This window comes from Aythya marila, assembly GCF_965140915.1.
Source record: "Aythya marila genome assembly, chromosome: 23".
NCBI classification, from domain to species: domain Eukaryota; kingdom Metazoa; phylum Chordata; class Aves; order Anseriformes; family Anatidae; genus Aythya; species Aythya marila.
In genome coordinates this window covers 3325234-3394469 of record NC_139064.1, presented here as the reverse complement: position 1 = coordinate 3394469, position 69236 = coordinate 3325234, and the positions used below count along the sequence as shown (strand labels likewise).

Genomic DNA, 69236 nt, shown 5'->3' with positions numbered 1-69236 from the left:
TGTTGACTGAGGGAAATCCACAGGAATGAAAACTGGACTTGGGAGCTCAGAGAGGCTTGCGATTTTTCAAAGCCCCAAATAAAAAAAAAAAAAAAAAAAAAAAAAAACAAGTCGAAAATGGGTGAGAGGTGTGGGGGCAGGGAGAACCTTCCCCGGGAGGTTTCCAGTTGCAGCTAGCTGCGAAACCACCTCAAAGGGATGCTGGCAGCAGGATGCCTGCGAGGGATGTAGAAACAGGCCAGGTCAGCAGAGAAGGCAGCAGCTCAGAGGTCGGCGTGTGGAGGAATAAATGGGGCTGGCAAAAGCTGGATGAGTAATCCCACCCTGGGCATTAAAACGGCCAGCCCCAAGTTCTTCGGGTGCAGAACAAAAGGAGTGAGCAAGGGAGGAAGAAATGGTGATGCTCTGCAGTCAGTGCGGGGTAGAGATTGAGGCATGTCTAAATATCGCCTTGGAAGGACTCATTAATGGGAAAATGGGGCTAAATGTGGGGCAAGTGAAGGCAAGGGTATCAAGGAGAAAATTGCCAAGTTCCTGGTAGAAATGAAATTAAAAGCTTGTTTTGTTGGGGGTGTAGGGAAATACCTTCTGCCCCCTGGTTGAGGCAGCGTGGAGGAAATCACAGATCCTTCACTGGGATTTCTGACAAGTCTGCCTCGTCTCAGCACTGCCATGGCACCAGAGACCCAATTTCATGCCTACGTTTGGAAAAGGGGTGGGGAGAGGTTAGCCTAGCTGAGCACAGAGATGCTAACTCATCCTCAGCGGGGTGTCAGGGACGACTTTGGGAAGATGTGTGAAGGGAGCCTGTGGATGGGAAACGAACTGCTCCGCGGCCACCTCGGATGAACTACTTGTTTTTCTTTCCTGAGATGACTCAACTTCTAGATGGATGCTGAAAAAAAAAACAGCCTCTAGCTTGCTCCAGGGGGTGAAGCTCGAGCTCTTTCCAGGAAGGGAGCACCCAGCAGGGCTTCTCCTAGGGCGACTGTGTCAGATCCCCTCCTGCTGCCGGAGGAGGAGGCTTCCGAGAAGCGCCGATGCTTTCTGACTGCAGCACACTCGGGGCTGCCTCCTCCGCTTCCCTGCTCGCTCTCTCGCTGCCCTAAGAGCTGGCAGTAACCCGAGTCTGTCCTTCCCCTTTTCCTTACTTTCCTCGTGCCCGAGCACGTTGCAGAGCAGGCCAGGAGCCCCGCACTCTGGCAGCCACAGGAGGAGGGCAGGGAGAGGTGGCAGGAGAGGGGAAGGCGTGAAAAGAGGAGAGAAAAAGATAAGAGAAAGGGAGAGAAAACTTTTTTTTTCCTGATTTGGGGGAAATCTCTCCTGATTCGGGGGAAATCTGGTTCAAAGTGTCCCAGCAGGGCCCTGCACTCTCTCCGTCTCACCAGCAGGATTAATCATTACCCCAAAAGCAATGCGTCCACAAAAGCCTGAAAGCGCAGCATATAAAAACCCGAATGCCTTCAGTGACCAGCTCGAGCTGGATCTCCCTTCTCTGCCCTGCCCTCCCCGTGCCTTGTGGCCGCAGGAGCAAGGTGCTGGTTGCCACACGTGTGTTTGATGCTCCTGGCACCAGGATGGGTGGCAGGGGCTCTGCCACCAGTGCCAGGGCTCCCCTCCTTGCTGTGTTTGCTGGTTCCTTGCTCAGGACCATTCTGCTGTTTTGTTTCGCCGGGATTTGGTCCCAGAGAGGCTGTGCGTGAAGGCAGGAACGGGTCCGGGTGTGTTTAGGGCTGTGTTTTGAACACAGCCCCCTCTTGCTGACCCCACCTCCCTGCCCCTTTTCCGAGATGCTGGCCTCTTTCAGCTGACAGCGGGCTTTCCTGCCAGCCTTGTTAGCTGGAGCTGGAACAATTTCCTTTGAACTCAGCTTGAATTAACATCGCCATGGCAATGGGATCGGGGCTTTGTCTCTCGCAACCTGCCCTTCACCCTCAACAAGGGGTCCCGCCAGGAGGTGGGAAGGGCCCAGGGTGCCACGCTGGCCCACACCATCACCTTCTCCTGGGGAAAAGCAGAGGGAGAAAGCCCAGGGCTGGCTCTGCTCCCTGCAACATTCCCTGGGGAGAGGAGGCTGCAGCAGGTCGGCGCTCGGTTTAGATGAGTTTGCAGCATAAATGACCCGGAGAGTGAACGTGTGCTGGGGGCGAGAGGAAAGCAGCCCCTTTCACTTCACCCTAAACAGTCACAAACACACGCAGTTCCCCAGAGAAACCTGCCTGGTGCTGAGCCAGCACGGTGGAAGGAGAACTGTGCCCCGGTCAGCGCTTCCCCTCCGCCCCGTGCTGCCTCCCCTTTCCCACATATCCAGTTTCCCAGTGCCGTGTCCATCCCCATCTCTGCCCCGTTTTCATCCCAAGTGCCCAGAAATCTGCTGCTGAAGGAGCAGGGTGGCTCCCACCAGCTCCTCTTTTTCCCTGCTGTGCGGAAAAGCCACATGCAAGGCGATGACCCCACCAGTAAAAAGCTGAACTAAAATCCCCTCTGCCCTGCGAGTGCCACCCAGTGCCACCCACCCATCTCATCAGCCTCTCCTCCCTCCCCAGGCCCCCTTTTTCCAGCACCTTGACCTTCCCAGCCTTGCCTCACCCCCCAGCCCAGGCACCCAGCCCCAGATAAAGGACCCTTTATTCCCTGTTTAGCACCAGTGGGCTCTGGCTAACAATGTGGGGTTTTCTCCTCTCCTAGAGCAAGAGGCTGGCTTTGCAGCCAAGTCTGTAGGTGGGAAAAAGAAAAAAAAAATAGAAAAAAAAAAAAAAAAAAGCCTTTTCCTTTGAATGCCGGGTAATTTCTCTGAGAGCTGCCTGAGGGAAATCAAATCTCAGTTTCTTCTCTTTTTTTTTATTTGGGGGGGGGGGGGAGGTAGTAGGGGGAGCTGTAAACACGGCAGCAGCCACTTCCCTTCCTCCTGCTCTTCCTCCGGGTCGGGTGCCCTGCTCCAGAACAACCCCAGGGAAGGCAAAACCCTTCCTGCTCCCCCACGGGGATGGGCTGCAGGTGGCCGGGCAGAGGAAGGAAGCCCCAGACGGATGCTTTGGGTCCGGAGGGGTTTTGCTGGGCGTTAGCTGCAGTCAGGGTCATCGCAGCTGTGGTCCCCCGAGGGGTTTGGGGAGCCGAGGGGCAGAACCAGCTCCTCTCTCTGCTCCATGCCGTGTCTGGGGCTTGGTGGGGTGCAGGGGCATCACTCCAAAGCTCAGGGCTCTCAGTGCAGGGTTTTGGGGTGGCTGTGGCTGCTTGGGTTCCTCTCCTGCCCCTTTCTCCCCCCGCAGGGCTCCTTCTCCCTCCTCCAGCAGCTCCTGCAGCTGGGCCGCAGCAGGCAGCTTTCCTTCCCTGTTAATGAGAAACTCCTGCACTTTGTCCCTTGAAACGCAGCCACGTTGGCCACGTGATTGCGGGGAAGGGTTTCGGCGAAGGCTGCGGGGGAAGAGAGGGAGGCGAAGGGCTAAGCTGGCTCCCCTCGCACACCCCGTCCTGTGCCAGGGGCCGTGCCGGGAGGGGAGAGGAGAGGCTCCAGCTGGAAACCAGTTGCTGGGGAATGGGAGCCTGCCCGGCCTCACCCTGCTGACCCCACGCTGACTCAGCGGCTGTCTGCGCCTCTTCCCTTCCTACCCGGGAAGGGGAATTCAGCCCCACACACCCACTGCCTCCCCCAGCCCCGTCCTCAGCTGTGATGAGCACGCAGCGGCCGCCGTGCGCGTACCAGGGGCTGTAAATCATAAACTGGGGGGCAGCTTCCTGGAGAGGGGGAGCAGGGGTCGGCCCTCACCTCCTGGTACAGCTGGGCCTGCGTTTGGGAACAGATTTGGGTCAGGATAAGGGAAACCCCCAGCCTCAGCTTCCTGGCATCACTGAGGACAAAATGAGATTGATTTTTCTGCACCCCCAACTTTGCTGCCAGTGGTGCCACAAAGCTGCTCGGCATCCCTGGGTGGGGGGCAGCTTTCCCTGCCAATCCACCCCCCTGCTGCAAAAACCTTCTCTGAGCCAGCCAGCAGGGCACGGGGCCCCTGTGAGCATCCCTCCGGGTACAGGACGTGCGCCACCAGCCCCGCACAGCACCGGCCCCGCCGCCCCCCCGCTGGCCCCAGCGCCTCTTATCTCGAGCTGAAGGCATCTCGTCTCTCCCTGATACAGACGAGGCTGCCCCGACCCCGCTGTGGCTCCGTGCCAGTCCCGGATCCTCTTTCTCTTGCAATCCTGCCCCAAGAGCTGGGAAGGGAAGAGGATGCGATCCCTCCCGCAGAGCTGGGGCAGCCCCATTGATTTGGGGCTGCAGACCTCCTGCGGCAATGTGTGATGGATCCTCGCAGGGTTGGCACTCTTAGCGGCTCGCAGGCTGCCCAATATCAGGTTTTGTCCTTCACCAAGCTCTGAGCTTTGTGCCACAGTGCCCTGGGCAAAAAAAAAGGGGGCTTCCCAGCTCTGCCTTTTGGTTTTCCTTCACGCCACCCTGCTGCCATAAAGGATTATGAAATAGGATGAACTCAGGATTTACCCCCCCGCAGGACTGAAAGGGACATCGTAGAGTTACTGCTGGAGCCGAATCTTTTCAGATTTTGGGGTATCAGAGATTCAGATCCCAGCTCTTTGGGTGAGGGAGGGCTTTGGGAACAGGCAGCATCCCCAAAGGTGCCGCTGGTTTCTCCCACGTGGCACAGGGCAGGCAGAAGAAGGGCACGGGAGGGAAGACAAAAACTCCCCAGCTCCGAAGGCTTCCCGGCTCTTGCACTGCTGCTTCCCCCACCTCCTCCTCTTTAGGGGGGCTGCCAGGGGGGAGGCAGAGCAACAGGAAACTCTCAGCCAGCTGTGATTTTTCACCAGAATCCGAGAAACCGCCTGGAAGCGGCAGCTGCGCTCAATAAAGCTGGGTCATTAAAATGACACAGCAGCTCCGCGGGGAAGGGGAGCCAACGGCACCGGGAGGGGAAAGCCTCTTGTCTGAAGTGACTGGGGACACAGCAGAAAAGAAAAGGGCCCTTGGAAAGCCTGAGGAGGGAGAAGGAAAATAATCCTCAGCTCCCTGGCCACGTGCCCAGCCGGTGAGATGCCACAGCTCTTGGCCACGGGTCCGGGAGCTGGGGGCAGGACGGGACGGTGCAGAGGGTTACCTGGAAGAGTTGGGTTTCCTCTGCTGGCCTCGTGCATCTCACGCTTTGTTATCAGCCCCCCCGAGGAGCCCTGGAACCGAGGCCAGGCAAGGAGGGGAAGGGTTTTTTTCTTCTCTGCTCCAGCCCCCGAACGCCACATCAGCAGCAAGCTGCAGGATGACCTCGATGAGGAACAGATCATCCCCTGGCCTGCCGCCACCTCCCTGCCCGCGGGGACACCGGGACCTTGAGGGGGGGAACGGGGCTGAGGCCGGGTGGGCTGCACCACGAGCCCCCCACTGGGGATGTGGGCACCCGGAGCCGAAGCAGCAGCAGCTTTTGGGGCAGGAGCTGGCTCAGGGGGGATTTTTTTCCATCATTTTCAGCCTGATGGCAGTGCCCAGCAGAGATTTCCGAGGGCTGTGATCAGGTGGTGAGGCCAGCTCGTGAGATTGAGCAGGGGATGCTCCTGGCACCACTTTGGGCAGCTCTGAGAGGAGCAGTGTGGCCTGGAGAAGCCATCAGAAAAGTTTTAGTGACAGCACAGGGTAGGAGTTTTGCGCTTTTTTATTTTTATTTTTTTATTATTTTTTATTTTTTTCCCATCTCATTTCATTCCATCCCCCTTGGGCTGCATCAGCCTTGAGTTTTGGGGATGCCGAACACCCGCCCACCTCCTCCACCCCAAAACCCAGGCAGGGAGGTTTCGGTGGAGGCACCCCACGACGGCGGTGAGCCTGTTGGGTCACTGCCCTGCCCAGCCCCAGCTGGTGAGCCCAGTTTCAGGCTGATCCCACGGCTAAACCCCCACATGGCTTTGCTGAGACGTTTACATAAAGTCTCTTTCCAAAGAGCTTTAAGGCCACGTAAGATTAGGTGACACAAAATGCAGGGCATCTGTCCACAGAGGATGTGAATAGTCCTTTCAGTCAGCCTGTTGCTTTTTTTTTTTTTTTTTTTTTTTTTTACTTTTTTACTTTTTTTAAAGCTATTTGGTTCAGTGGGCCCTCCAATCCAACAAACTGCCTAATTTTGCATTAACGTTCCAGGAAAGCACAGGAAACGTTTCCAGCTAAATCTGCAAGAAAAATATTTGCATTTCCCTCCAGGCTGATTTCTAACCTAGATTGCTGGGGTTTGGGGGGGTGGGGGGGGAGCCTGCTTTTTAGCAAGTTTCCACAAAATAGATATTTCACTTCACTCTGGAAAAAAATGAAATTCAGACCACTGCAGATGCTCCAGTGCCAAATGACTTTCAAGCATGATAAAATTCTGAGATCCTAAGCATAAAACATATGGCACTTTGCTTTGGAATAAGATTGAAAGGGAAAAGCTCAACTGTAAAGCTGAGCCGAGGACATTTTATTATTCAGAATGCTATGAAAAAGTGTTTTCTTTTAGCCAGAGGAAGACAGAATTTTGAGTGGGTCTGTTTTCTGAAATTAATTTTTTTCCGAAGACCAGCAGCAGCCTTATTATTTATTTGCATTGTGGTCATATTAGGTCAATTATGAAATCGCTTAAATGCAAACCAAAAGCTCCTTAGGAATTTATTTTATGTGAAAGTGTGGATGAAAATGGAAACGGCCAACCAGATTTTTCCAGTTTAAGAGAGAAATATTAACCACTGCCTCCCTCTGCAAGCGCAGATTTGGGGCAGTTTTGCCTTTCGATCTGGGAGGCGCAAGAGGGGGGAGGCGTTCGCTGCTTATAACTGGAGGGGAAAAAATCCCCCGGATATGTCATTTTCTTTCCTTACCGTATAGAAGAAAGGTTTAAATGGAAAAAAATGATGGGAAAAAAAAAATAAAAAATAAAAATTCTGATTGATTCAGATCTCTTTGAGCCGCCCCGAAACGTGGCTCTGAGCCCCTGGCCAGCGTTGCTGCGTCAGGCCCCACAGTGTCGGGTGAGCGCGCTCAGCCGTGCAGGGATTAGGCACATTCCCACGAGCTCCTGCTCAGCCGAGCATCCCCCAAATCCCTCCATCCCTGCAGCACCGGGACACCAACCAACCCCAGAACCTGGGGCTGGGGGCCCCTGGGGCTCCCCCGAGCAGCGCAGGCTTTATCCTCGCCGCCTTACTCTTGCCCTCTGTGAGCTCCCCCAATTTTGTCCTCCTGCCAGCTGCACGCTGTGAGCCAGAAGCGGCTGTGGCCTGGGGCTGTGCTCAAAGAGCAGCTTCCCTGACCCCGTCTGCAACTGCAGATTGCCCCAGAGCACCGTGCCTAATTAACCTTGGTTTGTTCTTTGTAGCTGCAGGTGTTTTCCTCGCTCATAAACCCGTCCCGGTCCTTTCTCCAACTATTCACATCTTTTGTGCGCCGTGATTCTTTTCCAAATGTCCATTTTATAAATCACTTTAATTAGTTTTATATCACTCTCTTATATTTATATCACTTGATTTAGTTTTCACGCTGCTTCCATTACATCCTATATGTTGCTTTGATTTTATTTATGGTGTTTCTAGTGCATTTGCATTACTTTCCTGAGATGGATATCATTCTGGCTGGATTTACAGTGTATTTCTTCAGTTAGATTTATATCGCTTTAATTAGATTTATATCCCTTTAGACTTTGAGGGCTTCTCTTAGATTTATAATATCTCTTTTACTAGGCTTGTCTTGCATAGGAGATTTGCATCCTTTTTTTGTTTCAAAGGGTATTGCTTAACTCAACACCGGCGTTGTTTTACCAGGACTTTGGTCAGTGTCCCAGTTAGATATATGAAGCAAGAGCTCACCACCAGTGCTTCCATCCCCCATCCCCCCCAGTTTCCACTGGGATTGTTCCAGCATAAATTGTGCTGATGTAAATTGTCTAAATTAGCCTCTTCCAAGTTGGCACCGGCTTGACTGTAGTGGAGATCTCACTAACCGGATTGCTTAGAGAAACCAGGGAGAGTCCAGCAGATGAGATGCCATTTCTGTCCCTTCCTTTCCTGCCCTAAATGCCCCCATCACACAAAGCTGAGCACCCTCCCCCAGCACGGCAGCAGACCAGGACTCTCCCAGCTGCAGGAGCAGCCTCCACTGGGGGGATGTGGGCTCCAAGCTGGGTTTTCCCTCTCCCCAAGTGCCCTAATCAAGAAGAAACTGGGTGTTGAAAGAGAGATACCATTTCCTTCTGCACGTTTCTGTTTCAGAACATGAAATTCCCTTGCCAGCCCCTTGGCACCACAGCAGGAGGGCAGCAGCAGCGTTCCCTTGAGCTGCTCTTCCCCCCAACAGCCCCCGAGGACCTGGCTCTGTGTTTCCACCCAGCTCTGACCACATCAGCAGAAGAAATCAGCTGGAAGGGCTCCAAATCCACATGCTTCGGGGCAAAAGCTGACCTCTGGCTGAGAAGGGTCAGTGGACATCCCCTGGGGGCTGCTGGTTCAGATGCTCGCAGTGGGATATTCGGCTGCTTTCCAGCAATGTGGGGCTCTGTCACAGGGCAGGATGGTGGACGTCTGCTCCCAGAACTTATCCAGGTTTGTCTCTAAACCCGCTGAGGGCCTGAGCTGATGGGAGTCAATTTTTGTGAAGTTTCCCAGCCATCAGCACTCAGTTTGCAAGGGTGGGCTGCGCCCAGGGGTCTCACGGGCAAAACCAACCTCCTGAATCTCTTCTTGCCCAAAACACAGCCAGATCCTGGTGCTTACTGCGTGTCCAAAAGAAGTATTAAAAGAGGATTAAAAACAGTATTAAAAGAGATGCAGCACTCATACAGCTGCAGCTCTGCGGGTCTGGCCATGGGAGATACCTGCCAGCAGCAGAGCAATCTGCCCGGTCACCTATCTTATTATCCCATCCCTTCCTCTTTGTTTTCACTCCCCCTGTGAACAGGACAAGCCCCGTGAGGCACAAAGCAGCGAGGGAGGTGAGGAATGTGTTACAGAAAGCCTCTTGTTTGGTAGTTGAATCCAGATGTTAGGGGAAGCGGCGGAGTTTGCACGAGCGGGACAGAAAAAGGCTGGAGCGGGAGCAAGGCGCACGCAGCTGCCCTCCCAGTTACCCCATGAAACGCTGAAGGGAGCTGAATTTGACTCTTTAGGAGCAAATTCTGGACCAAAAGGGCAGCCGGCCCAAATCTTCAGCGCAAGGGCTGACCCACAAGGAGCACAAAATCCTGCTCTTTTACCCCAGGGTGATGTAGCTTGGCCCAGAGCAAGAGGAGCCTTCTGCAGAGCCAACGCGTAGTCACGACCCTGCTTCACCACAGCAGCTTTACTTCTGTGGGGCAGTCCTGGCCACCGGGGAGATTTCCCAACCATTTCCCAGTAACTCTCCATGAATCCACCAGCAGGAACGGGGCAGAAGCCCCCTGCCCCCTCCCCGCCTGCTCTCCCCCACCCTCTGCCTCTCACCCTCCCTGCAGCCGCACCCGACCTCTGCATAAACGAGCGTGCTATCCCAATTAACGTGCAGCTAATCAGGCCATCGGCATCTCTGGAGGAGAGGCTGCATCCCAGGCCTTGGCTGCAGAGGTCTGAGCACGCTGCTGCCTTCCCCGTGCTCTGCCACTGGGCCCCTTTCATTTAATTACGCCCAGGCTGCCGTACGCCTCAGCCTTTTAATTGCCCAGGGCAGAGAATGGGGCGAAAAACAGGTCGGAAGATGGATAAAAAAACAGGATAGAAGATGCTGGGTATTGTTTTAAGACAGTAAAGCTGTTTATAAACACCACGGAGAAGCTAGCTTTATGTAATTGCCGAGAAAAGGAGGGCATTAAGGGGGGGCAGCAGGGAACACCCCAAAGGGAGGCTGAGGAGCTCTTAATTAACGAAAAATGACTCGGAGCCTGATTCACCTCTGTAACAGCAAGATCCCCACTGAACACTACCGCTACAAACCCTTTCCCAGAGCTTCAAATCAAGCCATAGGCCTGTAGGAGTAGTCCCAGTTGTAGCTGGGATTTAGTCAAAAATTTGGCTGAATTTAGGGGATTGGGAGGGTAAAAAAAATCCAGCTAACTCTCCCTGAGGTCTGTTAGTGCTGTGGTGCTGGGAACAACAGAATAAAGCTGACTTTTATGTGTTCACATCCCCAAAAAGAGTTGCCCTGATTGAACACTTCAAAAAGCACTGATGATTCTTTCATGTATCTTTAAAAGTAAGAGTTTGGCATGGAAATGAAAACGAAGGATGGAAGATTAAATAGATCAAGGCAGAGCGTTTGGGTCGGATCCCTGACCTCAGTTACACCGCTTTTAGTAGAAATTAACACCAGCACGCGGAGGATGAGAAACTCGGGGACTGAACAGGCAGCAAAAGCTCGTGCTTGGTTGGTTTTCATTTGGAAAGCTGAGATCTCCCAGGCTCTTCTGGAGCACGGCTGGGTGGGTTTTCGGAGCACAACCACGAGCCTGTTCTTCCTCCCTTGCCTTTTTGCTCTCTGATCCCTGTCTGCGCAAGCAGCCAGCCAGAGCGCTGCAAGAAAAACTCTGCCTGGCTCTCAGTGTGTGCGCAGAGCTTGGTCCAGCAAGGGAAATAAACCTGATGAGGCCAGGGCAGGGGATGGAAAGCCTGGTAAGCCACAGGCAGGCTGCCCGGCGGAGGTTGGGAGAGGCTGGATGGCTGTCAGGATGTGCTCGCAGGGTTAGCAGCCTGCTGAGGGCTGCAGCACCAGGATGTTTCACGGGCTTCTGCTGAGCTTTGCAGGCACGCAGATGAGCTAACTCTGCAGTGTTTTCCCTGCTGAAAGCGCTGCAGGGAGGACTGCAGGGCTGGGAGAAGCTCCCAGAGAAGTGCGTGGCCCCAGGACCACGGGGAAGGCTGTGCAGAGGTGCGTGCAGCAGCTTTGATGCCAGCTCCGTCCATCTCCTCCACCAGAGCAATGCACAGTTCCTTACACACAGCCAAATAAATCACATCAGTGCTTTGTTTGAGCTCTGGATTGGAAAGGACTCCGGGCAGCATGGGTCCTGAGCACTCCAGCAGGCACTAATTGCCCTAAAGAGCTTCCCCCAGGCCTTGCCCCATGCTTCCCACTGCCCCCCCAGCTCCATTTAAGCTCAGACCCAGGCTCCCTTCCTTTTTTTGAGCAGCTGGAGTGGGACAAGGCAGCATCTCCCCACTGCATGGTGATGTGAGCAGAGCAAGCTCAGCAGGGACAGCTGGCACCAGCCCCATGTCACCAGGTGAGGCAGGGCCAGGGGATGCTGAGGACACTGGTCAATATATCAGATGTAGGAGGGACAGGCGTGGTTGGACCTGCTGTGGAGCTCAGGTAGGGGCTGGGGAATGGGGTCTGAGCTCTAGCAGGGCTCTGGAGGCAGGGCAGAGGTCCCAGCAGCAAGGTATGGCCTGGACCTTCTGTGGGTGCTGCAGCTGGAGTGGTTCCTTCCCCCGCTGCTTCCTTGCCCATGAGCTTCTGCTCCACACCGTGCATGGTACTAGAGGCAAAGATAACCTTGAAAGGTGAAGAAGAAGCCTTCTGAAGAGGCAGGGAGGTTATGTGGAGGAGGGAAGGCTTCCTGGGAACTGCTGTGGCTGCTGATTCAGCAGGCTGAGGGGAACCCCGCGGGCAGTGACCAGGCTTGTTTCCCAGCAGCAGGGAGCTGGGGGACCTGCAGGAGGCTCGGTGCTGCATCTGCACCAGCCCCTTGCACCCCTCCTGGCACAGGCAGAGCCCCTTTACCCCTGCCAGCCTGTAGAAGAGGACAGGAGGCCACAGCTCTGCCTCTCGCCCCTCTGAAGGTGATGGATGCGGAGGCTGCAGTCCCTGGCGAGCTGTTCTTCCCGGTGCCCAGCTCCCCGCTGCCTTCCCGAGGTTGTTTCTGAGAATAAGTGGCTCATTCACAACAAACATCCCCGCTCTTTGATGTATTGCTGGTGCTGTTGTTGTGGTGCGTTAAGTATCTTGGTTTCGTGCTTGTAATAAGGAAACTGGCCGCAGAGCCTTACTGTAAGCTGATGAGAAAGTAGCAATAATTATTGCTCTCTCCTCCATGGGAGGGTGAACTTCAGATGCTAATGGGCTCTGGAGTACTGGCTGCTTACTCATGTTGGGGTGAAACAGCAAGGACCTTCATTCTCCTTGGTCTTAAATGCTCCTGTTTTGGGGAACAGGGCAAGAAATACCCTGAAGTGCGCAGGAGTTGGTTGCAGCAGCCTGATTTTGGGCTAAGGGAGGGGAAATTGTGTTGTGTGTGGGGTGAGGGACAGGGCAGGTGTATTCCTGGAACGGGAGAGGATGCTGCAGGTGTTTATACCTCATCCAGCTCAGCACCAAGTGGGTGGCAAGTGGTGAAGACAGGGTGGCAGCAAACATTTTTCATTCACCTGGTAAATTTGCATGGGGTGCAGGCAGGGCTCTTGCAAGCAGCTTGCCCATAGAGCCCGAGGTAGGATGCTGGAGGACTTCTCACACTTTCTACTTCTATTTTCCCCCCTGCCTGCTGAGGTTCTCAGCTTCTGCAGTCCAGCTCTCAGTGGGCACGACTCCCTCCCTGGTTTTCCACGGTGCTGGCGTGACGCTGGGCTGTAAATGAAGTTTTGAGGTGAGGAAGAGGGAATGAAGATTTGCAGCCTGGCCAGATATTAGTGGTTTTCCACAGGGATGACAAAGGGATGCATCCAAGGCAGCGAGGCGAGCCCCGTGTCGAGCTAATCCCCTGCTCCCACGCACTGCCCTACTGGAGCTTCACAACAAAGTGCAGCGGAGAACATTTTCTTTTACCAGCATATTTTTCCTTAACCTCGTTCTCAAGCATGGCTGAGGTATTTTAATGGAAATTTCCTCCCAGTAAAAAGGGCGGCAGCACACGCACGCATACCAGCGACGAGATCATTAACATTCAGTAAAACTATATGCAGCTCAGCAACTGCTCCTGCCGTGGGGGCACTGAACCAGCAGGCAGTTTCCTTCCCGATAGCAGGGAGAAGAGATTGAAGAGCTGCTCCATATTAGCAGATGTATAAACAGCAAGTAGAAGTAAGTAAGAAGTAGAAGAAGCTGACACCAGTGAAGAATCGGTTTGGTCACTCAGACTTGTCCCAAAGCTGTGCTTCCTCTTCTCCAGCTGCCCTTCATGGCCAGTAATTCTCCAGCCCCCGCTAATGTGCCCAAACATCCCTTCCTGGGATGTGACCCAAGGTGTCTGTCCCTTCAACAGCAGTTTTTTAATACCAGCAGAGCAGTATTTCTCCTCTCCTCCTTTCCTTGGTAACTTTTCTGCTCTCTGCTCTTACTTTCTCTGTCTAATGCCAGTGTTTTGTTTCCTCATCCCCTGGTATTTGTCTCTGCCCATTCATTTTGGGGCTGGGATTGGATCTTCATTCCAAGTGTCAAGGATCAGTTGTGCCTTGGTCAAATTGTGATCTGCAGGGCTAGGGTTTCTGGTGAAGTGCTGAGCCTTGGAAAGAGGCAGTCCCCTTTCTGATTTCCTTCCCTCTGAGAGGTACCAGGAGATAAAAATTATACCCCTCGCTCCAATTCAGGCAAGGATGGCCCTAAATTACTTATTGCACCCTAGGGTCCTGGTATGCAGTGGGCACCGCTGATGCCTGCAGCCAAGAGCGTGTTGCTGTGGCTGTGCAGGGAGCAGAGGCTGTAGCCCCACTCACCTCCCTTTGTCCTCCAAAACAGACCCAGGACCACGCTGTGCTCCAGTTTTGGGGGCTCAGTGGTGAGGTGCTGGACCCGGGGTAACCCCATGGCGATGGGGAAGCTGATCCCAGATTTGAGCTGGGCGAGGAGTGCAGCCCTTTGGCTGGAAGCTCTCCAAGGGTTATTTGTGTGCACTAACCTCGTGGCACTCTTCCTTCCAGCCCCTGCTGGGGTCCTCCTGTCTTTTTGCATAATCTCCTCTGAATAAATAGACCGTGAGCGGGGCCTTCTCGGCGGCTTTTGTCAGGAGGAGCTGCTGGGTGTACGTTTCTACCTTGTGGGCCCTCCCTCTCTTTCTGTGGCAGAGCCGAACCATTTCTTTCCTCCCGTTTGCACCTCTTAACTTTCTCTGCTTGCCTGCTCTGATTTCTTGGCCCTGCTATTGTCCTGAAAAGCATTTGGAGGATAGAGTTTGTGAGACAGCCCTCCCATTTTCTTACATTTTCAGTCTAAAACTTAACTTGTGTGAGGTCCCACAAAATACATTACTTGGACAAAAGTGATCTCTTCTCCTGGAAGCGTGGATTTAAATGGTTGCTCCTAGACATTTCCGTGCTTCTTGCAAAGCTTTTTCTCTGAGGCCCTAATCCTGCTGCCACAGTGACCTTTGTGTTTGCAGGGAGACCTTTTGAAATCAAAGGGGCCCTTCACGAGCATCTGCCCATCTGGAAGCGATTGCAGGAGTGGGCGGGTGAAGGGCAAATCTGGAGCCTTGTGGCTGGGCTGCGGAGTCTGAAGTGCCCCAGGTCTGCGTGGCTGGGAGAGAGGGGCCAGGGAGAGCCCGAAGTGGCTTGCACGACATCCTCGGGGGCAGGAATACCTCTGGTGTGCCTGAGAGCAGCCCTGTGAGCCTCCTGTGTGCAGTGTGAGCCCGAGCAATCATGTAAATGTTGTTTGATTCCCAACAACCGCATGTTTAGAGGACTCTGATTTGCGTGTGTTTGTGCAAACAGGAGCGCTGGGCTTTGTTATTAACGCTGACCTCTCCTTTCCAACTGCACTTTGGGGATAATTATTTATCCCATGGAGTAGAAAACAATAATAAAAAAAAAAGTGCAGGAGAGCCCAAAAGCTGCCCGGCTCCTGCTGGAGCAGCCCCCCCTCCATCCTCCTGCCACCCAGAGCACCGGGGCTCAACGCAGGGCGGCTGCTTGGGCCAGCTTATTTTTTTTCTCGCCCTCGGGCGAGCTCTGCCTCTCTCCTTTTTTTTTTTTTCCCCATTATTATTCCTCGCTCCCCTCCTCCCCTCCGCAGCTGGGGAGCAGCTGCGGGCCCGGCCTGGCCCTTTAAAGGCGGGGCGGCGCGCCGCTGCCTCTTTAGGGCCGGTCCCTGCCTTTGGGGGAAGGAAGTGTGGGCCGGGGGGGGGCCCGAAAAGCGGCGGCCGAGGGCTCTGCATGGCCGGGGGGGGCGCGGCGGGGCGCTTTTCCCACGCTGCGCTCCGCGCCCCCCGCCCCATGCGGGCCGGGGGCTGCCCCGAGCCGTGCGCGCCCCGCCGGGGGTAACGGTGCGGGGCTCCGGGGAGCAAAGGGGGGGATGCTCGTCCCCCGGCTACCTGCGCTGCCAGCCCTGCTGTGGCTAGCGTTAGCCCCGCTGCCCGGCTCTCCCGGCCCCGCGGCTAAGGCTGAGCTGCGGGTGCGGGTGCGGCTGCCCGGCGGGCAGGTGGCGGAGGAGAGCCTGCAAGCCGACAGCGGCTCCGACTGCATCAGCCTGGAGCTCCGCAAGGCCGACGGCGCCCTCATCACCCTCACGGCCGATTTCAGACAGGTGAGGCTCCGGGGGAAAGCCGGAGGGCGGCCCCGGGATGCTGCGCTCGCCCCGCGGTGGAGCGGAGCGCCCCGAGCATCCCCTGGGTCCCGGGGAGCCCCCGCTGGGGTTTGGTGCTGGGGGGGTCTCCGGTGGGTCCCGGCTGGGCCCTTCGAGCCTTGGGGTGGTCAGGAAGAGGCTTGGGGCAGGACCCTGGTGCTCGCTTGGGGGGGTGATGCTGTGCGGGAGGGTTTTGGGGAGCCGGGATCTGCTTGGAGCCTGGGGAAACCCTGCTGGGGGTTTGGGAGCCCGAGCTGTGGCTGAGGATGGGGTCCTTCAGAAGTCCTTCCACCGATGAGCACTGTTGGGGTCTTTGTGGTGCACCCCGCAGGCAGCTCCCGGGCATTTGGGCAGATTCCTGGGCCCCTGTGGCACTGCTGCAAGCTGGGCTGCCCGGTGGTGAGCATGGTGGGGAAGGATTTTGGCAGGATGGGTGGCAAACCCTTCTCCGTGCCCGGCTGAGCGCAGCGGGTCTGTGTCTCCTCACTGAGCCGAGAGGAGACACGGGTTTGGGTGGCAGACAGCAGCGGGGCCAGGGCAGGAGTCCCCACGAGCTGAGGCTCAGGTTCATAGGGCTCTGCTGTGTCTCCAGGACATCTCGCTCCAAGTGATGGCTTTGGGGAGCACGTGCGTTTGGGGTGTGGGCACTGTTTGAGTGGCAGCTCGCTCTGGGACTGGCAGAAACCCAGGGGAACTCCTGGCCCCCTCCCAGGCCCCTCTGCAGGGAGGTGATGCTGAGACCCCACGCTTCTCAGCAGGAGATGGGAGCTTTTGGGGCCAGCGTGGCGTCCTTCAGTGCACCCCTAGCCTGGCTGGATGTGATGAGTTTTCATTTCTCTTGCTTGGGGATGAGCTGTGAGCTGCTGCGTGGGTGGCACGGCCACGTTATCTCGTTCCAGCCCTCTGCTCAGGCTGTTTGCTGGGTGGACTTTGGTTCATGGCAGGAGGAAGCTCAGCCCCATGAGGAAGGACCGTGGTGTGCCCCGTCCTGCTGTGAACCTTGGAGCCCTCTCCCAGGCGTGTTCTGCTGGCTCTTCCCCTTCCCGCTGCGAGTTTTGGTCCTGGTTTCCTCGTGAGGCTCTCGGATCGCCCTTGGCCACCTGGAGGGAGCAGGGCCTGAGATGCTTTGAGATGCTCACAGAAGCCGTGGCATTTTGGGGTGTGATGGTGTGCTCTGTGCCAGCACGCACGCAGGGAACCGGTGCCACGGCTCCTGGGGGAGCACAGGGCTCCGAGGAGACACCGCACACCAGGAGGCTTTTAAACCTCAGGAGTGCAAAGCTGCACGGTGTGTTCCCGAGCAAGGGAAATCCCAGCTCTGTGCAGACCTTCTGGGTGGGCCCTTTGGGATGTGACATGGGGAATTTAGGTGTCCTGTTCATCCCTCCAACTTTTTTTCCCCGCTAATTTCAGCTCTCATGCGGGGTTGCTCTCAAGTCTCCTCCCCAAACCCAACAGTGTGTGGTAGCTCTTGTCCTGCTCTCTTCATGCTTTCAGCTGAGCTGCTTCTGGGCAGGTTCTCTGAAGGTTTCTGTCTCATATTTTGAATGCTGAGCTCCATGCAAGCCCTCAGCTCCTGGGAGCACACAGGAGACAGTCCCTGGAAGGCTTGCAAGCATCAGCCTCCCAAAATCTGCTCCTAACCTTTGGTTTTCCAGCAGTTGGGTGCTGCCTGTCTGCTCGTGGCTTTGCTGGAGCAGAGCTGAAGAAAGCCAGAGACAGAAGGGACCGAGGAGATGGATTTGTGGTGCAGTGAGTAATGATGTGAGCAAGCAGCTGCCTGGCCAGGCTTCCCCCTCTGACCTGTTCTCCTGGCTGCACGCAGGCATTTCCCTGCCCTGCTGCTCGGCTCCCCAACGTTACACAACTTCTCCCCTCCAGAGAGAAGGTCTGGAGGCTCTTAGCCTTTGTGAAAGCAGCTGGGGTTGTTGATCTGGGTTTCCCAAGCAAGATTGTGTGGTCATGCTGTGGCCAGGATGCTGGCTTTCTGCACAAATGATTTTTCCACTCCTCTGGCTTAAACTGCAGGGGGTTAGTCCAAAGGCAGATTTTTTTTTTTTTTAATTCTTTGCTGACAAAGAGTTGCTGTTAGACCGTGGGGCTGGAGAGGAGAGGAGTTACAGTGAGCTCATGGCTCAGTTCTCCCTTCTGACCCTGGTGGAAGCTGAGCAGTGCTCCAGGGGCGCAGTTCTCCTTTCTCCTCCATCCCTGCCTCCCATCCAGAGCTGAACCCGGAGGAGCAGCGTCCTCAGAGCACCCCAGCCTTTATTTCATTCCCTAGAGCACCGCAGACTGGCCTTTGGGACTCCAAACTGGGCTTTGCTGTTTTCTGGGATTTTGAACTATTTCTTCCCAGGCGATCCGAATGGGCGCGATGAAAACCCTTCTTTGTCGACGTGGCACCGTCGGGGACAAAACTTACTGTAAAAAGGATCGAGGGGGTGGATCGACCCTAAATGTTGAGTCTGATTCCAATAACGTGATCTCGCCAGTTGTTAAACAGCGGCCTGAGAACAAAGTGGGCGGTTCTAGCCCAAGGTCAGCACACAGATAGAGAAAAGTTTCTTTTTTCCTTCTGGTTGCTGGAAAAAAAAATGTGTTGGAAGTGGCTGATGGTATTGTAATGCTTGCATCGCCAGTCCTTTTGGGGTCCTTTGTTAATAAAGCTGGAGTTCTGTGATAGTCTGGGGGTGTGGAGGCTTTCCTCGTGCCAGGGATTAATTGTGTTAAGTGCTAAATGACAAGGGGGCATAGGGAAGCACGTGGAGGAGATGGTGGCTGTAAAATACAGCAGGCTGAGCTCTGCCTGCTGCCAGGGCTGCCCCTTTCTTACGGCTTTGGGCAGGTCGCTCATGGGGCAGGACCCGGTTTGGGAAGCAGCTTTGGGATTTACTCGTTGGCATCCCTCAGTTTGTAGGTGCTGAGCGTGAGGATGCTTCGCTAGGGGATGTTCTTCCAGGCGCTGCTTGGTGCTTGTAGGAACGAGGCTTTCTGGTAGGAGAGGGGTTAAAAAGCATAATCTCCTCCGAGTGTGGGTAAGTCAGCCGGCTGGCCCCCCAGCGAGGATGCAATAACACATGCTCTGTGCTGTACAAGCAAAACAACTTCCCAGCCAGCTCCAGCTGCTCCCCGGGGGGGTGCAGGCAGGGCCACGGCCACAGCAGAGGCTGCTGGCACGGCTGGGACCTGGCTCTGGGGGTCCCCAATGTCCCCAGCTTCCCTATCCTTGTACCCCCCCATCCTGCTCAGACATGGACAGCAAAGACAAAAGCAGGTCCCACAGCAGCGCTGAGCTCCTCGGGGGGAGAGAAGTTTGGCAGGAATGCTGCCTGGGTCGGAGGGAGGGAGGCACCGAAATAATTTATTTCCCTGGGAACGGGTTCGCTCCACGCCGCGTGAAGCCGAGGCGCCGGGCTCGGCTCTGGACCACACAGGCTTGTAGGGCTGCATGGGATCCAGCCCCGAGATGGAGGCTGGGTTGTTCCTGCACCCCAGACAGCAGCCCCCGGGGGGCTGGCTGAGAACGGGGAGAGAAAACTGATTTCTCCATGCCTCCATGCAGCCTGGTTCTGTGCTGGAGTTTCATACAGGCAACCCGGGCTGGTGGGAGCTGGCTGCACGGATTTCCTTTCTCCCCGTGCCCCAGGAGCCAAGGCTGTGGTTCCCTCCCATGGCACGGCAAGGATATGGCCCCAGAACTGCCTGTTCCCTGCCCCGCCAGCGCCGTGGCCAGCCCCAGACCCGAGCTGTAACCGTACCCGGCACAGCAGCGCGGGTCAGGGCCAAGGATTCTCACCGCCCCCGGGATGAGTTCATCCGGAGAGTCCCCGCGTTGCAAGGCGATGCTCTGTCGGGGCTTGTTCCCTGCTGGGAAATTTTGCAGAAACCCAGAATTGGAGGTGCGTTTTGCTGCCTTGGCACCGGCTGATCCCGCTCTTCCTGGTGGGAACCGGTGAGGTGCCTGGGGAGGGCAGGGCGCTCTCCAAGCACAAAAAAACTTCGGTGGCTCTTTCCAGGTGAGAAGCATGGCATGTTTTTGGTGTGATGAGCTTCGGTTCTTGCTCCAAGTGGTGTTGTGTAGCCAGGGAAGAGAGAACAGGGAAGCTGGGCACGGGTTTGAGAGAGGGAGGTGAGGCAGGACCTGGGGAGAAGTTGGGGCTGACCTCTTGGTCAGGAGAAAGTGGCCCCTGCAGGGCACGAGACTCCCAGAATATGGTTAGCTTTGCTCAGAGATCCACAGGGAGGATCAGTTTGGGTTTGCTTGGAGCCGGGTAAAGGTGGGATTTCTCTCATCAGAACAACACGTGCCTTAGGAGCTGGCTCCTTGAATAAAGCAGCCTGATTAAAGCTGGTTGGTGGCTTGCTGACTGCTGGAAAAGCGCACCAAAGTGGCATCAAGAAAGATACCTGCAGTCCCTGACCCTACAGCACCCCACACCCTGAGTTAAGGCAGCACCGCAGCCCTCTGTGTGCCGGAGCTGCCTCCTTTGGATGCTGTGGGGTGAGACCCACATCTCCGTGTGGCTCCAGCCCCTGTGCAGGGGAGCTCAGATTTGCTGTTCAGATGCAGTGATGCGCTTTCGAGGTATGTTGCATCCCTTCCTGACTTTATAGAGACCCCAAAAATGACGGGAATAAAGGGACTGAAGGTGTCCAGCGAGCTCAGCTCAACCCCAGGAGCCCTCGCAGGGTCGCTGTGTTCCCAGGGAGCCCTTTGAACAGAGCTGCTGGAGGACAGAGGTGGCCAAAAGCCCTGGGGACATGGGGAGGAGAAGAAATGCCCCCTCCCTGGGGTCCTGAGCCTGGCGTGCGTGGGGTTGCAGCTTTGATGGTGGCGGCTCGGGGCAGCAGGGTTCGTGTAGATAAGGATCTGGCCTTGCTGTTTGATCTAGGGGCAGCCAGGCGCAGAGCCGCCCTGTTTTTGGCACCAAGGGGCGAGCCTGCTGCCTGGGGGGAGGAAAGGATGGGTCAGGGGCATTGCTCCCCCTCCGGTTCCTGTTGATCTTTGCCATTTTACCCCCTGCTCCCTTCTCCTCCAGCTGTACCCCACCGCAGGACCACCTTTCCCTTTCTCTCCCTCCTCCCCTCCCTTACCAAGGGGCTCTTTCAGGGCAGTTCTTGCAGGGATCTTTACCCGAGGTTCCGTGGACCCGCTGGCCCATAAATCAGTAAGCACACACAGACAGGCAGATAAATATTTAGAATAGCTGAGCGGCAGCCCTGGGCTGCTTGCTGGCTGGGGCTGGAGGCACTGCGGTGCTGTGCGGGTGCTTGTGCTGCTTCCACCCTGCTCCTGCTGCCTGCCTGGGGCTGGAGGAGGGAGCAGAGGCTTGCATTGATGCCTGGGAGCTCCTCGTTTGCTCCACGGGTGGGCTGTTGTGGTCCTGAGCTTGGTTCTGCCTCCCTCGTGTGCTCGGGATCCTGAAAACAAAGCACCACTCTCCAAATTCAGCGCTTAGTAAAGCTGCTGAATTAGGAGCTGCTAAGCTGGGAAGTGCTGCGCTGTTGTTAATCTCCTGCATCTCCTTGAGGTTTGCCGTCCCAGCGCAGGGCATGGCTGTCCCCGTTTGCTTTTTCCAGACGGGTTTCTGGGTGTTCAGAGTGAATTGAGATGAAATCCACATGTGGAGGAGGTGCCAGGGTGAGCTGCTGGTTTCGGTCTTCTTGGCCCAGGCAGGAGCTCGCAGCAGAGCTCAGCTGGGAGGCAGCTGGACTGAGCACAGATGGGAACGTGGCTCCTTCAGTGGTGCCAGGGGCTCAGTGGGAACTGTCCCCATTAAAGCAGGCAAGAATCACGATTGAGTCATAACATCACATGCGTTTCTGTGGAAACTTCGTCCTGGATTTTTCTTGGTTGGTGGGAAGTTCGGGAAATGTTGCTTTCTTCTCCGTCCCCCTGCTGTTGTACTGCTCCAGCCGTAACCCTAGCCATTTGAAAAAGCTTAGCTTCTCTTTTCTCATATTATTTTTGTTTTCCTTTGTGTTTTTTATAAATGCCTTCAGATGCTCTTTTAAGACCCTGGAGAACGCAGCAGCTTTGAGCTGCTGGTGATGCCTCCCAGGCGATGCTGCACTTTCGGATGTTTCCCATGTCTATACAGAGGTGTCAGTCAAACCAGAGCACTAAAGGCAGTGATTAAGAAACCCTCACGTTTGTGGGCAAAAGCAACTGGTAGCCCTTTTTCCGAATCCCCTTCATGTCCTGTTTTGTGCTTGAGTTTTCAGTGCATACAACAAAGGCACCCAGCAAAATCCTTTCCCCTGTCCTGCGACCATCCCAGATCGCAACTATCCAGATGTGCACCGAGTTGTGCCTCCTTTTCTTGTGTGGACAGGGAGTAATTCCTCCTCCAGGACACCAAATTGCTCAGAAGCAAGTGAGGGAAGGCAGCAGAGGCAGGTCGGGACTGCTCGCCCCCAGTAATGCATGGAGATAACAGCTACATGATATTCATTTAACCAAAAGAGGTGTAGGTTTGGGCTGTGCGCAATCTCAGCTTGTTATTAGCTCGTCGGTGAAAGGAGGACCTTTGCTGCAATGAAGACTCGGGATATTTTTAGTTGGTGGCAGCAGATGGAAGCTGTGACCAGCTGCCCCCCGGGGGCTTCAGTTACAGCTCGAAAAGATTGCGACCTGGGGGGGAAAAATGGGCCTCCCTCGGTGCGTGGTGTGATGGGGATATGGTTACGGAGGTTTAGGTCCCTGTCACGCTGCTGCTTGGAGAAAATCCTCCAGCCACCCAGTCCCAGTAGTCCTGGCGCTGTTGTTCAGTGGGATTTTTGGACTGTTTCTTGTCCTTTCACCCATTTCATGCTCACCCCCGTGCCTTCCTGCCCACGCTTGTGTTTCCTCTCGCCCTTTCCCCTTTGCCTTCTGCTCGCACACCAGTGGCCCCTAGCAGGAGAGGCCACGTTGCAGAAACTGGAAGCAGCAATCAGCTTGTTTAACTCCAGCAGTAGCCCTGCCTAGGGCATCGGGGAGAGCCTTCAGGGCTTTTCCAGGCTGAAGGGCAAAAGAAATAGCCTTGAGCAGAGTGTGGCTATGTGGTATCCTCTCTTGATAGCGGGAGAACCCCAAGTGGTCAATCTGAAGGTGAGCATCTCCTCCTGGGAGAGGACAAGACTCCTGGGAGGCTCACCTCTCCTTGTGTTCAAGGACAAAAGCCTTGAAAAAGCCTCAGCCTGCTGGCTGAAGGAGGCAGGGATGTGGGATGGGAGCTGGCAGCGACCTGTCCCTGCCCCGGTGGGATTGCGAAAACCCTTACAACAGTTGTTGTGCTGCAGGCTGGGGTGGGATGGGACCTGGGAGAAGCCACCTGTGCTCAGGGAGCAGAAATATGAGACCTTTGACTTTGTTCTTTTGGCTGGAGCCTTTCTGCAAGACCCTGACTTCTCAATTCTCCAAACGATGCCAAAGGCCTGGGACTAACGGCGATTTTTTATTTTTTTTAATTCTCCCTCTGCCAGGAGGTGAAGATCTTCCGTGCCTTAATCCTAGGGGAGCTGGAGAGGGGCCAGAGCCAGTTCCAAGCACTTTGCTTTGTCACCCGACTTCACCGCAACGAGATCATCCCCAGCGAGTCCATGGCGAAGCTGCGGCAGGTAGGAGGCAGCCCCGTGCCCCAAACCCACCGGGGTTTTTTGGAGCTGCCTGGAAAACCTTCCCATGCAGCTGCCTCGTGGCTTGCCTGGCTATTAGACCTGCCTTTGACCTCCCCTCCTGCTTGAGGAGCTCAGCATTAAACTAATTTCAGTAATAGTATTGATCCTGATCTGCTAATAAACATGAAGGGAGCATGATTGAGTTCAGCCTGAATCAAAGGGCAAGCAGATGCTTAGAGTAATCACCAGGCAAGCTCCTGCCCGACATTGTCCAGTGAATTAATTGCTGGCACCATCCATCACGACAGAGCATTGATAAATGATCCCAGGCAAATGGGAGCAGCAATAAACCATCACGTCCAACATCACCCAGAGGTTTTGTACACCTCCCATCCAGATGGGATGCGGGTGCGCTCAGAGGGAGCATCCACTTGCACATCTGATGTCGGTGTGAAATCCTGATGTGCTCCAAGGGCTGATTTGTGATTTTTTTTTTTTTTTAATTATTTTCCTTTGCAGAAAAACCCCAGGACGGTGAGGCAGGCTGAGGAGGTGCGGGGCCTGGAGCACCTCAGCATGGATGTAGCCGTCAACTTCAGCAAAGGGGCGCAGCTCAGCTCCCACATCCACAACGTCTGCGCAGAGGCCAAAGAAGCGATTTACACGCGAGAGGACGACGTCAAATTTTGGCTGGAGAAAGGTAAAAGTTTCCTTTGGTTCGGGTAGAGCTGCTTGGGTCAGCAAGCTGGGGTGCTGCTGTGCTCTCCCTGCCGGCCCCTGGTGACCTGCAGGGAACATTTCAGCTTTTTGTTTGCTGTCTGTGCCGTGGGCAAGGCGTGGGCACTGCTTGCTGGCATGCCATGCCGTGGTCATCGGTTCTTCAGCTTATATCTGACCTCATCGGTGTCACCCTCCTCCTGAACCTACCTAGGCAGTATTTCCAAGGCAACCTTTCACCCGGTCCCTCACCCAAAAGAATGAATTCTTTGCATTCTTGATACCTCCTGGCCTGTTTCCCCTAATGCCCTTTCCTCTCCCAGGGTCCCTACCCAGCCGCGTGCCCCACCACCCCCTGCAAACATTTTTGGGCTGGTTGCACCTAGCACGGCGCTGGCTCTGCACCTCCCCTCTCCTTCCAGCACCCCTCTGAGCAGGATTTGCTTCTTCCCACAGGGGTGGACGGCTCCATGTTCGAGGTCCTGCCGCAGACATCCGACCTGCCGGACCTGCAGCGCTGCAGGCTGTGCGCGGACCGCTGGAAGCCCTGCATCTGCAGCTACTCGCTGAGCATCGAGTGGTACCCCTGCATGCTCAAGTACTGCAGGAGCCGCGACGCCACGGGCAAGGTCTCTTCCTACAAATGCGGCATCCGCAGCTGCCAGAAGGGCTACACCTTTGATTACTACGTGCCGCAGAAGCAGCTCTGCCTCTGGGATGAGGAGACCTAGCAGAGCCAGGCTCAGCTGCCTCCTGCCACCGCTCGCGATGCTGAGGGCCTCCCGCAGCATCCTGCTGCGAAGAAGGAACGTGGTTCACAGCGGTGCCTTGTGCCAGGATTGCTCTGTGTGTGTGCCTTTCCTTCTGCCCCCCCCCCGTGGCTCCCTCCTGACCCCATACCTTGTACTGGGATAAGCGGGCTCGGCTCGCTGCGTGGTGAAGCCGCAAGCAGGAGCCGCGGGTTTTGGGGCTGAAGCACCAGAAGGGCTCTGTTCTTCCCTGCTCTGGGGGTGGGGGGTGTGAAGGGGGGGCACTTCTGGCCAGTTTTCAGCCTCCAGCATCCTGAAGGGTGGCCAGGGCAGGGAGCGGAGCAGTCCTTGGGGTGTCAGACATCACCACGGACTTCGCCACCTCCTGGTGACACGACAGCATTTCCCGATGGGAATGTGGCTGAGTTATGGGACCACATCCCCTGAACAAAGAAGGTACGAATCCCACCCAAAACCAGAGCCTGCCTGTAGCTTTTTTTTTTTTAGTGTCCGCCTAGCTGGTGTATCCTTCCCATGGCTATGAGATGCTCTGGGGGGATATAGCCCAGCAATTACTTCTGCCCCAAAGGGCTGCTAATTAGGGCTCGAACTTATCCCTATTTAGACTAGTGAAGGCCAACTTTTTGTGTTGGTTCTGGGACTCTCCTGCTAGGAAAGAGACATCTGGAGATTTGTGACTGCCATCGTAACCTTGTGGTTGCAAGGGGGGATGATCCCAGATGGGCATTGCAACCGTCGTTTGGAGGAAGATAACATCCTGCACCTACATCCACTTTTACATCCTACTCTGCCAGCTATTCACAAGAAGCTCTTAATTAACTGGACTGCTTTGCTGTGCCTTGGTTTCCCCTAAATGTAAAGCAGGGACGACCTTGAAGCTGACCCCGGCCCTGGTGTGTACCTGGAGGACATCAGACAAAAAAGTGCTGTAGGAGTGCTGCCTGCTTCCCGAGCCGTCTTCCACTCAAGTTTAGAACAAGCAGAGAGGGGAAAGAGGCTGTTGGGGTCATTGCGAGCCCCCGTTCCTCCTGATGAAAAGCCTTCACAATGTGCCTTTTTGCCTAGAATCCAGGAATTTTTGACAAAAATGAATTTGGTCACAATTATTTTTGTATTGATCAATTAAGGGGGGGGGGAGAAGGGAAAGGTATTTTAATATTGCAACATGAAGTAAAACACACTTGAATGATTTTTTTAAAAAAACAAATTATTTATCATTTGTAAGGTAAAAATAAACTTTTTTTTTTTTTCTTAAAAGCATGCCTGGTCTAAAAGCCTCTCTCATAATCTCTGGAATTGGGGTTGGGAATTGCTCTCTGCTGGGTGCCAAGCCTGTGCCTTGGGTGGTGGAGACCTTGGGGCTGGAGGGGGCGCATCCTGCATGAGCACTGCTCAGCATGGTCCTGGATTGCAAGGGTACCAGCCATCCAGTCCCTCGTGTAACTGGGAGCTCTGGGGAAGCAAAAGAGCAGTGATGGAGACAGAAACTGCTGCAAGGGTCAGGCAGGCTGGGGTCAGTGGGGTCCCAGGGGTGTGTGTGGTATGGCTGGGGAGTTTTCTGGGAGCAGCAGCATCAAATAATCTCCGTTTATTCCTCTACAGCTGAGGGGAGATGAGGGTGGCAGAGCCTGGGGCTGGTTCAGAGCTCCCAGCTCAGTGGCGGATCGCAGGAGAAGCGTGGAGTGCTGATTCCCCCTAGTGTGGTGAATGTGGACACAGGATGAGGGCGTCTGCAACCTCGGCCCTTCTGCACTGGAGCAGCTTACTGCGATTGCTGCTGCTTCGATTACATGGTCAACATTTACAGGGGTTTGGTGCTGGCAGGCTGTCCCTGCTTGCTGGAGTTAAATCCAGTTGTGAGGAAAAAAGGGAGAGGATAGCAGGGAAGCTGCAACCTGCTCAAGCCCCGTTCCCACCTCCACCTCCTGCACAAGGCTGCTAGGAGTGGGCACGAGCTCTGTCTGGGAGCCTCTTGGTCACATCCCGGAGAGCTGACTGTGATTATTTTGTAACAGTGAGGCTCTGGGGTGCTGGGATCATGCACAGAGTGGCTGCTGGATACTCAGAATGAGGAGGAAAGGCAGCCCTTAAGAGACATCTCAGCTATTCTCCACCTCTTTTGGCCAGGGCACCTCAGGAAGGCACTGCCAGACCAGATCCTCTCTCTGTAGGGTGACCGAGGAGCCCGATATGAGCCAGACCCGTGCTCAGCAGTGCAGGTTGTTGGGCGTTTCTGGGGCCAGTGCTGTGTCATGGGAGCTCTTACCCAGGCCAAGTAAGTGAAGGACGTGAACTCTACAACAACAGACAGTACGTGCAGAGCAAAACTCGATTGCTGCTGCTGGATTTGTGCTCAGGGTCTGAGGGGAGCTGAGAAACCAGGGCACGTCCCTAAAGCCTGGGGGCTTCACACCCCAAATTGCAGTCTTGGTCCTTGTGAGAGCTCGCTATCTCCCCGTCCTGCAAGAAGAGAACTGCAGTGCGGTGCAATTGCCTTTCCAAAGAAAAATTCTTCCTCTTGATATAAATAACACCCCTGAAGAGCAGCTGCTGCAGGTGGAGACAGGAGAAGTGCCTGGCACAGAGAAGTCGCAGTTGGCCGGGAGCACTGCTATAAATCCTCGCTATTAGGAAAAGCAGGAGAGGATTTTGTAACATCTTTCTGCAGTCTGTGCTTTCAGACCCATCCACGCTGCAGAAATCAATTGCTATCTGCAGAGCCTGCCTTCCTCCAAGAGAGGAATGAACACTGGCAGTACGAGTGGAGGAACACATACACATGCTTAGGGTGAGAGCAGATGGGTCAGTCATTGATGACCATGGGGAAAATAATCAAAAGAGCAGTTGATTTCTAGCAGCAGCATATCTGCTGGCTTCCAGGAATAATAATTTCAGGACAAAGTTAAAATAAAGCTGCCTTTGCCTGGGGAAGGTGGTCTTATTCCCTCAGCAGACAGGCCTGATGGTGCTGTGGTCCTGCCTCTCTTTTGCCCCTCTGCCCACTGCAGAGCTGTCTCAGGTAGTTTAATGAGAAAAGCATTTTTTTTTATTATATATATTTTTTATTTTTATTTTTCTCTGACCGCAGAATAAAAGCCAGAAGCAGCTGGAGGGTTCCTGGCTGCAGCCGGCGGTGTCTGTAGGGCCAGGAGAGGGCACTGCGGGCCTGCCTATGGCCGGGATAGCATCTTAGGATGCACAGTGACACCTGCCAGCACCCCAAAGGGGACACCCTGGGGCTCGGGGACGTGTTGCTGGGGTCTGGGGAAAATAATAATACGGATAATAATACAATAAAGCAACAGAGAGCAGAGGGAAAAGAGCTGCAGCAAGGGGAGCCGCCAGCTGGTGTGCGAGATGTGCTTTATTGGGGGTGGAAGGAGCACGCTCATGGCCCCCCCCAAGCCCTTACAGAGCCTTTCTCCTACCCCTTGGAGGCCCTTCAAGCTGGCGAGGTGCCACCAGTAAATCCACGTCTGACGCAGTGCGGCCACCCGAGCGCGTCAGCCCTCGCCGCGGGGAAAACCCAGCCATGGGGGTCAGGCTGGCAGCAGGGGAAAAAGGAGCAGCAGCGGCCCAGGAACGCCCCGGGGAGCAGGTCTGAATGGCTGGGGCTCTGCCACGGAGCGGTGGCAGCAGTCCAGCCCCTCCAGCAGCTGGGGACAGGACGAGGTGTCTTACGCCAGCCACCCCGTGTCACCTCCCTGCTTCCTGGAGCCGCTCTGAGCGCAGCCCGTAGCGCTCCCCCTTTAGTTCCTCCATCCTCAGACCCGGGAGCCTCCTTTTTGCTTCCCCCTTTCCCCAGATTTCCCTTTTTTTTTTTTTTTTCTTCTTTTTTAACACATCCTTGCTGCCTGCTCCCCTCTCCCGAGGGCTCCCGCAGGCTCCTCTCCGGCCCTGCAGCACCAGGCTGGGTTGGAGCTGAAGCCCGGGGAGCCTGCCTGCCCGCCCACCCATCTCCTCAGAGAAACCTGTCTTTCCAGGGAGGGAGAGCAGCATGTGGGAAAGCCGAGAGCCCTGGAACGTGAATTAGCCAGGGAGAGATGAATGTGCGATAGCTTGTACCTGGCAGCTACCAATTGAGTGTGTTAACACTTTCAGGAGGGGGTTGAGCAGGGCTGCAGGAGCTTCGCGCAATGCTCCCCACCACCCTGGGCATGGTGGAGGGGCACCCAGGCGGCAAACGTGGCACCCAGACCCGTCAGGGTGACCGCTGGTCCCTGTCACAGCACGGGGAGCAGGCCGAGGGCCTGGCCTGCCCGCAGCACAAGGCAGCTGTAGGGGATTTTGCTCCCTGCTTTCCCTGGAAGTGGGCTGGATCCTGCAGCTTCAACCAAGATGGCGGAGGAGGAGGAGGAGGAGGAGGAGGAGGAGGAGGAGGCTGTTTGCCCCTCCATTACTTTTCTGGGGTGCTGTCTTGGCACAGCTCAGGCAAAAGGAGTCCCTGGGTGCTGACCCTGTGCCTTCAGCAGCAGCAGGGCACCTCTCTGCCCCGTGCTGAGCGCTTCATATGGCATCCCTCATGTTCAGCCCAGCCCCACAGCAGCCAAAGACCACACCGTGCAGGCCACACTCATGAGCTCAACCCAAGCAGAGCCCAAAATTTATCAGAAAAAAAACATGAAGGGGCCGCCTCGCGGGGGGCTGCTCTGCCACCTTCCCCTCTGGGTGCTGCCCAGCGTGGCTTCATGCCTCTCCCAGCTGCAAAAGACGGAGCCAGCAGCCTCCTTCCCCTCACCAGACGGCTTTGGGGCTGGTGTCAGAGCCCCTACAAAACCCCAAGAAGCCCCCACGAAGCCCCCACGAAGCCCCTCTCCGCCAGCCCGGCGGGCAGGTGCTGCGGGGCGCATCCGAGGCGGTGCGGGCGGGCGAAGCGCCTCCTTCCTCCCTCCTTCCCACCCCACCCCACACCCTGGTAGCGCTGCAGGGACTCATCCATTCCCGAGTTACTAATATGCAAATGGGTGCTTTTGCATGGGCCGGGCGCCAGGCTGCTGGGTGTCAGGGCACCCGAGGGAGCCGGAGGTGGGGCGAGGCGTGGCGCGGCGCCGCATGCTCACCTGGCCCTGCATGGCAACAGGCAATGGAGCTCTAGGTCCCTTGGGGAGCGGACCCACGGCCGGTTTGAGAGGCAGCGGGTGGCAGAGGAGGGAGGGCAAACTGGCAGCCCCTGGCAACCTGGGGCTGACGGCAGGAGGCTGGGCGCACCGTGGATTTCCCTCCACCAGCAGGATGGTGAACCTGGAGTCTGTGCACGCAGGTAAAGGGCGCTGGAGGAAGGATCGGGCTGGGGCTCACCACGCAGATGAAACGTGGGCTCGGGCAGGAAATGGGGTTGCTCCGGTTCCCGTGACCTTTCCTCCCTCCTTTCCCTCCTCTTCTCTTCTGCTGGAGTCGGTGACGGCAGCCAGTGCCTGGTTAAGAGCCAGCTGGGGGATGGATGCTGCCCTGGCCCTATTTAGGGGGCTGCCGAGCCGTGCCCACAGCCTGGGAGCGCTGCTCAGGCTGCCAGCCCCAACGTGGGTTGTGGGGCAGAGCACAAATATCTCTTGGGCAGCTGGAAAATGGGCAGGTAGTGCCTGACCGGTGTCCTGAGTCACTGGGATAAAGCCAGGAAGAGTGAGAGGGGGGTAAAATCCCTGAGGGATGCAGAACGGGTGGCAGGGGGTGGGTGAGTGTGAGCGAGGGATGGGACTGGGCTGGAAGGAGGAAGGTTAATGACAAAGAGGGAAAAATGAGCCAGGGAAGAGCTGTGGGAGGGTGAGGTGAGCGAGGAATGAATGAATGGGGACACTCAGGAGGAGTATCCGCGCCTTGCAGGGCTTTGACACGGAGGCACAGCCTCACGTCTCTGCAAGCAGCAGGGGAAGCAGAGCCACGGCTGCCAAACGCCTCGGCGCTGCATGGAGCTGGGGCTCATCCTACAGAGCCACTTCAGCTCCTGCCCTCTTCTTGAGCCCCCGTGCTGGAGGATAGGGAACATCCCGAGCACGTGGGGCTGAGGGCAGTGCTGGCACGAGAGCTGAGCAGGGCTACGGCACGGGATGGATCCCGACAGCCCCTTCTGTGGCATGGGGGGTGCTGTGGGCAGGGGGCCACGTGCAGGCCGAGCAGGGTGGCAGGAGGCTGGCGGTGCCGGCGCGGTGTGCGAGCCCGACTCGTCCGAGCACCTGCGATGGGCGTGCGTGCGTGAGCGGTGCCTCTCGGGGCCGCATCCCCCGCAGGCTCCCCTCCGCCCATCTGCTTTGCTTGTGGGCGACTCTTTCTTCATGAGAAGATTCCCCAAATCGATACTGTGCCCTCTGTCAGAGCCGGCGGCACCGCTCCCAGGGTGGATTTGGCCGGGAGCTGCGCACGCTGGGTGCGCGCTGAGCCCACCTGCCCCCACAGCATCCCACCCCGCTGCCCTCCGAGGGGTCCGAGCTTCACGCCGTGGTTTTGCAGGGAGAGAGACGAACCTGGGCCCAGCTGCTTTCACGTGCCAGAGCCCAGGGAGCTTATTCCCACTGCTGCAAAGGTGCTGGAGTGCTCAGGCTGGGGGTGCCGAGCCCTTTTTCATCCCCACTGCACAAAGGGACTGGGGGCTCTGCTCTGCTCGCCCCCTTCCCACGCAGAGGCTCCCCCCAGCAGAACCTCCTCCTCTCCTCCTTTCCTCCTCCTCCTCCCCAGGCGTTTGGGTGTTTTCAGCTTCCTGCAGCCTCCACGGGGGCTCGGGCTCAGAAAATGCAGCAAAATTCACCAGGCTCCAGGTGCTGGCCCCAGCCAACCCAACTTCTCCCTGCTACCACCACTGGCTTTCGTTTTTTCCTCCTAAAGCCACCAGGCTGGTTTATTCTGGTGCCCATGTCAGGACAACTACTAGGAATAAGGGCTTGGGAAAGCTTTATTTGCTGACACCATTTGTTTCAGCCAAAATATAGATGCAGATATATCCCCAGAGAACTGTCTGCACTGGTAGAGTTTCTTTGGTCTGGGTAAACAGACCAGACTGCCTCTTCTCCAGGGATGTTTGCTAACTGAGGTAGAGCAGCACATTTTTAATATGGCCCAGGCCACAGTGGCGGCTCCTAATAGGTCTGTGGTTAAGTGTTAGGCAGTCCCAAGTTGCATTATTTTTCCCAGAGTTTTTTTTTTTTTTTTTTTTACTAGCCTGCCTGTATATTTTTACTAGCCTGGGTGTATTGCAAAGCGGTGTGGTAGGAGCCTACATATTTTTTTAGCCTCAAAGCCTCGCAGCCCGTTTAGTCTTTAGAAATTTTGCCATACGTGGGGGTTCAAATCCAGCTGAGCTGTGTCTCGCTCTCCCTGGTTTAACGCAGAGGACAAAGAGGAGGAGTTTCCATCATCCTGGCTGCACTTGTGTGGGTCACCCCTCTGCATCTGCTCCCTGTTCTCAAGGAGCCCTTGGAGGATGGCTGCTGCAGCAAGGTTATCATAGGTGTTTGAAAGGTGGGCAGCCCCAAACGACTCCTATCAAGCAGGATTTGATCAAAAGAATCAAATTGTCTTCCTTTTTCTTCCTGTTTTGTTGTTGGCTTATTTTTTTCCCCCACAATGTATTTAAACTATAATAACTTTTGCAGGTTTATGAGTGGAAATTGACTCTTTGTGACACTAAAACTCTTCTGCTCTGCGTGAGAGCATCACGGGTACCTCGTTATCTCCTGACTGCAGGAGGAGGGGATTTCTCTGATGGCCTACAGCTGGTGTGTAAGCACTGGCAGCTGCAGGGTTATTGCTGCTGGGGGCTGAGGGTGGCTGCTGGCAGCCTAGGGCCTCACCTGGCGTGAAAAGAGACAGGGCTCCGAGCACCAGCCAGCTTATTTTACTGCCCATGCACAGTACAAAGTGCATGGGCTGTGGGAATTGGCTCCCTTGGGTCACTGAGGCTCCTGCAGAGCACCAGGAGGGTGCTTGGGTCCATGCAGAGGGGCAAGGCACAACTGCTGCTCATCCCTCCCTCTGCCCCCGTGGACCTGGGGATGAGATAATTTTCTTCTACTAAGGCACGTTTGTAAATTGTGTGCCCACAAGGAAGCTTGCAGTAGGGTTTTTTTGTTGTTATTTCTGTTTTTTTTTTTTTTTTTTTTTTTTTTCAAACGTGCAGCCGTTCTTGCCAAACTTCTATACGGGTAAAGGTTTTCCCTATTTTCTGAAAACTTGGCTTTTCTTAAAGCTTCTTCTTGGCAGCAAGCAAAACTTTGTGCTTTGTAGACTGCCTAAGTTAGGGTCCCTTGGCAGTGTTACAAGACAAGAAGATGTTTATAACTGAAGATAATTACTCTTCCCGCAGTAGCAATGCTTAGAAGCCCCACTAAATGTTCACGTCTTAATTGCAGAGGGATTGTTTGAAAAGCAACACTTTTCTCTCTCCTTTTCCTCCCTCGCTGCTTAGACAATTTCAGGGAAGGAACTTTCTGAAGTGCGTGGATGTTGCTGCACTCCTGTGGCGTAAAATCTTACTTTTTTTGCTTCTTTTAGTCATTTACTGAGGGAAAAGGTTCCAAGTTTTAGCCTAAATAAAGTTATTCCATTTGGGCCAAAAAGCAGAGAGTTTGCCATTTGCACACGGGAAGTTTCAACAGAGGGGGAATAAATAAATGAAAACTCTGCCCGCTTCATCGTGAGTAGTAGAGGGAAAGTGGAATAAAAACTTATGGGTCTCTCTTCACCCTTTTGGCCACTTGGAAATAACGCAAGGCACACATAGGAGAGAGGAAAAGGTTTGCATGATGCCTTTAAGAAGGCTTCCACCTGCCTTTTCTACCCCAGCAAAACCACAGCAAACACTCGCCCCGCTTCCACGCTGTTGTTATTCCCCGATGCAAATCGGATGCCTCCTGTGGCCGGGATTGGCTGCAGGAAGCACATGCAAATCACTCGGTCGGCTCTTTATAAAAATGTATTCTTATCTTTTTTCCCCCCCCCAATCAGCCAGCCTGGAAAGAGTTAAAATTCCCATGCAAAGGGGAGAAGAGGGTGAGGGGGTGTCCGACTGAATTTGAATAGATATTCTTCCTTCTCTCACCCAGTGTGTACTTTGCCTCTTTTAAGGAGGCAGGAGCAGTCCAGTGCAAAGTTGACTATTCCCACCCTTTTCTTTCAGCTGTCCCCGAAGGAGAACGTGGCCCCGGGTGTGGTGGCAGCCATCACTTCAAGGGTAAATGACAAATTTATTGGCCTTGGAAAGGATGGAGGGAAGCGTGGTGGCAGTGTTCTCCTTGGGGACATTGCTTTGTGGTCTGAGAGGGCTGTGAGCACGTGTGTGCGGGGCAGCACTTTGCCAAGAGGTGTTCTGGGGAGAGCAAGCTGAGTTTGAGAGGAGATGAGAGAAGAGAAGAGAGCTTGCTTCCCTCCCTGAGCATCCTGCTCTGCTTCTGCATCTCCAAAGCTGGCCCTGGCCGATTGCGCCCTGCACAGCACCAAGCTCTGGCCCGGCTGCACCATCCCCAAATAAAAAAAAAAAAAAAAAAAGGAAGGGATGTGGGAGAGGGGAGAAAGCTGGGAGGGATCCCCTGCAGGTGTGGCAGTGTCACTGGCTGCTCTGGGAAGCCTGCATAAAGCTCAGGGGAGAGGCCAGCGGGGCAGGGAGGGCTCCTGGTGCTTCCCGAGCCCCTTGCAGCGCAGGAGGTGAGAGGCACAGCAGCGAATTGAGGAGGGGGGAAAGGAGCGAGGGGGGATGCAAAGAGCAACAGGAGGGAAAGTGCATCCTCAGAGCTGATGAATATTCTAGTGCCTGTATGTTGAGGAATCAGAAATTTGAAAGTCTGATGGTTTATTATAATTACACATTCATTTGTGCTGTTTAGTGGAAGCCACATGTGCCTGTTGCCTGGGACTGTGACCTGTTATTAAAATCAGTTGTGCCATCTTTTCCAGAGATCAAGATGAGCGGCGATGCGGTGGATTCCACAGACACTCGGCACGAGCCCGACCAGGTGGAGCCAGGTAAGGAGGGTCTGGGACACGGGGGGGGGCACCGAGGGAGGGAAAGGGATCGGGAGGGCTCAGGTGCTGGAACTTTCTGCTGGTGCTTTGCTCCTGTTGCTGCTGCCTTGCGTCCTTCCAGCCAGCCGGGGAGTTGATCAAGAATGCGCTCTGGGCTAGGATTGCATCGGTATCTCGATCAGCATGCAAGATCCTTCTGGGAGAGCCCTGAGGTTTGAGCATGGAAATACGCTCCCTTCTCTCACCAAATGAATAATGGCACCGAAATGGTCCTGGTCCGCTCAGCTCAGCACAAACAGCTCTCCGTTGTGCGCAGGGTTCGTGTCAGGAATGTTTCCCCAGACAAAACTCCCAGGGACGAAGCCTGTTTTGGCCACGTATATGTAGAAGAATGGGAGGGACTTCTGGTATAGTCAAATCCAGCTTGGTAGCTCCAGCCAAAATGTATTGGTCTTCTTCTTGAGGCGTGATTGGGTTTCTCATTCCCACTACTCCCATCTGATGCTCAGCCTCTCCCTGCTCTGTGGCTAGAAGCCTCAGCTCTCCTTGCAGATGGAAAGCTGAAGAACTGGGTGATCCCATGAAGATAACAGCACTGGCACTACTGCTGATTTCTGCCAGTTTGCCTACCAATTCCTGCACCGCCACAGGGTGTGAGATACCCCCCAAAAAAAATCCATGTCATGTTTTCCAGCATCGCTTCTGACTGCCACTGCCCGCAGTGGGTTGAGTGCAGGATCTTGAGGATGTGGCTTATGGTCAGCCTCCTTTCTAGGCAAATAAATAGCAATAAGAAAGGCATTAAGCACCCACTGGTTATAGTTGTAATATAAGAAAGGTTATTAGAAACAGTGAGACTCATCTATAGACATGGAAATAAACACTCTTCAAAACCAAAACTCATAGAGGCAATGCAGAATTGTTCTCTGAGTCATGAAGAGCCCTAAGCTTGGGGTGGGGGCATGTGTAACAATAGCTTAAAACTTCACATGGGATGATTTTACTTCCCCTTTTATCGATTAAGAGGATTTAGGAAAAAAAAAAAAAAAAAGAGAGAGAGAGAGAGAGATATCTTGGTAAAGACAGAGAAGCCTAGGCATGTTTTAATGGGACTAAAACTGCCCCTTTATTTACACCGTACATTGAGGTCAAGAAATCCTCCGAGCCCTTAAGTTGGGTTATTTGACATAATCTAAGGCAGAGATAAAATCTGGTTCTATTCACGTCCGTCCGTGAACTCCACTTGACTTTGGTCAGGTCAGCCTCTGCTCATGGCTTTCAGCTGCCCCCGAGCTGGTTTTCTGAGATAAATCATCCAACGCCGCCCGGCAGCAAGCGTGTCCCGAGCCCTTCCAAAGCTCCCCGCTCACATTTTGGGGGCATTTCCAAGGGGGAGGCAGTGGCTCCCCAAGCACCCTGTGCCCCAGCAGGGGCTGCTGGCCGGGTGCAATGCGGTTTTTGGTGTAAGCTTCCCAGACAGCCATTAGTGTGAGCTGTAGCACCTCTTTCTAGTGGTAATTGAGAGGAGAATGCGGAGAAGTGGAGGCAATTTGTTTTAAAATAACAAAAATGTTCAGCACTGCTCCGGGAGCCTTCAAATCAGGCAGGGAAATCAGAACAAGTAAATCTCCCTCATTTACAAAAGAGTGACACTTCCCTGCGGACTGATGCAAGCAACTTGTCTCAATCAGGCTCTCCTCCAAGGCTTTCCTCCACCGGGACTGGTGGAGACCTTACAAGAACACACGTTGGGGCTCTGGGATGAGAGGCTGCAGGTGGTGGGACCCTACAGGAGATTTGGGGCCAGAGCAGCCCCATGCCCTGCTGCCACCGGTGTCTTTCAGGGCCTCATCCAGCCCCACCAGGGCTCAAAACCAGCCAAGCCCACCGAGGGCTGCCTCGATGCTGCCCCAAAGCTTTTCCGCCCCTTTGTTGGGTTTTTCCCCTCTTCCCGAGCATCCCGTTTACAAACAACAGAGGGCTTTGTGCTGAACTTCCCTGAACGTTTTTATTTTCCCCGATACACGTTGTTAGAGGGATATTTACTGCAAGAGTGTTTTGTTTACCAGTTTCATGTGGGAAAATCTATTTTCCAATTTCTGATTAACTGAAGACCCATTTCCCAGTGAATTGCACCAATGCACTGCTCCCCAGGAAATTTGTTCCCCCCTGGAAGGAGAGGGCAGTTACCAAACTACCAATATTACGGCTTATAAGGGCTGGAAATCTTTCTAGGTGCAGATCTACAAAGGCCTTTCATCACCAAAAGATGTAGACTGGCTCCAAAAAGAATTTAAAATAATAATAATATTAAAGAAAAAAAAAAAAAAAAAAAAAAAGGGAGTTGGGTGCCAAAATGCTTTTGTAAACCAAGCCCTTGATCTAAAACTGATGCCTAAAGATCTGATGGGAAGTGGCAGTAGCAGAAGCATAATCTCATCCTTTCATATCTCCGCCAGTTCTAGGCTAAGAGGGGGAAAAAAAGGGTAATTTGGGGCATTATTTTACTTTGGAAGTGTTTAAAATAATTGTGGGACTTTTTTTGAGAAAAAAATTCAAAATTTTTCCTTTTTCATAGGAGGCTAGGAAAGCTTGCTTGCTTTCTTTCTTTCTTTCTTTTCTTTCTTTCTTTCTTTCTCTTTCCTTTCTTTTTTTATTTTTCCTTATCCACACCAATTTCATAAAAAACAAAACAAAACAAAAAAACACTTCAAAGCTTTTAGTAAGATCTCCTCCAAAATTCTACATTTCTTTATATTCCTTTTATCCCCCTGCCTGCTGGTTGCAGCGAGGTTCTGCCATGGTAGAAAAAGCCACGACCTCAATAATAATTAAAAAAAATAAATAAAATAGGATATCCCCTACCCACTCCTGCAAATCCTAAGCCCTCCCTTGCTTCACCCCTGCCTTTCCTATCGTGGCACGTGTGTGAGATGCTCAGGTTATGCCCGTGGAGCTGTGCCATGCCGTGCCATGCCATCCTCTCTGCCCTTTCCTGCACGCTGCCAGCTCAGGCTGTGGCTGGGCTCGCCGGCAGCCCCGCGGACTCCATGGGGGGTAATGACAAGCGCGAGTTTTGCGCTTGGCTGCAAGCTCTTTTCATCTTTTTAAACTGATGAAAGCCATGCCAGCAAGTTCTGGGTTGAGTTTTTTTTATGGGAACTGTGGGGGCTTGGCACTGCCGAGTGTCGCCCCTGGTCTTCCAGCCGAGAGGCAGAGATCTCCCCCTTCTTGTGGTTTATCTAAGCCCTCTGTATCTGATGCAACAAAATGCTGAGGTGGGACTTGCCTCTGTCTGTCTGTTTGTTTGTGTCAGACACTTGTTCCCCGTTTATCTGCTTGATCAAAACAGGTTACACCAAGCAAAGCTACTTCCCTTTGATTTCATCTGTTGAGGCTATGGGGGGGAAGCCAAAGCCTTAACAAAAGGGCGATAGGGAAGCTCTTCAAACACAACCATCGGTAACTGAATAGCTGCGGGCGCTCCGAACATCTTCCCTCCCCACCCTGCAACACGGGGAGCTGGACAGGCTGCCAGGAGCCCAGGGCAGGGTGCGCGATGGGCATCCCGGTGCACGGGGAAGGGAGCGGGGCTGCAGGCAGCATGGGACTGCCCTACAGTGGTCCCATGGCCCTAAAGCAGCTGGTGTCGCTGCCTGGGATGGTGGCGTGGCAGTGTGCACAGACGAGTCGAGGAGTGGGGTTGTGTGGGGAGGGCACGTGGAGGTGGAAAAGGGGCAACAGCACTGTGGTTGTCTCGGCCTCGCAGCCTGGGAAACGTTTCTTGGTGGGTTAGGAAGCTGTAGAGCAGATTTCCCTTCTTCTGAAGGTCAGGAGGAGCCTTTCCTCTGAACCCCAAGGCAGGCCAAGTGGTAAGGAGCTATGATGCATCTGCTCTTGCAGGGGGGATGCTCCTTTGGGTGTCGTTCCTCTCCCCCAGCTCAACTCCAGCCAGCTTGTGGCAGTGGAAGGGTGGCAGCAAGAGGTAAAAGCCCACCTCCAAACGCTGCCACCAGGCCCCAGGCCCCTCCAGGTACCCCATCTCCTGATGTCTGTCCATGCTTTCTGCATCAAACCCACACGGTGGAAGACCAGAGCCCTCGTTTCAGTCTCTCTGCCACCTGTTCCCTGTGCAAATGGGATTTTCAGCCCCGAAGTGGGGGTCCCCAGCTCGTCCCCCCAATTTTGGCCAGGTATAAGCTCCCTGCTGCAGGCACAGCTCTCCTGGGGGCTGGGGTCACCGGTGTTTGTCGTATGGCTGTGGTAGGGCTCTGGGCTTGCTGGGAGGGCTTTCTTTTAAACTTCACGGCTTATGCTCAAATAGGATACGGAGGCTTTCACCTCGGCATCTGCTTCCAGCTCAGGTAGAAGGAAACGTGCCCAAACCACGCCAGCAGTGTGAAATGGGTCGGGGGGTGCTCAGGCTTTGCTCTGCTCGCAGACACCCCCCAGCAGGCGAGCCCAGGGATGCCCAGGCTGAGCCTTCCCCTTTCTTCTGCCGTTACCTCCGCAGACAGGGCTGGAAATGGGCAAAGACTTTTGAGGAAACTTGGCCTTCCCCAGCCCCACGCCGAGCCCCGTCCTTGGCCGTGCCTCTGCTCGCCAAGGCGAGCTCTCCCCGGTGAACCTTCCCTCCGAGCCTCCAGGATTTCTCTCCTCTCTTTCCCCTGCAGCCACGAACAGCCCCAGGACAAGTCCCAAATAAATAAAAGCAGCAGCAGCAGCAGCCGGGCTGGAAACAGCTGGTTGCTATGGCAATTGGGCCTGCTCAGGATTTGCATAAGGCTGATGATTTTCATAGCACAGCCACATTTAAGGCAAGCAGGAGAAATTTCCATATTCCCAGCTCCGAGTCAGTTGGGGCGTGGGGGAGGCCAGGAGGGGGATATTTGAAATTCAAATGAAGGTGATTAGGGTTTGAGGTTGGGTTATTTTATTTTTTTTTCTTAAACATCCCATTATGGAAGAGGATAAAAAAGGATGGGGAGGGGAAAGGGGAACAAAAGGCTGGTTTGACTTGAATTAGAGGGGCAAAGGAAGAGCTGGTCTGATCTGCCTCTTGCCTCTGGTCTAAGAGAAGAGACTTGCCCTCTCCCAACACCTGCAGGTGAAATGTTTTCCGTGGGAACAACTGCTGCCCTCGGGTTTCCTTCTGGAAGCTGCCCGAGTCTCCCACACTCGCTGTCCTGCGTTCCCCCCACGCCCTGCCCCACACGAAGGGTACATCGTGCCCGGAGCTGCGGTGGCACCAGGAGGTGGGAGTTGCGTGAGGCTCACAAAAGAAAGGCAATTTCATGTCCCAGGGGGTTTCCACCCAAATGAAACGCTCGAGCCTTCAGCGAAAGCTTCCCCTGCAGCCGTGCAGCCCTCTCACTGAGTCAGCCAGCACGCATTCACTTTTCCTGCTAACCAGCCCTGACTTTCCCATGGAGATGCCCCGATGCCCCGGTTTGGTCTGTTTGTGTTGTTAGTGCAAACAGCAGGAAAGCTGCAGCCCGATTTGGCTGCCTTGAGAACTTCCCATCCCGCTCAGACTTTCCCTTGCTCCTTTTAAGTAAAACTTCTGGAGCAAACCTTGGGAACAGGGAGCATCCCGGCTGGGCAGGTAAGGGTGCAGGGAACCAAGTGGTGTCTGCTCAGCTGCGCTTTCTGCTCCCCATTACCACTGGGCACAGGTGGGGGAATCAGGGCCAGCCACTGGAGTGATGACAAGGTGATTTAAGAGAGCTTGTCCCAGCCAGGGCTTGTGCTGCTAGTTCTGCAGAAGTGGCTGGTCTGGCTGCTGGGAATGGCAGAGAGGTTGCTGATGGTGTTTGCTCAAGTATCCAAAGCGAGTTAAATTACTGAGGAGCTGAATATTTTTGGCTTAATAGAACCCCATCCATCTCAGTGCAGGTGAATGTTTTGCTTCATTTACGGTGTGTGGTTCGAGTGTTGTTCATAGCGATAATGAGTGTCGCTGCTCTTCTCTTTAACTGCTCTTGGATGTTGTTTTAACTTTACATTGTGTTTTTGGTGTGGGACTGGATTCTTGCACCAGTCAACGTGAACGAGTTAATTCCTTAGCCTCTAGAAAACGTGTACTGAAAGGTGCTCTGCATCTGGCCTGCTTTGTCAATCTCTAACGGCGTTGTGCTTTATCAGCTGGGGTGCCAGAATACTTCAGGATAGGTGAGATTAATCTTAATTTGAGATATTCAGCACTCTGAGGCTGAAGCCTGACCTCCTCACCCCGGGCGCCTTGTGGAGTCAGCGATGAAAATAGGCATCAGCAGAAGGTGATTCATCTCTCTGCCCTCTGTCTTGGGGGCGAGGTGAGTTGCCCTCTGGAAGCGCCGGCTTCCTCTCCGTGGCTGTAAAGGCAGCCTAGAGCAATTGGCTGGGAATTAGACACCTAAAAGTTAGACATCTGAGCCTGAATCCCCTGCCCGGTGTCTGCCTGGCACTGTTCCCCCATCGCCGTTCAGCTGTTCTGAATTTCCCTCCCAAATGCACGGGCAGAAAACTGATTCCCTGTGGGAATTCCCCAACACCTGCTGCAGATTGAAATCGCCTCCTCATTCCCTGTCCCTTCTGCGAGATCAAACTGCGGGGCACATCAAGCGTGTGGCTGGGTGGGAAGGGGAATGAAGCCTTCTGCTTGCAGCCCTGCTTTGTCGCGGGGCGAAAAGCCACGGGCGGCTGGTCACAGCCCGCGGGTGACATCTGCATGTTCCTGCATGTGTTGGCCTCGCCGAGGCGAAGCCGAGCTGCGATCTTGATTTTTTTTTTTTTTTTCCTTTCTGCCATGGTTTGGGCTTTTATCCTCAAGAGCCGGACTGGCTGGGCAGCTTCCAGTGGGAATCGGGGTGGCTGCGACGGGGCGCGGGGGCTCGGTTTTCACAGCACGTGAAACCTTCCAGACAGGGGGGGAACAACAGGGGTGGGGGGAAAAGCCGTCCGGAACTGAGCTGCTGCTCCCATCCCCAGAGAAACCTCCCCAGGCAAACTCGCACCAGATCTGATGCCAGTGCTATGCAAAACAGCTGCCAGGTGAACCAAGGAGAGCAGCGCGGCCCTCGGCTGCCGTGCTGCGGGGAGCCGGCGGAGCTTATCGCTGCCTCTCCCCCTCCGTCCAGGACACCCACGGAGAGGGCAATGGATGGGGAAGCTCCTGGGAAAGGTAGAGCGAGGAGCTCAAAGCAGCCCTGCTCCCTTTAAATCCCAGAGCTTCCCAAATTTGCTGCAGCCGAAGGAAAGGAGGGCCGTGGTGCCTGGCTGGCGTAGCTGGAGCACGTTGTTGGCTGGTGCGGAGCTCCACCAAAACGAGCGGCGTTCTGGCAGTTTGCAGCAGTTGAGAATCTGCCGCCACTTACACTTTTCTTTCTTTTTATCTCCTGGAGCTAGCAGAGATTAAATCTTAAGTGCAGATCCGTGCTGTTTGAACATCCCGTTCCTTTAAGGAGAGGAATGACTCCTTCAGCGTGGGTCCTGATGTTGATAGAAACGGGGAGAAAAGCAGCCTGTTTTTTAAAATATTTGTAGGAAAGTCAGCGATTTAGCTGGAACAAGAGAGTTGTTATCCCTATCACACCCAAACCTTGGCTTGCAGATGAAGTCATTTTAATTTCACTCGCCACACAAGCTTTTGCTGAAACAGAAAAAGATGAGATTTGTTTGCAAATAAATCTGCGCGCAAACACTCACTGATCCTGCTGAAAAGCTGCAGAGATTTGTGTATCCAGCCCCCATTTACATAACCACTGGGAGCAGAAATCACCTCGCCCAGTTTTAAATATCACACTATTGGACATCTAAGCCTGAACTAGTTGCCCCTGGGTCCCTTTGTAGTCAATAAAAAGAAATTGTCATCTCCAGAGGGCCATTCATCTCGACTTAGATAGGCGTCTAAGATAGGTCAGATGAATGGCCTCTGGAGGTGCCTATTTCTCCTCGTTGTCTACCAAGACAGCCTGGGGCACTTATCTCAGACTTAAGACACCCAAGCTGCAAATGGGTTCCTGTTGATCTCCATGCATATTTCCAGCATGTTCCACTGTCACGGAAAATGAGGTATTCCCGAGCACCTGCCCTCATCTGGGGCGGGATGTGTAGGGTGCTGAGGCTGGAAGGAGGAGAGGAAGGGAAAAAGAAGTCTGAGGGCTGAGCTTGCTGGTGCAGGGAGGGAAAAGGGAAAGGTGGGAGGCTTGGAAGAGGAGGAAGGGATGTGCTGGAGAGCTTGAGCTTGGGCGCTTTGAACCTGCTGTGTGTTTTGGCAGCCTCGTTTGGAGAGTTTGGCTCGTGGTGGTAGGGATGCAGCACGAAGCTGTGCTCCAGCTGCGCATCCCGGGTTCCAGGAGGGATGTACGGTGGTGACTCAGAGCCCTCAGCACTGGGACCCAGGGATTTCCCTCCAGGTCTTTGAATCTTGCCTCATCAACATGCTGCACTTGAACGTGAGCGAAAGCCTCGCATCCAAGAAAGCAGAAGATTACCTTTTCCTTCCTGTTCTATTTTAGCAACTGGGAACTGCGTTTCCTTCTTCTCTCCTTCTTGCCTTTCTCCCCTTCAGCTACTGCCCTCAGATTGCATCAACCCCCCGTGGGTTGCAAAGGTAGAAACTGCAGGCCTTGAAGATCATCACGCAGCCCCGCTCAGGTGTGTGGATGCTGATTGCGATCATCTATTAGCGCTATCAGCATTCCCATCGCTTAGTTGAGCAGTCGTTGGCTCTCGGGGCTTGGAGCTGGAGCGCAATGAATGAACAAATTCCTGGGGCGGGAGCAGCCGGGGAGAGGTGGTCAGGGGGCAAGTGGCCACGGCCGGGGGGCTCACGAGTCCCTGGTGGGTCAGGGGTGGCAGCAAGAGCAGGGAACTGCGGGGAAGAAGAGAAAGACCTGAGATTGGGAAGAGAAAGAAAGCTTTGAAAAGCAGGTCGGGAGGAAGCCAGGAGGGGAGGGCAGGTTGCAGCACAGCAGAAATGCAGACGGGCTGGCGGAAAAAGGAGCAGACCTGGATTGGGGTTGACTTGCAGGTGGTGAGAGGATAGAGATTTTGGAGCGGGGGGCAACGGCGTGCTCTGGTTGTGCCTGATAACGAAGACCTGCAGCTCAGCCTAACGAGAGCAACAAAGGCAGCTCAGTTTCCAACGCTGCTGCTGTTAACGTGCTGCAGATAAAATCTGCAGAGCAGTTTCTAGATAGCAGAGAACAGGGTGCCATGAAATGGTTCGAGTCGGCTCTAAAAGCATTCTGCCATCCATGAGTAATTGTACCGAGAACACTCCCCCTGAGGATCTCAGAGCCCTGGTGATTCACTGGGGAATAGTACGAGCATGGCACGAGCTGAAGGACTGCCTGCTAGCTCGGGGTAGAGGCTTGATCGGTTGAAAGCAAGCAAGTCAATGGGAGAGCTGGGTTTGCACTCCTGGGTTTGCACTCCTGCCTGCACAGCCTCCCCGAACTGCTTTCCAACTTCTTGCAAGAGCCATGAAGTCCCGAAAATGTGTTGAAGCTTGATCAGATCACAGGGCATGGGCTACGCTTCATGGGGAACGTTATACTGGAAAAAAATAAAATAAAATAAAATAAAATAAAATAAAATAAAATAAAATAAAATAAAATAAAATAAAATAAAATAAAACAGGAGCAAAAGGCCCCCGGGGGCCTGTGGTGGTGGGATGTGAACAATTTCAGAGTATTTATCACAAACTCAATTGGGCTGGAAGAGAATGACTTAGGGGATGGGTTGCAAAGGGAAAGGGAAGGGGTTTCTTGGGGTTGCCTTTGCAACTAAAGAGGCTTCGTGGAATCCCTTAAAGCATTCATATCTGTGGAGCGCACAGCCTTTCCTCTGTGATGTTCTTGATGAATTTGGCAGGTGTGATGGGGGGGGGGGGGGGATGTTTATCATCAAAGGGGAATGAGTGAGGGCCTGTGCGGTACCTTCAGGCTGAAACCTGTCTGATTTTCCCCCTGTGCCTGCCAATCTCTTTTGGAATCAAGGAGACGCCTCTTGCGCACAACCCCACGGCACCCTCTGTTCCTTTAGATATCCCGTAATTACTTGGTACCACACAGGTTCCTAAAGATCCCTGGTTAACAACCTCGGCCACCTGTTTGCTAGCCTCTCCCACAGTTAGCTCTTGCTTTATGCACGCTCCTGGCTCCTGGATTTCCCTGGAGATTTGCAATATCCTCCAGTTCACCCCCGCTGGAAGCTCCCTTTGTCGGTGAGCTCTCCCCCGCTGGTGCTGCCTGGCCGGGTGTCTCCCAAGCAGAAAAACTCCATCAAAGTCTGGTACCACCAAATGCTGCAAAAGCTGCCCTCGTGCTTCCCTGGCTGCTTTCACATCGACTCCACCTCCCCGCTCCTCTCCTTGCTCTGATACTGAAGTGTGCTGGGCAAGCAGTGCGTCTTTGGTTACGTGGTCGTGAGTTGTGGGAGGTTTGGATGGATGCTCTCTGCCATTAATACTGAGACCTTTTTCTGTTTGTTTCGTTGTAGGAAGTGAGCAGAATGGGCTGGACTTTAACAGGCAGGTAAGATGCTCCCCGGATTCTCCGGCTTTCTTGAATTACAGTTCGTTAACTGCTCATCTTGCTGAGTCCCAGGCAGCTACTGCTAGGAGATACAAACTCTTAGGTCACAAGCTGCTATTAAACAGGCCACAAAAGTCCTTCCTGATTCCCCTTGTGGGACAGCGTGGCAGATAAAACTTCTGGTTTCCAGGCCTTGCCATTTCATAGAAGTTCAGTTAATTATAGAGTTTCTTAAAGTCACCCTTTGCTTGAGGCCTTTGCTGGCTTTTTATTTTTTTCTGATGCCATTTAGAAACAAAAGAGACCTCGGTTACACTGGCGAACGTGCAAATCCCGCCCCAAAGCTCCATGCATTTGCACTGTGTGCGACACTGGTGCTGAAAGCACTGCGGTATGCAAGTCTAGGAGCATGGGCTGACTCACAGGAGTATCAGCAAGGACTGCAGATGAGGTGGTTTGAGGTCTTGGAGTGCCTGGGTCAAGACCAGGCCTGCCTACAACGGCAGATTCCTCTTTGCAAGACGGTGGGGAAAGGGACAGCAGATAAATGCAAGCGTGTCTGATAGCAGCAGCCCTGGCTGCAGCACGTGAGGCTCTGGCGAGCTGCTGTCTTTGCTGTTAGATGTTATCTTCTGGCTTCATGCAGCTGAAAACAACCCCTGTCTCATGGAGTGCCTGAGACTTCCACACCTGGCTCTCTGAAATCCCTGAACCTCAAAGCAGAATTGCAAGGGGAGGCAGGTGACAGCCCTCCCCAGATCCCAAATTTGTGCAGAGACGTGAGAAAACGTGCCGAGTCCAGAGCCAAGGACTGCTGTGGCCGTCAGTGGGGCTGGGCTCAGAGCTCGCAAACAAAAAGAGGAGGTCTGGAGAGCAAAGGCACCCACCTGCTGCAGCGCCCTGGGGAGCTGGAGCGAGGAAAGCCAGCAGGGCTGCAGCTCCGCGGACAATTACTAGCGTTTGAAGCAGATGTTGGCACTCCTAGCAATCCAGCAGCCTGCCTGCTTCCAGCTTTGCCTTCCCCGAGTTCAAGGGTTGCGATCCTTTGCAAAGGCTTCCTGCTAGCAGCAGGTGGGCAGCTGATGCCTCTCCCGTGACTTCTCTGTCCTCCGAGCTTGTTTCGGTGGCTCTGGTCCGACAGATGTCAGCAAGCTGCTGTTTGTTTGTTTGGTTTGGCTGCTCCGGCTCTGGGTGGGTTGTAACTTCCTATCAAAGGTGTCTTAACACGTTCAGCCATCTTCCAGGTTTTTGGAAAACCCAGCTGAAAACAAAAAGTCTTGTGTCTCCAGCTCTGTGGATTGCAGAGCCCAAAGCACAGGCTTTCTACAAGCCAAGAGAAGAATCCAATCTGCTTATAACGAGTGATAAAAGAAAATTCCCTCAAGATAGAAATAAGCTCTGAAAGTACAAGATCGTTACATGTTGCAAACTTTTCCTATGGCAACACCACAAAGATGTTAGAACTGGATCCTGGGCTGAGGTTAATCGAGGAGACGTTAGTGATGGTGGTGAAGCAGCGCTGGTTCACACCCGCTGGTGATTGGACTCATTATCTTCAAGGTCCCTGTCCCTTGCATGCCACTGAATGAGAGCTGCTGGTAAAGGAGGCAGGCAGCCTCGTAGTCACTAGGATTTGGGCCAGAGTCTGCTCGATTTGAACGTCCTGCCCCCAAAATGAGGTTGTGGTTGCATGGCACCACAAAGTCCCGTTCATTCGTGCCAGCACACCTGTGTCACCAAGCAGCAAACCAGATGGGGAACTGATGAAGGGTAAAAAAGCAAAAAGCTCCGAATAAGCTCATTTTGGTGGTGTTTTTTAGCTGCTTTATAAATCCAGGCTGTAGCAGTGTGGGTGAGTGGACGCAGCGGGTGCAGGACCTGCAGGCAGTGTGGCTCTCTGTCTCCCTCTCTTGGCCCTCTCCAGGGCGAGTTGAGCCATTCTTGGTATTATTTTAAACCAGACTGAGCCCAAACGCACACCGGTTGTACACTCACGTTTCGGGTTGACCTCAGCTATTGGTGAATTTATCTTCAATTCAGCAAATAGATGCCGAGCGATGAGAAAAAGGAAGAGGGGAGATACGGGAATATCAAAGTGTTTTCATGTAAAACCAGATGCCGAGCTCTTTCATTACGGGTGGAGGTTGGTGGGTTTTTAATTTTGGTTTGGGGTTTGGGTGTATTTTTTTTTTTTTTTTTTGTTACCTTGCAATTCAGGTTTTCAAACCGAAGCCAGAGCAGCATGGTTTGAAACCCAACTCCAAGCTGAACGCGAGAGCTGCCGAGCTCTCTTTGACTTTATTTGGAGTGCTGGGCGCTAATCACTTTGAAGATCATAAATCTCACATCGTTTAAGCCTCTCCCCCAGTCTTTGTAGATGGCCTACATTTCAGGTCTGTTTCCCTCCCCTGTTATGCTCCAGGCAGGAAGGGAAGGGTGGAGTGACCTGGTTAGACCCCTTACTTGCCTACCCGTTCCCTGCTGCGGCTGCTCTCACCCAGTGAACGGGGAGGAGGGAAACTCTTGCGGAGTTTGAGGTTTTCTCGCAGTTTGTGGGTCAGCCCTGTGCCTTATGAGAAAGCTGCCTTCTGATCCCTCAACCTATTTGGCAAATGTTCACTCCCCCCCCTCCCCGCTTAAACTCTCCTCCCACCTGGATGCAACAGTAATTTGTATGTGAATGAGAGGGGAAAGGGTGTGTATGGAAAAAAGAAGCATCTTCTGCCTTGCCTATCTGGTTTGGCTTTTTATTTAGGGAGTCTAATGCTTGTTGTTTCCTGTTTATATCAAGGGAAATGCAAAGAGAGCGTAATAAACTTTCACCTTCAGTGCTGGCAACCTGGATAGGGACATCTGCTTCTTAATGGGTTGGGATCGTGTCCAGAGTGTGTCAAGGAGAGGAGCGAGGAACTCGGCGGTGGTGGCTTCAGAGTCTTCAGACCGGGAAAGGTCCGGCTGAAAGTGTTGGAGTCAGAGCTTTTCTTCTGTCTTGTGGTGACCCTCACCAGGTGCTGACGGTCTGGTTTGTTTTATTTCCCCCCTTGCTAAACGCAGCGGTCACACTTTGGGGAAATACTGCACTGTTTGTTTTCTCTGTTGCTCTGCAGAGAGCTGTTCTGGAGAGCCGTGTAACTTGCCCTTTCTCTGGAGTTATAACTCCATTGCCTTCTGCAATCCGCACAAGGAGCCAGGGCTGATGGTTTGGGGAGAAAACAGGTCTTGTGTGTATGGTGTGCGCGTCGGCACCCAGTGCCGTGCATCAACCCATAGCTAGGGAAGAACAGATTTAGGATCACTGGTTTCTTTTCCACCAGGGAAGTGATGTGTAGGATTGTGACACTTGCTGGCCCTTGCCGTTGAAGGCTCACATCTCCTTCCAGAGGAGGGAACGAGATGTCCCCTCCAAGCCCCTCATGCTCTCAAGCACAGAGCTGAGCTACAGAGTGAAATAAAGCTGAAAGGTTGTGCCTCACCAGGGCAGGAAAGGATCTGTGTGTGCTCTGCGTCCAAATACGTCTTGCAGTTTCATTCCAGCAGAAGGCTAACCCTCGCAGACAGGCTGTCATTTCATTAATGATAATGACAGGTTTGATATTTGCACCAATACAGAGGTGATCCTGCCGTGAGACTTCCCAATATTGCAGGCACTCATGTGCCTGAGTAGCCCAGGGCTCAGCATAGCTTGAATTTTCCTGTTGATTCTTTATTACTTTATTTTCTTTGTTTGACACCCATTAGGGCGTGTAATGTGGATACAGCCCTTTCCTACAGGCCTCCTAGAAATAGGATTTTGGGAAGGATTTACCTGAGAAAAGGAGGGAACTGGGAGGTGTAGTGGTGGTGCAGGAGAGATCTTCAGAGCACAAAGGGAAGCATCCAGAGTAAATTCAGGAGGCACGATACACGATTGAAGTGGGCTGGTATTTCACGTGCACATTAGCTCTATGCTTAAATTCCCACATCGGGTCGTACTCGGTGCCAATTTGTTCCTTATGATGGTAAGGGACAGATTTCACACCCCTTCTCTTCCAGTGACCAGACAGCATCAAGCAATTGAGCTGCTTAAGATTCCCAGTCAGAGGTACTCAAGCAGATTTTGGGGGGGGGTCAGCTGAATGTGCCTGCTGGTATACCCCAAAAGAGCAGTGAGGAACTGGACTATTGGAAAAATTCTTCCCTTCCAAAAAGATCTTCCCCCCCACCCCAGGATCTGCTTCTCTAACCTCACCTCCCTGCCCTGTCCGTATCTGGCAGGGTCATTTTCTGATAGACCTTGAATTTCTGAGGTTTGGGGGGCTTCCAACAGTTTTTTAGAGGTAAGAGACTGAGTTGTCTCAGGCCTTCACAGCTGATGACCTGTAGATTTGTGATGTGAGAAAGGAAAGCAGGCAAACTGCATCTGCGATGTGAAATCACAGGTGGCCCTTCCTCAGAGCCATTAACGCCCTGACCTTGCTGGGTATTTTCCGCCCACACGTCTGAAGGTTCTTTGCTAATGAATTTAGCATCCTCCAGAAGGTAGGGAGGTGTTTAACCCTGTCCTGCAGATGAGGCAGACAGAGGCTGACTCCCTGGCTTTTCCCAAAGATGCTGAGCACTGTGATTGCTGCTGAAATCAGTGGATGCTTTACGGGAGAGTTGCCTGTGGACATTGAGGCTTATTGTAATCCAGGGCCTTGCTCCCTGGCGGAGCTGGGATACGGACTCCGATTCTCTGATTCATAGTCTTGTGCTCAACCACAGACAAGTTCTTCCTCCCCTCCATCCTTTTGAAGGTGGAAAGAAGGGCCCAACTTGCTAGGTAGTTTGTTATTAATATCTGGGATGCAAAACTCCCTGCAGATTTAATTTTGCTCAATCAGGGCTTCCCTCCCCCCGGCGATCTCTCTCATAGTTTTTCATTCCACTTTGAGTTCCCACCTCCCCCCTAATCTCGTGTGTTCCCTATATGTCATTTCTGTTCCTGCTTGGCTCTTCCCTGTGGGTAGTTCAGGTTTCAGTCTGCCCTCCAGATTTCCATCCCAGTCCTGTTTTGCCCTCCTCTCAAGGGGAGGTTCACATCCTGCTTCCTTCTCCCCTCTGGGGATCAATTCAGATTTCACTCTCTCTTCTTCTCCGCATTGCCCCAGGGTGTCAGCCTAAGTCTTGCATCTGCTTTTCATCTCTTGAGCCTTCCCGAGTTGGAAGTGGGCCCAGCTGTCCATATCTGCCTTGACTGACACTGGATCTAAGCTGAGCGCTGCCTTGGCCTTTCCCTTTTGAAGTTCCCTTGCTCCGTCCTAGGGATAGACTGATTGCATAAATTTGTATGTGTGCTGGTTCTTCATTGAAATGCAGCCCTTTGGGAAAGCATCAGAGAAAGCCCTGGCTGGAGGGAAAGTCCTCTGTTTCTATATATGGCCCTGTTTTGCTTAGGACAGATATGTAGAGGAACCTCTTCTGCAGGCTAGTTTTGTTTTGGAGCCTTGCAGATGAGATTGCTGGGAACAAACTCCAAAACGTGCCGATGACTCTCTTGCAAAGTTTGTAGGGGAGAAAAGAGAGAGAAGTAGGAGGAAAGGTTCTGAACCCCACACCCTCCGCTCCCAAGGGATGGATTGAAGTCACCAGATTTGTTTGCTTAGCCAATAACTGCTGACAACAGCCCAGCATCACTCCTGAGTTGGCAGGATTGTGCCTGGTTCTCAGATCCAGCCACAGCCCGTTCACAAACTCCTGCTTTCCTGCTCCAGGCTCCCAAAGAGCAACCTGTATTTAGAAGGTATTGCCCACACTTGTTGCCTTGGTCCACTAGCAATATATCTTGTGCTGCTGTTTCCAAACTCTTAGAGATGAAGCAGAGACAGACTGGTCTCTTTGTCCAAATTCCCTGCTCAGCTGGGCTATCGTCTTTTAGTGAATATTTTCTAAGCTTGCAGGCAACAAGCCCTGGTTTCATGGACTAAAGCGACCTATTGATTGTTTCCGCAATAGAAACTGAGCTCAGGGCATGGATGTCACTGTCAAGGTGCATTTTAGGTTGCTTGGCACCTTTTAAAGTGGTGAGCTGCATGAACTACCGTGCATGGTTATGACTCTCCTGCCTGCTGGAGAATGGCTCATCGGTAATAAGGAGAAGACTCCAAATTCTTGAAGGCCTTTCATCTGGTGAGCTCCAAGAATTCAATCAAAAGCCTGCACCACCCAGCAAGGGTGGGGCCCTGCACCCATTTTGCAGAAGGGCAAGTCATAGCATAAAAAGGTGAAGGTGATGGGGTTTCAAGCAAGGCCTCTAATTTTGGAAGCCTGACATCAGAGTGCACTTTCTCCCGGCCCAGAGGTGCTGATGTGCCAGCACTCCATGTGAAATCAGTGGGTGAGCCGGAGCTGCTCGGCCCCTTGGGAGGCAGATGCTGGGTTTTCTCTTGCAGGACACCCTCTCGCCTGCTTCCCCAGCACGTGGAGGATGCCAGAGCCCCCGAGCTGGGAGCAGAGAACCGGCTCCCTCTTCCCTCAACCTCCAGCCTCCTTCCTTCCACCCCAACCGAAAAATTATGCGATACTCTCCAGTGAAGTTGATCTTTCTCACTCTCCCTTTCTTTTTTAATTATATGACTTGTGTGCGCTTAATGCAATTCCTCTAGCTGCTCTCCTTGTGTCCCAGTTCCCCGGGGCGCGGCGGCGGGTGCCAAAACTCCCCCGAACCAATCAGAGAAACCTGCGGAGCTGGGATGGAGCCAGCCCCAGTCACGGGAGCCGGCTGGTTCCAAGTTCATTCCTTTTCCAATGTGGGATGGGGCGGAAAGCGAAGGCTCCCTGCGCCACGACTCCCGCGTCTCGCCCTGCCCTGCGCGCGGATGACTGAGCTGGGGACATCGGTGCTGTGCAGCAGGGAGGCAGTGCCAGGTATTTAGGTGGTTTCTGACTGGTTGGCAGCCAGAGGGCACAGAGAATACAGGATCAGCATGGTCTGCTCCTCCCTAGGCAAGGGATTCACGGGAAAGGGGAAATTTTTCACGTAGGGAATTGGTTAAAGGTCTGGTTCTGGCCCCCATAAAAGACCAAGAAGGCAATTTTGCTGCTGACTTCAACAGGAACATGACGAGGCTCCAGGGAACCTGTGCAAGCATGCAGGAGGGCATGGGAGAAGCAACGAAGCCTGGCATGTGTGAAATCGGATTGATAAGGAAAGGGGCAGGGATGCGGCCCAGGGTGGGAGCGGGGAAGATAAGCGCAAAGGTGTAGGCAGAGGTGGAGTTCTGGAGAGCTTTGGAAGTTGGGCAAGTGGAATCGGGAGATGCAGGAGCAGTGCTGCAACGCTCGGCGAGGCTGGGGCAGCAGCGATGGCAGCACCTCTGGGGCTCAGGGCTGGGGAGGAGAGTCCTGGAGCGGAGCCGTGGGAGAAATCGCAGCCTTTATGGATAAAACAGTTTTCCATGTTCTGTTTGGAGGTTCTCACCATTCTGACCAAGAAAATGGCATCTTCCCCTTCCCCCCCCCCTTTTTTTTTTAAATACTTCCAATTTGGCACATCCACAGGCCTTGGCAGGGAAGGCACCACATGCCTGAGTACCAACAGCAAGAGCGAAGATGCTCCAAGCTGTTGTTTTCCAGCATCCTTTTGCCAGCTCGGTGCTCTCCGACCACAGGTCACCACTCCAAGCCCTCGCTGTGCTCCTGGGGCTCGTGCAGAGGCAGCACAGACGTGAGCACAGCCTCTTGGGGCAGGTGCTCACCCCACCTCTGCCTTCAGTTCTCCTTTCCCATGCCTGGTGGCTGCTCTGGAAGCCTGCTGTGCTGCACGTGATCGTTTGGAGGCTTATCGCCCGGCGTGGAGCAGAGGGATGGCTTCTTTCTTTTTCCTCTTCTCTGCTTCAAAGCAGAAACGCTTGGGAAATGCTGCATCAGAAGGCTTGCGAACGCAAAGCCGAGCGTGGCTCTGTTTGTTTCCCTTTGTGAAGCGTGTAGCTCGGTTACACTTAGTTTTGATTTCCCACCCCCACTTTTACTACGGCTCCGGCGCAGCCATTCACGTCCTGAGCTGCAGCTCAGAGGGTGAAGCGTATCAGATCAGACCTCAATTAACAGACTCAAACGCCTCAAAGCTCTGATGCAGGTGTGTTGAGGTTAGGGATTACATTCTAATTTTTCAGTGTGTTGCCGTTACTGAGTTTTAGGATATTGTCTGCTAAGCATTCAGCGTGGGATTAATTCTGCTTTTGTCATGCTGACAGCTTCTGAAAATCCCACTCTTCACCGTGAAAGGATACCGAATTTTATAGGGCGAATATTGTCCTATTAACAGGAGGGCTTTCTGCTTTCTTCCTGAGTGTCTGTTAAGCCTCAGTGCATGTGCAGGATTGTACATGTGGAAATAGTAATTGCAAGCCCATTATTATTATTATTGCTATAATTCATTATTAGTGTGTGTTTTATTTTATGGTGCCCACGTGTGCAGGTAATTCACAGAAGTACACTTACGCCATTGGAAGGTGGGAAGGCTTAGCTGCAATAGCCTTGGATCCAGTTTTGATACCTGTTTCCATCGTAAGACTTCCTCCCTTGACTTCAGGCAACCCAGTTGTGTGAAATAATGCTTTGGGAGTGATTCAGCCCAGGAAGAAACGTGCTGCTCTCCTTCACTGAGGGGCAGTCGGCTCCAAAGCCTCTGCGCAGCCGATCCTCTTCCCAACAGCCGGAGCCCTTTGCAGCTGCAGGGGGAGGGATGTGAGCAAGTCCAAGTCTTAAACAGTTGTGAATTGCTGACTCTCAGATAAGCCAGATACGAGGGCAGATAAATACCTGTTTCAAAGAGGTTGCCGTCTAAATAGAAACTGCACAACAAATCCGATTGTCTCCGGTTTTACAATGACGACCGCAGCTGCTGCTGGAGGAGGCTGGCGTGGCTTTCACTGCCTCTCTCGGGCAGGGTAGGGGCACCCCTTATCTGGGTTTGGGGAGAGCATCCCAGAAGGGTGCAGAATCAGCCCGTCCCACCTTAGCACTGCTCCGCCATCCTCTTCACTAATGTCACCCGTGAAGTGCTCCCAGCCAGCAGCAGATGCTTGCTGGCCTGGGGACCACGGCTGGTTGCTTGGTGCTCGTTAGCTGAATTGCTAATTGATCCTGTAAGCACAGGAATGCCGTGAAGCATCCCAAGCCACCTTGGCAGCGGCGCTGGGTTACCCCAGGAGGCTGCAGCCTGAGCCCTGTGCAACGGATGGCATCCTGCTGTTGCCTCATCGGATCAGGTGTGGGTCAGTCCGTCCGTCTGTCTGTCTGTCGGAGGGGTACGGCCTTCCACACGCTGAGATCGGAGCTGCTAACGTGAATCTTTCCAACTTCCTCGTGTAAGGCTGGCTTTTTACAGCTTTGCAATATGTCTGCAGGATGTTTTCATGAGCCGAATGTTTGCCAAAAGTTCACAGATCAGTTACAAAACAGATGTACTCTTTTTTTTCTTTTTTTTTTTTTTCCTCCCCTTCTTCCTACTGGTAAGGAAGAGTTTGTGCAGTAATTGCAGGCAGGTTGGGAGATGTTTTCTTCATAATTCTCCTTCTTATGAAATGTTTATGAAACACCTTCCACAAATCAGTTGCGCAAGCAAGCTGAAGAGCTTTGATCATTTTCCATCGCCCTCAATATGTTTCTTAGTTTGTTTTGCTTTTTGTTTTTGTTTTCAGGCTAGAGATAGGTAAGAACCAATCCATCATTGGCCATGCCCAGCAGACGCGCTAGCCAACTAAGGAAGGGACTCCTTCCATCCAGTCACCCTTCCTGTGTTTTTCACAGGGATTGCTTGGGGGCAGCTGACCCTATTTTAAGGCTGTGAAAACATCCACTGGAGATTTGCAAGTGTGATTTCTCTCCCCAGCCCTCGGCAGCTCGGCGTGCGGGTGCCGCCACCTGCCGTTACCTGCTGCCCAGGGGCCCCAGCCCTGAGACTGCCCAGGTGCCTCCGAGCACTGCCTTTTTTCCCCCTCCTCTCTTCCAAGTTCGTTTTTTTTTTTCCTTCATAGCATTATTTTCCCAAACCCCATAGGATAGGAAGAAACTGAGGTTTATTCTCAATGCCTTCTTGTTCTTGCCCTGACCATGATGTAAAAGCAAAGGGACTGGGGGACCACAGCAAGACCTGGCCCTGATTTTAACCCAATCACTCTTTTTTCATGCACAGTCATCTAGCACAGATCTCAGCAAACACCTACACGAGCTGATTTTGTTTCAACCGTCTTTGGTTCCTTAAGGAAAACTCTCACATTTGCAGAAAACAACAGCAAACGTGTGTCAGATGCACTGGGAAAGGAGAAAGGCAACTCCTCCCCTTGTTTTATTAGTTTGAAATTTACATTATTTTAAGGGAGTCTCATGATATTGAGTGGCCTCGCCCACAATGTGTGTGGTTTTTTGGGGTTTTTGGTTTGGTTTCTTTCTAACGTACGGTTGGTAACAGTGCCGGTTTAGCTGGGGAAAAAATGAAGGTGCAGGATTTGCATAAACCATCCCCAAAGTTTTGGATATGCCCCGAACTCTTGCTAATGAACAATTAGCCAGCTGCAGGCCTGGTGGGGAGAGGAAGAGGAGGGAGAAGTAAAATTGAGCCTAAAACCAATGAAAAAAGGTGCAGGGGAGAAGGATTTGTCAAGAACACCCAGGTTCCCGCCCACTGCGCAGGAGAGAGCCAGAGAATTCCAGGGCCGGGGGAAGGAGCAGTGGGAGATGTTGTTGTTTTTAAATGGGGAACCGGTCCTTTGCCAAACCCACCTCCCGTTCTCATATTGTGCGATGCCGGGATGCAGCTACACACCCCTTTCGGCCTGGAACGCTTCCAGATCATTCCGCTTGGCAGCTGTAAAAATTGATTTCAGTTTGGAAATGGCTTGCGCTTCTTCAACACTCCGCTCCTATCGGGATCGTAACCCAGGCGGGATCAAGTGCCTCGTCCTCTAACACGCGGATATCTTTTCTTTTTGGGGCTGTTCAGCCTTGGATGACTGCATTGTACGAGGCAGACACGCATGAATTGCAAGCAGGAGTAGCATTTATTTATTTATTTTTACTTTTTGGCTCGGATTATATATACCTGTATTTTTTTTTATTTTTATTTTTTTTAATGCACCTTCAGGAAAAGAAAGTGCATAAAACCATTTCCCTGCAGTGACTGGATGGCTCAAGGGTAACGGTGCGTTCTCCCGAGCCCTTTGCCTAACATTTAGTAACTTAAACCCTATCCACGTTGATAGTGATCAAGAAGCTCTTTCCATCTGATTTTTTCGCCAGGCTAAGCGGGATGATCATGCCGACCTGAAAGGTAGGAAAGAACTGGAATTCACAGCATGTATAAGCCTTGTTGCAAGGAGCTGGTCTTATTGCAAAACTAGTTTCGGCAGGATCCAGAGCTATAGTTTAATTGAAGGAGATGTTGTAACTCTCTTCCCTCTGCACAGCACCTTCCAAAACGCAGAGGTTAATGTTTATCGGGTCGGCTCCCTGTGATCGCACTTTCTCTTTCTCTTTGGGGCACGGAGGGGTTGTGTAGTCGTTTGCTTTACTCAAACTGAAATAAAAGATCCTTCAGCCAAGAAAACCCACATGGATCATTGTTTTTAACGGGGCATTTCTTGTCCCCCTCTGCTGGTAGAAGGCTGCACAAAACGCCGCCAAACACAACCCCGCTCGAATTCTGGGCGATGTTGGGCTCGGGGGTTAATTTATGAGAGATTGCAAGGTTCAGTCCTAGCAGTAAGAGTGAACCTGAGATGCTGGGTCTGTGGACAAGGTTTTCAAGACCTTTCCTATCTGTTTTCATCCTGTTCTTTCCAGTTTGTGGGAACTGGAGCTTCTTCTTGCACTGGAAAGGCTTAAATTAGGAGGGGACTGCCGATGTGAGCCTTCTTGTAGGCATGTTCATGCTGGGGGAAAAACTTGAGCCTGTCTGGGAACTGTTTGAGTGCGTCTTTTATTAGAGAAAATGTGTTATAAGAGATCTCTATGACTTTTCTCATGTGTCTGCACAGCATCTGCACACAGACGCTCCTCAACTTTCAGGAATTATTCTAAAAACTTCTAAAATGTCCCCAGCCAGGTTGCTTCCTCTGAAGCTTTGTCTGCCGAAAAAAAATAATAATAATAATAAAAAATATCAGCTAGTACAAAATGATGTAATTTTATTATTATTTTTGAATGTAGTAGCAATGTTAAAAATTAATACTGTGACTACCGTGTAAACCAAATGTAAGGATTCAGTTCTGGTCCCTGGGTAAATTCTTAAGAACCCATGTAAGAATGTGGACTCAGAAATAATGGTTGCTGTAGACTGGAATCTTTCTTGAACATTAAAATAGGCAAAAATGACCACTGGACAAAGGGCTGACACCTGTGAAGTTTGTCATTTTTTTCCTCACAGCTTCTTTTAGCTAAGGAAGCAAATTTTTTCCTTGCCAGATTTTTTTCCTTACCAGTACAGCAGGACTTCCCCATTTCTTGTTGCTTTCTCATAGTTCTCTACATGTGGTGCCCAGGGTGGTGTATTTTCAAGTCTGGAAGGGCTTTTTAAGGTCTTTTACTTCATGATCTTTCCTCTTCTTTTCCCTGGTACCACTCTCTGCTACCTGCAGAACAATGTGTGAGGCCATCTACAGACACCCACTATCAGGTTGTGAGTGGTGATCTATAAAGGGGAATTTCATCGTGTCTTCCTAACACCACCACAAAACATCTTAGGGTTTTGTCCGAGGAAAGCACTCGCATGTTTTAAAGCCTGTGAAGTGACTGGAAACTTTCTCAAGTGTTTTAATTAATGGAATTTAATTGAGCAAACTGCAAGCTTCCACTTGGTTTAGCAGAGCAGGAAGATTATTCTCCTGTTATAATCGTAGAATCATTCGGGTTGGAAATGACCTCTAAGACCATCTAGTCCAACCTTTAACCTAGTACTGACATAAGAACATATAAACTGGAGAGCAGGAGTGGGGAACAACCCCTACCTTTCTGCAAAGCCAGAAAGGAGCAATAGGTCCTGATTTCTCCCCCTAATCTGAAAGCAATCCCTTCCCCGTCCCTTCCAGCCTCTCTAACTTCTAACCATCCCAGGCATCCCGTGGCCCATGTCTGTTCCCCAAGGCTACATCTGCTTTGCTCTTTTTTTTTTTCAGATTAAAACCGAAGACCTCAGTGATTCCTTGCAGTCTACGATCCCCCCCAGGTCAGGACACCTTGTTCAGGGATCATCAATGATGCCTGGAAGTCAAATCGCAGGGGTAAGTGCCTTTGGGGCATCAGGGGCTGAGTTAACAAATCTCCAGGGGAAAGGCTGGTTTCAAGAGACACTTGCCAAATTAGATGCACCTTTTGGCAGTGACAAATGAAGACTTGAGGACGTGATGGACAGTAAATTGGCAAAGTCTCCTCCCCAGCCTCTTTTTGCAGCAGCCAGGAGACCTGTGTAATGCCTTGCCAAAGGATGCAGAAAGTTTACATGGGTTCAAAGGCAGACTGGACACATACTTGGAAGAGATTTCCTTTGAGGGTTTTCTAAGCAGTCAAAACCACACCATGCTCAGGAAATCCCTTTGAGCTGAAAATAATTGGAGACTGAGACAATACCAAGGGGAAGCATTGGATATGCTTGTCCTGGTCTTCCTCTTTCCTGAATGCCTGGTTAATGTCATTGCTGGAGATACAATCCCAGGTTAGATTAACTCCTAATCTGAGCCATCCTTGAATATGTTGGCTCCAACTGATTTACATCAGAGAAGAAATTGATTACTTGAGTATTTTTTTTTCCCCCTAAGGTAAAAAAATTGGAGTTTAACACTTAACAATTGTTAAATTCTAATATAGTTAGATGCTGGAAGGCCACATGGCTGCTCAGTAATCTCTTCCCCCATTCTTTCATGGGGTAATCAGACCTCTTACATGACACAGCCTTGTTGAAGTTCCCCAAGACTTCATAACTGTTCTTGAGAAGCTTAAAGAGCTCTTCTTATAGAGCAATGAGCTCCTTCAAGAACACACCTCTCAGGAAAGTTGGTTTTATTGCAGCATTTTTCTCTCTACCCCAAACAAATGCAAACTCTTATCCCTAATCCCTACAAAAGATGTGGGACCCCAGGGATGTGAAGGAGCTCTGGGATGCACTCCCTGCCTCTCAGTACCTATTGCCTGCTCTGCTCGGTGCAGGGTGGGGAGTCCCCATGGCAAAGATCAGAAAATATTTTGGATCAGGTGGCTGTGTCCCTTGCAGTGCGTTTTCTGGTGGTGCAGAGAATTGGGCACTTGCTGGGCTTTGCTTCTTTCCCATCCCAGCACACGGCTGGTGGGGAAGTCAGCCTTCTGTGCCAAGCAGGCTCAGAGCTGGGAGATGGGACAGCCCACTGCACCTTTTCTGTATTATTTTAGGGAGTTCATTCTCTGAAAAGAAAATATCTGTAAGAAACTGAGATCCAAGGGCTTTTGTTGTTGCTTCTTAATAAGGAGATTTTGATTTCCAGTCCCTCAAAAATGTTGTTTTTCAAACATTAACTTTTTCAGTTAAAAGTAGACGTTCTCCCCGTGGATGTCTGTGTGCACAGCATTTTTCTTATAAAGCTGAAAAACTTCATATCCTTGCGTAGCTCTGGATCTGCAGCTCTCCTGTGCACACATGTGATGTGTTGGCAGCTAAATGAAAAACGAGAAAGGGGTCAGGGACAGTGCAAAAGACCAGGGACGGGGGGAGATGATGCTGTGTGAAGAGCAGACGTCTCTGAGTGTTGCTGTTCCCTTTTCTTTTTCCCATAGGATATGAGCTCTCTTCATACCCTGCAGCAGCTGGTATTGCTCCCTGGTCACATGCAGTCAGTTCCCCAGTTTCTTCTCTCTCAGTCCCAGGCAGGGCAACAAGGTAAGAGCAACCAAAGCCGAAAGGGGCGTTGTAATATGTGGGCACGTATCCAGGGAGAGCCTCCCTTCTCCTGACTCTTGCTTTCAAGCTGCCCTGTTCGATTTCCCCATCTTGATGGTGCCTGGCCCCTTCTGCTGCCAGCACCCACAGCTCCTGCATCCCACGAGTGCCCCCTTGCTCTGATGGAAGGACGGTGCTGGCACCAGAGCAAAGAGGTCCAATCCAGCCAGGAGCATCGTGGGGCTGGGAGCGAGCTCCAAAGTGGGGCTGCCACTGCTTGTTCCCAACCTTGCTCCAAGGCATGGGGCGGGAGAGGACAGGAGAGATAACTACTTCTGAATCAGCATCATGAAAGGACAGTGCTTATTTAACGCAGTGCTTAAGAAAGACCTCATGTTTCTATTTTTATCCCCGATATTTTCATGGCACTTCTCTAGCCTCTGGGACACAGACATGCCATTGATGAAGCTTCATGCTGCCTGTGGACAAACACAGACGTCGATCCATACCCTGGCAGATGCAAAGGGACTTGGGTCCTTCACTCATTTTCAGCACAGAAGTCCCTCTATAGGAGCCCAAATTCAGCATTAGAACCATAATGTCTCTGCAGCTCAAATGCAATTGTACACATGCTCTGAAAGAGAAATATCACACTGTAGGCAATTGGGAAGCCTATTTCTCATTGACAGTACGTGCACTCTTCTCTCTGCCAAACGATGCTGAGCGATGCATCAAGAAACCACTTGATGTATATTTAACAGTAGTCTAGAATTTAGTTTGTTTGAGCTGTCAGGGTCGGGATAATCTATTGCTCGCTGCCTGATTTAATTCCTGGATACAAAACGCACTATGCTGGAAAATAGCATTTTGCTTCCTTTTATAGAACTACAATTTCTTCTGTTTAGTGACTTCCTTTGGCAGCTGCAGCCCTTCCAACAGATGGCCACTTGTTTGGCCATGACCCTTTTTTGGTTCCAGACTTGCTGCAGACTGGGTATTCTGGCCAGCAGCCAGCTTTTTGAGCAAGATCTCTTCCATTTGAATGGACGATTGTCAAGTTTTAATGATCCTCCGCTGCGTGCGTGCACTGAGGGACCAAAAGTGAAGGCACAGCTGGGTTTTGTGGCATGAGTGGTTTGGTAGAGATGCAGGTGAAGCACTCTTCATGCCGATGAGGTGCGTGGAGTATTCCTGAAGCCATCCCTGGGGCCACCCCTCAGGAATATAGGAACATCTTCAACCTTTCCTGAGCTCTGACTGATGGATACATCCATCCATGGATTTCACAGCCAAAGGGACTTGGTTGTGGGTTTAACCTTTCCAAGAGGCCACAAGTCTGGGTTTGATTTCAGTGTTTTAATGTTCTTTTTAAGCCAGATAAGTTCCCAGGCCTGATTCATTATGCGCTGATCTGATTCACTGTGCAGCCCTTCAGACAGCTCATGCTGGCACACTTGGATGAGAGGGTGAGAGCTCAGTGCTGCAAAGGTGGAAACAGGCAGCCAGGGAGATGCTGGGAATACTCTCAGCCAAAATATTGCTGCTGAGGACTTCATCTCACGAAAACACAGCCTCCATCTCATCAGCTGTCAAACCGGTGATTCCTGAATCCAGTCCATAATTTTCATTTGAGCTAGAGCTTAGCTTTTGCAAAGGTGTTCAATCATGTTTTTAAAGACTCCAAATGACAGAGCATCCGCCATGTCCCTAGGCAAGCCATTCCAGTGATTAATTACCTTCACTGTTAAAAATGTGCACCTCATTACCAGCCTGCATTTGAAATTCAAAGTTGTTCCAGCATTACAGAAGGCTTATTGAAACACCAATCTAAATAAATAAATGGGATCCTGCACATTCAGATCTAAATTAAAAAAGAAAAGACGGAGAGGGAGAGAAAGATATTTCGGAGATGATCTTTTTTCCTTTTTCAGCAGAAGTCCATAAATGTCTATAGATTTCCCTATAATTGTCAGTTCCAATCAATTGAATATATTGCCTGTTTCAGGAAAGGTTATAAATCCTCTCTAAATTCTATAAGCTTCAACCACAACAGACTTGAAGAACCTAACTAAATTTATATGGAACTACATTGCTTTGGTCTCTACTAAATCCTTTAGGACATTCTCTGTAAGACATATGGGCTTGCGCTCAGCAGCTTGTCAACTGAACAATTACACAGTGTCCATAAATACTACTTTTTGTTAGTTTTATAGATTTCCCTTCTTTTTTTTTTTTCTTTCATCATTTTGTGTCAGTGTATAAATTCCAAAAGAAATTCAATTTGTTTGAAATACAGTAGGGTAGAATAGAAAGGGTCAGATGGCTTTGAAATGACACTTCAAAATGAAATGCATAGTAGAGAGCAGATTGGGTAGGCTCATGAGATTAACTGTAGGATCAGGACATTTTTAACATGATAAAGTGCCTGAAAGTTGGAGTCAGCAAAGCTCATATTGGAAATAAGATGCACATTTTCAATAGTTACAGTGATTAAGTACTGGGAGAAATCACCGCTAAGGATGTGATAAATTCTCAGCTACTTGACATCTGAAATCAAAGTTAGATGTCTATATAAAACGTCTGTGTCCTAGTTCAACCTCACGCAGGGATCAATGGCTGAAATATTTTACCTCCATCATCACTCTAGAAATCTCTTTCAGGTTAAAAGGCCATGGAAAGAAAGAGAAATAAACCCTTGTCATTCTCATACCCCAGCTCAGAGCCATCCACACTTGCAATGGCCAAAATTCTCGTATTTTGAACAAGAACGAGCTGACGTTTTCCATTCAGAGCTTCTTGAGGCTGTGCAGGGCGATGCTCAGCTGCCTGGGTGCTGATGAAGGAGCTGATCTGATCAGATATCTCTTTCTCTCCCCAGCTTTGCAGCCAAACCTCCTCTCCTTCCCTCAGCAGCAGGGCAGCCTTCTCCTCTCCCAGCCAGGACCCAGCCTGGCATCACAGGTAACTCACCCACCCCAAGGAACTTAAAGCACTGCTTCACCGAAGGTGAATGGCAGTGAAAACCATGTGTTTTTTTCTGTCGTTGTGACTCCCTGCATTTGTTGCTGCTGTTTTAACAGGCTGTGGGCCGTTCTGGGCTCCCTGGCTCATCAGTTGAACCTCACCTGGATGTACCCCAGCATTTGCAAGTGGCGAAGCACCTAACTCCGTCGGGAGCATCTGAGGAGCCCAGTGACCTGGAGGAGCTGGAGAAGTTTGCCAAGACTTTCAAACAGAGGCGAATCAAGTTAGGGTTCACACAGGTGAGTGGCCTTGTCCGTAGGAACGTCGGTGTCACATGTGGTGGGTTGGGGGATTCTGTGGCAGAGGAGTGGATGGAGGGTGGGCTGGATTAGAAATAAATATCCCCTTCCAAATACATGGAGAGACAAACCTTTCCTAGTATTTCATTACCATGACCTCATCCCAAACCTTCAATATACAAAGGCTCAGGAGCATGGAGAAGACTCTGGTGGGAGGAGAGGTCCTTTTCTGTGGAGGGTGGGCATGGACACTCGGTGACATCTCTTCTGGACAAGAGGTGGTGACAGCAGGGAGCTGTGAGGGTTTTTTTCTGACTTCATGTTATGATTTGGGTCTTCTCTGGCAGGGAGACGTTGGACTTGCCATGGGGAAGCTCTATGGCAATGATTTCAGCCAGACCACCATTTCCCGCTTTGAGGCTCTCAACCTAAGCTTTAAGAATATGTGCAAGCTCAAACCCCTGCTGGAGAAGTGGCTGAGTGACGCAGGTGGGTGACTTTAGATGCAGAAACACCACTGATTTTGACCAGCACAGGCGAGGATCCATCCAGGAGCCTCCCACAAAAGCCAGAAAAATTTAAGACCTCTGACAACAGACTTCTTAATTCTGTTGATTGCGGCCTAGACAGCAAAGCACATCTGCTTTTTTGCTTTAGCAATGTGGGCTTCCCATTGCCACTTGGTGTCTGGGGCAATCCGCTCCTGCAGCCTCTGTTGCATGGCCTGGGGCAAATCTCTGGGCTAGTCAGTCCTGTCCCTCCCTGGGCAAACTGGCAAGAGTAGGCAGGGAGTGCTGTGACAGAGATTAGCCCATCAGCCCATGAGCAGTGCCTAGAAAAGGAGGATATCACTGTGAGGGGAATCCCCAGTGGCAGCAGTACGGGGCTGGTGTCCTCTGCTGGCTGCAAACCAGCACAGGAGTGGCACTGGTCTCGTGTGCCCGTCAGGAGCTGCGTGTTTGGCCAATTTACCACGTCAGGAGGTGTCTCAGCTACACGAGGCCTGACCCTGGGGAGGTAAATCAACATCCTTAACTGTGTGACGTTAAAACGTCAGAAAATCTGTGGTCCGCATCAGAGCATGATGGAAATTAAGATGGAAGAAGAAAAAATGGTGTTTTTATTAACATTTTTATCACTTTATTATCTTTTTATCACTTTATTTCTTTATTGATTGATGGATCTGGAAGTGCTAAAGCAGTTTTAAGAGGAATTATGCATAATGTAGGAGCACTTCACTTATTTAGGGAGGTGCTGTAGTCCCCAGAAAAGATCTGGGAATGCAAATAACCTGTGATCTTCTTCAGTATCTCTTTTCCCCTTTCTCCTTCCCCAGAATCTGCTCCTTTGGATTCTTCCATGAGCACTCCCAATTCCTACCCCTCAGTGAATGAGATGTTTGGACGGAAAAGGAAGAAGCGGACCAGCATTGAGACCAACATTCGCTCCACGCTGGAGAAAAGATTTCAAGATGTGAGGGGAAAATGTTCCAATGTGTTGTGAACTGTCCCTGGGTTTGCCATTTGCTAGGTCATAGTAGCAGCACTAAATAGTCAAAAATAAATAAATATATAAATTGTTTTGACAGCAGGTTAGAAAATGCTCAAAGGAGTTCAAAGGAAAAGTCAAAGCAAAGAAATTAGGCCCAATTATTTCCTTGGTGGATGTTTTGAAAGCAATTACGATTTCATCACCTGTTCTCTTGCACTAATCAGTGCCCTGGCCAAAGCTGACCTCCTACACCCACCTCTTGGCAATTGGGGTCACCCCTTGGCAATTGGGGTCAGCTGCTGGCCCCAGCACAGCAGGGAGGTGGGTGCCTGGCTGAGCAGCTCCTGCGAGTGCAGCAAGGAGCAGAGCATCGCTCCTGAGGGTGCTGCTGAATCCTTTCGGAAGCAGAGCCCATCACCAGGACCGCATCACCCATTGAGAATATTTCCTCAGAACTGTTTTTGACCAGCCCTCATTTATTCCTGTTTTCTCCCTCATATCTGATCATATCAAATTTTCCTCCTAAGACTGTTGATGAGAACAAAAGGCAGTCATTTTCAGATTGTTATGGGCAGCTCATTTTTTAGCTAGTATGAAGCGCTCTTTGTAACAGGAAAACTGTCTTGGCATCTCCGTGCTGGGTATTATTTTTCCCTTGAAGTCTCCAACTCAGATCAAAAACCGCAGAGCTAAATGCTGTCAAATGCACCAGAAAATAAGTGAGTCAGAAAAAAAAAGGATGGGTACAATTATTTCAGTCTATAAATGAGGGATGGAGAAGGACAAAGATGAAATGGTTGGTGTGAGGTGGTGCAGGCAGGTGTACAACCAGCACTCGGAGCTCGTGTGTCCTGTGTGGTGATAAGAAGACCACCAGTCATTAGCTTCCCCTCAAGCAATGATTTAGGGTGCTGTTAAGATCAAAGAGCTCGGTGCTTTATGCAATAGCAGGGCCAGGTACTGACTCATCCCCGCTGATTCCATGAGATCTGATGTTGAATCAGAGGCTCTTTCTGGTTCACAGAACATAATCTCTCACCCAAATGTTTACCCTTTGCCTTAGAAGCAAATATTCTCCCCTCTCCAGTTTACTTCCAACCCCACCCTCGTCCTCTGCCTTTCCAGCAGCAGAAGCAGGCAGTGATGCTGCAAGTTACAGACCTTCGAGGCTTTCTTTAACCTCCTGCCCTTTCTTAGCAGAACCCCAAGCCCAGTTCAGAGGAGATCTCCTTAATAGCAGAGCAGCTCTCCATGGAAAAGGAGGTGGTTCGGGTCTGGTTCTGCAACAGGCGCCAGAAGGAAAAACGGATCAGCTGCCCGATGCCGTCCCCCATCAAATCACCCATCTACAACTCCAGACTGGTGAGAGACTTTGGGCTAAGGAGCTGCATGTGCTGCTCATGGAAGGGAAAAGGGGATACAGAACTGCTTTTATAGAACAACATTTTGCATTCTTTTAATGAAAACACTGGTAAGAAATCACAAGAAAAAAAATGCACATTTCCCAGAAAGGGGTGCTATCCCCATAGGGGTGCTATCCCCAAAATTCTCACTCTAAGACTGGCAAACAAAGCCTTCCCAGAGTTAATGGAGGAGGAATTCAGCATTCCACGGAAATAGAATTACATCCAGTCATGTCAATTTGGTTGAGTCTGAAACCTGATAGTAATGACTTACTTCACAGTGTGGTGTTTTCCATCCGTTTAGAAATGCAGAACGCACTTCAGCAGCACTATTTGTCCTTCCCCCTTATTGTACATTCACATTTTGACAAGTGTATTTTCATTGCCAGGAAGGATGAGAGAAAGAAGCTGCTGTGAGAGTTAGTGAAAGCATGTCCCTGTAATCAGAGCGGCTGCTCTGGATAACAAGCTGCTATTGCATTTCTGCTACTTAATAGTTGTTTAGTTGCTTCCATGTAGAAAAGTGGCAGGAACCTCCCTACGGTGTTGTTGGTGCTGCAGCACATGTGAGTGGGAGGAAGAGTACACACGCACAAGCAACATTTTATCTCGAAATCTTCTGGGTTTTAGAATTATCCATTAGAAGGCAGAAAAACATCAGAAGAAGCTTGGTCACTTGTTGCACAACACGCTTGGGCTGCAGTCGCAAACACAAAGCGCTGCTTGCAAGCCGTGAATTTTGGAAGCAGCAGCTTTGGTGACTGGCTTCCCCGTGAGCGTGTCGCACAAAGTATGGCTTTGCTCATCAGTCTTGCCTGTAGTTAAAGTATCACGGCTGAACACCAGATGCCCCAGGCTCGCTTTGATTACAGCCACCAAATTAGTAATTGTCACATGAGGATTCTCACCCATCGAGAGCTCCTCAAAGGAAAAGGGATGATTTGTGCCCGAGACCAGAACGAGCCGGGGTGTTTCTGCATGAGAACATCCAGTCTGAAGCACCCAAAGGGCAGGGGCTCCTCCTGGCTGGAGCTCAGAGCTTTCAGGAAGCACAGCAATTTCAGGCTTTTCCACAGCTGATCCATAAACGTAGAGCTGTGTGGGGAGTATCAGGCACACATCATACTCATCCTGGTTTCTTTGCCCGACCCTAGAGATGGGAACTGTGCTGGCAGAATAGAGCGTGAATAGAAGCATTGGTGGGAGGCTCAGATGTAGATAAGTCTGCCTGGGAGCCAGCACACTCCAAAGGGAGCACGAAGGAGTGGCGTGTTGTGGTCTGCACCCTCGGAGTGCCAGCTGCTGACTGTCTGCTTCTGTTCCTCCCCAGGTCTCTACCTCAGGGTCCTTGGGGCCCCTCTCTGTCAACCCGGTGCACAGCACCATGCCTGGGACAGGTAAGCCGTGACAAACTGTCTCCCCCCTGTTCCTTCCCTCCTTCCTCTGCTCTTGCTCTCTTGCTGCTTGGCTTCCAGGCCACCTCTGCAGGCCCCTCTTGAACAGACCTTTGGTTTTGGGCAGGAAAATTAGCCTCATGTAGTGGGTGGATGGGGGATGAGAAGAGCTGAGTCTTTCTCTTGGCTGGGACAAAGACAAGGAAAGCATCCTGGGCATGGTAACACTCCCAGGATAATCCTAGCCAAATGTGACTGGGGTGGTGAGGTTTGGGAGCCAGGCACGCACCTGGAAGCCAACCAAGAGGGTGCTCGGGGGGCAGGTAACTGCATTTCTTCAGAGGAGCAGTGGCAGTTGTGGTTTGCTCCGACAGAAACCAGACAGAGCAGGGTGCAGGACGAACAGGGCAGTGGAAGGGCTTGGGCTTGGGCTTTCCTTGGCAGGAGAAGGGGATCCCAGCCTCACTCTGCTCTCTCTGCCGTGCAGTAACATCATCGTGTTCCCCAGGGAACTCCAGCAGGCCCTCGTCCCCTGGCAGTGCACTCCATGCCAGCAGCCCCAGCACAGCCCAGAGCAACTCCAAAGCTGCAATGAACTCATCCGGCTTCAACTCTTCAGGGTAAGGCGGGGGGACGTGGCTCGCTCTTTGGGTACTGGGGGGCTTGGGAGGAAAGCAGGGGGGCTTTAGAGAAGAGCATGCAGCCCCAAAACAAACAGTAAATCCGGTTTGCCTGAAATACTGTGCTGGTTAAAAAAGAAAAACAAAACAAAAACAAAAAATGGATGGAAGCACTGTCCTTAAGGACTGTCTTGAATTAATTCTGTGTGTGGAGGAAGCAGAGGAAGGCTTATTTTGCTGCTTCTGCTCTGATAAACTTCTCCACAGCCAGGTTTCTCTCCTGTAGTGCCAACCAGAGAGCTCTGCTGCAGCGTAATGATCCCACACTGGCAGATAAAACAAGAACAGCAATTTTCCTCTGCCCTGCCTTTAGATGCTGCAAAAGGATTAAGCTGCACACAAGGGCTCAGAGCCCTTCTAGTTATTTCACTGACTGTTCCCCTGCTGCAGCCTGTGCTGCTGAGCTCTCTCTGCGCTTGTAGTTTCCGCGGCTCCTTGCACGTGGCACCAAGGCTGCTACGTTAGCAGGAAGGCAACCAAGAGCAGAGGGCATTACGTGTAGCTTCTGGGCTTTCTGAGTCACGGAGCATCCCGTGCCATGAATCAGACCTGCTCTCACCCAGAGGAAGTCCAGCAGCGTGTGAAATCCTGAGCTCCATGCAAGCTGCTGCTTAGAAAGATGGGGGCTTTGCTCCGAGCTTCCTACGGGAAAAAGGATCGCTTGCTGGCTGCCAGGTCTAAAAAGGGTCACAAACAGAATAGGAATGATTGATATTTCAAGGGAAAAAGTTAACAGCATGCAATTGTAGCTCTTACTCCCTGTGTCGCAAACAGATCTTGGTACCGATGGAATCAACCTACCTACCTCCACTGAGATGACTCCTCCATCGTGTGTAACAGGAGCTCTGACTTCTAGCTATGGACCAACTTCTCTAGGAACAATGCTTGGGGCAACATCTGGCGTTCCAGTGCCTTCAAACTGCTGCCAAATGAAGGTCTTGGTTAGGGGAGCCCAGAGCAGCAGAACTCTCCAGGGACTCAAACTGCAGCTGACCTTCCCCAAGGATTCTCACCACCACCAGTGACATTTTAGTACTCTGCCATGCATTCACTTCGAGAACGAGCCCTTGCTTAGCACTATTAGCATGAAACACTGCCCTC

At 52.3% G+C, this 69236-nt stretch overlaps 2 protein-coding genes across 2 annotated transcripts; both read left to right on the top strand.

Moving 5' to 3' along the window:
* The first annotated feature begins 15042 nt into the window (after window positions 1-15042).
* OAF (out at first homolog) lies at window positions 15043-25351 on the top strand. The gene is made up of 4 exons (XM_082778109.1): window positions 15043-15445; window positions 22952-23086; window positions 23606-23786; window positions 24260-25351. Exons 1-4 carry the CDS (start codon window positions 15215-15217, stop codon window positions 24532-24534), a joined length of 822 nt encoding a protein of 273 aa, XP_082634235.1. The 5' UTR covers window positions 15043-15214; the 3' UTR covers window positions 24535-25351.
* A 4274-nt stretch (window positions 25352-29625) lies between these two features.
* POU2F3 (POU class 2 homeobox 3) lies at window positions 29626-69024 on the top strand (the record flags this gene model as incomplete). The annotated part of the gene is made up of 14 exons (XM_082778159.1): window positions 29626-29833; window positions 33680-33733; window positions 34453-34521; window positions 45007-45041; window positions 58175-58279; window positions 59802-59904; window positions 62783-62865; window positions 62985-63167; window positions 63515-63656; window positions 64504-64640; window positions 65859-66020; window positions 67392-67458; window positions 67943-68075; window positions 68910-69024. The coding sequence occupies 14 exons, from the start codon at window positions 29626-29628 to the stop codon at window positions 68947-68949; spliced, it is 1521 nt and encodes a 506-aa protein (XP_082634285.1). The 3' UTR covers window positions 68950-69024.
* Between the last annotated feature and the right edge of the window lie 212 nt (window positions 69025-69236).

Bases quoted from the DNA above. Each gene is read 5' to 3' on its own strand.
- OAF (XM_082778109.1), top strand. From the start codon at position 15,215: ATGCTCGTCCCCCGGCTACCTGCGCTGCCAGCCCTGCTGTGGCTAGCG. The intron at 15,446-22,951 runs GTGAGGCTCCGG...TCCCTCTGCCAG, and splicing joins TCACGGCCGATTTCAGACAG to GAGGTGAAGATCTTCCGTGC. The intron at 23,087-23,605 runs GTAGGAGGCAGC...TTTCCTTTGCAG, and splicing joins CCATGGCGAAGCTGCGGCAG to AAAAACCCCAGGACGGTGAG.